Source organism: Populus euphratica, unplaced genomic scaffold (genome assembly GCF_000495115.2).
Source record: "Populus euphratica unplaced genomic scaffold, PopEup_1.0 scaffold25.1, whole genome shotgun sequence".
Classification (NCBI taxonomy): Eukaryota; Viridiplantae; Streptophyta; class Magnoliopsida; order Malpighiales; family Salicaceae; genus Populus; species Populus euphratica.
In genome coordinates, this window is record NW_011499851.1 from 1,043,069 (window position 1) to 1,111,367 (window position 68,299).

The window sequence follows — 68,299 nt, forward strand, 5'->3', positions numbered from 1 at the left end:
ATTAATCAAGCAATACTAATTCTTAAGTAGCACCTTTGAAATCCTATCACTAACAACCAGAGAGAAAGAAAACTTAAAGACACAACATATTCTTCCAAATCCTTAGTTATTTCGTGAATCAATCTTAAAAAATAAAAAAATAAAATAAAATCAATGCAACTTAGGCTCCAGATCCCTCACAGAACATATATGTACACGAACCATACTATTCAACATTTTCAAAACCAGTTCTAAATCAAATCCTATTTTTAGATACAACTTCTTAATCTCATTCCATATATGAATAACTAGCTTTCAAAAACGTATTCTCGAACCTAAAGATTATAGCAGCAAATATTAACATAAGGTAAACAACATGATATTATATAAGCACTGCAAATAACATTAGAACGAAATCAACTCGATCAACTAATCAGCTCTGACAATAAATGAAAAGCAATGTGTTTATTGTTATGGGTTCTATATTTAGTTACCTCTGCATGGGAAGATCATGAGATTCTCAAAAAAAATTTAAAGGATCCTCACCATCCCCTTAGCGAATCATGTTCCTAATTTCAATCGCCCTCATATCCAACACTAATTAGGTCAATAACAACAGGGTGGAGTTGGCTAAAATGAAGCTGAAACCAATAATTTTTACGGTGCAGCATCATAGAAAAGTTTTTTTTTTTAAGAAAAATAGAATGTGTCCTTTGTTTGACGTGTGCAATGCGTAAATTTCAAAGCATACCCGAGAGGCATCTCTTTGATTCTTCTATGAAACAAAGGTGTAGCAAATCTACGAATTTTTCTTAAAAAAATATGGCAGGCACCTCAAAGGAAAGGTGTAGCAAATCTGCTTTGATCGTCCTCAGTACTGTAGAACTGCAATTGTCTTCTTATTTCAAGAGGTATTTATGCAGAGATAGCATAATGGAATAAAGAATTCATTGATGGGGCAGGATTCGAACCCATAATCTTCAGGTCATGAGCCTGGTGAGTTTCTTTGGTTTTAGTTTTCTTTGATCAATTAACATATCCCCTTTTTTAATCTGTCAGCTCACAAGCCGCTGCACTCCGAAGGAACTGGGTGCCATTGTACATGTTGAAGTGAGGTTTCCTAAAGTTGTAGGATTATACAGTGGGGGTGTGAACGAGCTCGATGAAATCCCAGAGGCAGCAAAGGAAACAGGAAGAGAGGCTAATGGAGCCTGCTCAACTATATTGACAAGGTTGTCGTTAAACTTATCATCAAATATGCTGGCCACCATGATGTCATAATGGTGTGTTCTTGTCCTAAACACTCCAAATTAACCGAAGCTAAGAAATTTTGGTTTTGTTAATCTTAGCTATCATTGGAGGTAGAGCAATGTACAGTCAGCCCTAAACCTGTTTAACATATGACAAAGCGTAAGGTATGTAATCTAGGAAAAAAAAGGAAGCTAAAATGACAGTGATATCATGACTCGCCATTGATTAAACGACAACAGTTTGGGTAATGTCTAGATTGAAGTGCCGAATACTACAATGGTACAAAAAAAAAAAACACCAAATTATTACTATCGAGAGAACGGAGCTTATGAATGTTAAACATAGTTATGTCATCATGCAGTAAATTCCAAAATCCAGAGAACAAAATCTGTGGGTTAGTGACTTCACAAAGAAACCACGACGATAACATTAAAGAACTACTCCAATTTGTACACTACATAATTATGTAGTTCTCTCGTCTGACAAAAAAAAAAGATTTTAAATGGCAAACAAAGCTTTTAAATAAACATTATGTCATCGAGCGTTGAATTCTATAACTGATTCAGGCTGCGTTTGTTTTCTTGCAACTTTTACGTAAGTGGTGTAAAAAATTGCAGTAAAATGTTTGGTAATATATGAAATTATGTTTTTTATTGTGAGGTTTATTAAAAAATTAAGTTTGAAATATATTTTTGAGAAATAATTTTTATATATTTTTTAAATTAATATTTTTTTATATTTTTAGATCATTTTGATAGACTGATATCAAAAATAATTTTTAAAAAATAAAAAATTATTTTAATATATTTATAAGTAAAAATCACTTTGAAAAACAACCGTAATCATATAATTATCAAATATTTTATATATATTTTTTGATGCATGTAAACCTTACTAAATACACGTATCTAAATCTAACTAATTATATTTTTTTAAATTTATTTTTTTCAAATTATAAATACAAAAGCTAATTTATAATGGCAAAATACCTTTTAACAAATTTATAAACTTGAAATCAAACAAAATAACAAAAACCCTTCTAGATTCTGATTTATTTTTCCCAACATAATTATAAAAACCATTTTTCTAGTGACTTTTTCACTCATCTTCATTATAAAAACCATAACAAACACATTTTGCCGGGAATAGTTTTGTCAACAGTGAAATTAGAGAAAATTTATACGAAAAGGGGTTCAAGTCAATTTCCAACATAAAATAAAGAAACAACTACCTTATGAATGTGTTTTTATGTGTTGTAATTTTTTTTAATCGGAAAATGAAAAGATATTTTTTATGATTTACAAAAGAAATTTAAATATATATATATAAATTAATAAATTAAAAAAATATTATTGAAACTGATTAGATATTAAAATGGAGAGCTCATCTCGTGATATAAGTAAAAAATAGATGCATGTGTAAATGTTTTACACTGGCTATTCTTTTTATTTTATTTTAAAGATTAATTGTTGTTGTTAATAGCAAATGATTTTTATTTTTATAAATATACCATACAAATATAACTAATTTATATAAAATATAACAAGAAAAAAACTTGGAGACAAATTAAACTAATTTTTTCAAATTATTATGATACTAATTTTTTTTAAAAGATCAATCACCATTTAAAAAATAAAAATAAATTAAACTATTTAAAAATAAAAAAGAAAGAATTAATTAATATTTAAATAAAAAATAATATGAAGAAAAAATACAAAAAGTCCATGCAATAATAGGCATAATAGGTTGGGCCCACATATTCAGCCTATAATAAAAAAGCCTTGGTTTGCACTAATTTTTTGTTTTTTAAAGAATGAACGATATATCATCAACGCTAGTTGTTAAAATTAAGTTACATATCACTTATTGAATAGTTTTGTAGTCATATTTTTAATTGAGAAATTAAGGTTTATATTAAAAAAAAAACTTAATTTTTAGTTTATTTTAACTTGAAAATGCCTTAAAAAACACCATAACAACTTTAATAAACCAATCACCAATCCTAAAACATCCTAAAATTACTTTATAAAACAAAAACCTAACTAATAAAGAACTAGATTAACCTTGATTTATTTTTTCTAACATTTTTACAGGGAAGCACTATATTTTAGAAGATAAATTCATAGATATAAGTATATACCTTTTATGTCATTAGAATGTGGTTATCTAAGCATTTTCTTCCCTTTTAAAATTTTTTGGTGATCATTTTTTTTTCAATATCTAGAATTGAATTGTGATAAAAATAAAGTTTGATATCAAAACATAAACTTTCAAATAATAAGGATAAAAGAATAGAAAAATTAAAATTTAAAAGATCAAAATAAATTTGTCAAAGCCAAAATCTAAAGTAGCATATTTTGTTTTTTTCAAATAATATCTTCATCCTTTCAATTTTGATTTCCAACACCAGTCTAATTTTGATTTCCAAATTGAGAGTTAATTCATCACCGAACACCTCTTAAAACTCATACCATGTTAGATAATACAAATTAAAATAAATGTAAAAAAAAATACATGATGTCATAATTTTAACAGATAAAATTAAAAAAATTAAAAGCTTGGTAATTAAAAAAAAAGGTGTTATTTATAATGAACAACTGAATCCATGGCAATATGATTCTAGCACTGAAGTGTTTGATTAACAGTGAGACTCAAAGTTGTTTTAGTTGTTGTTTTACTTAATATAAAGTTATTAGGCACTTCATCTCCGTAAGGGGAAAAAAAAAGCTAATAAATTCCGAATGTGAATAAGGTAAAATGTTAGAAAAACATTTCTATCAAGCAAAGGACGAAAGGAACCGGGCTCCAGGGGTCACCACTGACATCATTTTCGCACCAAAAAAAAACTGATTATGTATAAATGCGGCCACGTAGAGGCACTGAGAGACGCGATTTCTCAAACAATTTAGAACATTCGACGACAAGGCCATCAGGCTCCAACCGCCGCCGCAACTTGTTATCTCCGGCGTCTTTATTTGGAGATATATTAATAGCAAGGAGAGTGTCCATGGCAGGACAGTCAAGGAAGTGGATGATATTGGTGGCAACTGTATGGATTCAAGCATTTACAGGGACAAATTTCGATTTCTCTGCTTATTCATCGGATTTAAAATCCATTCTCGGGATCTCTCAGGTGCAGTTGAATTACTTGGCTGTTGCCTCTGATCTTGGAAAGGTTTTTGGATGGTCTTCAGGGCTGGCTCTCTTGTATTTTCCATTATGGGTAGTTCTTTTCATGGCTGCTTTCATGGGGTTGTTTGGTTACGGTCTTCAATGGCTTGTCATGAGGGACATCATCTCCTTGCCTTATATCCTGGTATGTTCTCCCTTGTTCTTCCTCTAACATGAGATTTATTTATGGCAATAGGATCTCTGTTGTTTTCATGGAGTCGATTTTGAAACCATTCTCATGCTTCATGATTTTTTCCATCTTTCTTGAACTTGCGTCTCAGATTAAGCGGTATGATTATCGAATTTGCGAGTATAATGGCTCTAATGTTGGGTTTTTTGTTTTAATTTCCATTTACGGGTCTTAATTTCTTGAGGATACGCTACAAGTTTCTATTAATAGCCGATAATTTGCCTAGTTCTTCTGTTGCCTGCTACCCCTGCTGGAATACCCCCTCGCTCCTGATCGTATCAGCATTTGAGGCATTATTTTTATATTTAATTTATTTTTTATACTCTTATTTAGTAGATATTAACAACTTTTCTGAAAATAAATCTGAAGTAATATTCATTATATATTAATAAAATATGCTCTAAAAGAGGGACATGGAAACGCAAATAAGAAGAGTTTATTAGGTCGAATCGTAGCCCTCCACATGGCTCTCTCCTTTCCAGTTTCCAGAAAGAGTGCTCTCGAATATTTTAATACGTGCGATATGATTAATGATGCAAAATGCCAGGTAACATTCGTCATCGCATCTCTTTCGCCTTTTCTATCCTCTCTTTTCCATGGCATAACCTTTTCAAATTAATTATTGGAAAAAAGAAAAGGTGAATTATTGGTGAGTTTAAATATAAAATATTAATAGAATCATCCAGAACGTCGGTGACGAACTTCTTAAAGAAAAAATATTATAGAAAAAAAATACTACTATTTTATTCACCAACCATTATTTAGAATTGTACTTTCAATGATATTTTTTTTTAAATTTAATTTTTTTATATTTTTAAATTGCATGTCGTAAATAATTTTTAAAACGTAAAAAATATTATTTTAATATATTTTAAAAACTAATTAACTACAGTTGCAATTCTAAATTAGACAACTTTAGTGGCCAGTGTCAAATAATTCTTTTTAAATTACTAGTTAAGTTATTTATCGTATGCTTGAATTTCAAATTGAATAGAAAAGAAAAATCTGAATCACTGATCGTGATTATTCTATTTTTTCAATCAGGAAATACACGAGAACATATATATATATATATATATATCCTTTCCTTTCTTTCAACGGGGAACAGGCATGCTGTTTTTTGATTTCATATCATCATGTCAAGAGCAATTATTTTGCTTTTATCTAAAGTCGAAAATAGACACAAGTACAAAAGGGAGCCGTCGGTTTTTATCAAGATTTCCACCTTTCAAGTTGATCACGGTCCAACATTGTTTGCCGTGTCACTTCCGGAAAGCAATCATCAACCTTTTTACCTTTTGAATTCTTTTTTCAGAAGTTCGTGGCCAGAAAATTTAAACACCGGATATTATTTTTAGTGTAAATAATTGTTTTTTAAAATATTTTTTATTTAAATAATATATATTTATTTTTATGAAAAAACACGTTTAAACAGGAATAGCATAAGGTCAAATATGGTGACAAAGCCTTACAGGTTGTTAATAATAAAATGGAGCCATCCTTTTGGAACTTGAATCACAAATTTATAAATTAGGAGTCCCAGGTGGTACCAAATTTGACTATTGTTCGAACCACAACACCAGCAAAGAAGCTGAAAGTCCAGTCTGATGTCTGAGATTAGATAATCATATCAGAGGCCACTCAACAGAAGTAACTAGAAATTATTGCTGGATATTGAATGCACTTGCACGTACTGTACTGGTCCTGCTGCGTCAAATGTTACGACATTGAACTTATGACATTTGTTCTGGTAATTTGAAAAGAAGGGAAATTGTTTTGGGAAAAAAGCGTAGTAGAATACCATCTACAATGTTTTGTTTATGTACGAAAACCATGAACTGTCTCAAGTGTTGATGTTGGACAGCATGTAGCCGCTGGTCGATTTCCATGAAAAGGAACCACTATGTCCTCCAATTTAGATGTAGAAACTCTCTCGAACCTCATTATTCATTTCTTCATCTATGCCACAAATTTTCTACCACATACTGCTGATAAGAATATTGCACAAATGCCCAACAACAGGTAGTTGTCATAGAGATTGTTTGCTTGCTTGTCTAGTTGATTTTGTCCTTTTGTCATCCTTCCTCTCCTTGCTTTTGTGGCGCCTGGCGGGCTATGGTAGATTTCATATCTCCATTGGTCCTTCCCTTTACTTTTTTATTTGATTTCCCTTGGCTGTGCCAAAACATGAAAAATATCTATACCTGGTGGCTACTATGATTTCTGATGTAAATACTTGATAGGGTGGCACGTAAATCCCATCATGTAAAACACTAGATATGATGAATCAAAGTTGTTTTTCCTCAAGTATATTGGATGTGATGGCATGTTTTAGATGAATATGTTTAGCTGTCTTTATGGAGCGTGATACACGAATATGTGCCTGTCTTTAATTAGAAATTCTGTGATCTGTACTACGAATGTTCTGTTTTCTCTGTCAGCATAATTTTTCCTCTTGAAGTTTTTCCATACTAATTTATTTGACCTTCTTAAGGGGACCTTGCCTTTACTTTTGAAAAGGAACTGCTTTTAGAGTTTCTTCATGTGATAAACGATTTAGCACGTACTTTTCCCTTTTAAGTAGATTAAAGGGGCACGTAATTAGTCCTGTAGCACTTTCCATTGAAAAGCAGAGGAGGGGAACGAAATTCTCCATTTGGAAATGTATCCCTGTTGACTAAAGCTTGATATTGCAAAGTAAAAGATGAAGTCTAAATATATGTATCTCTTAATTAAAAAAGAAAAAAAAAAGGAAAGAAAGAAAGCAGAAGGAAAAGACGATTTCAACATGCAAGTAACAAGTAAAAAAAAGGGAACTCTTTCCTACTCTTACGGATATCTCTTCTTTTTTGTCTTTCCCCCCTTACGGCAGTGAGAACAAGACCTCAACCCGATAAAGAGAAAAATAGAAAATGTTTAGCTGAAAAAAATTGTGGCTCCTCTGTGCTTGTTCTTCAAGATTGTGAAATTCTGCAGTATTAAGAATTAAGATCCAGAGTCCTCTGGGCATATCTGGAGTGCTGTTTGTGGCATGGTGGTGTGAGAAAGCGCAGTTATCTAAATAATATAGAGAAACAATGCAAGTCTGTTGTGGACAGAAAACAATGTCAAGTATAGATGCTTAAGCTTTGTTCGCTGTTCTCACTGCAAATGCATTCTGTGTTTCAATGGGGAATAGATATAGGATTATAATTTCATTGAAGTATATGATGAAGTATAGTAGAGTGTGCTTATATTTTCCTAAATTTTCTTTTTCTAAAGCCATCCATCATCATAAAAACTTTCTGATTAGTGCAAAATTGTTTGCAGGTGTTTCTTCTTTGTTTGTTGGCTGGATGTAGTATTTGTTGGTTCAACACTGTATGTTTTGTTCTTTGCATCCAAAATTTCCCAGCTAACCGGCCCCTAGCTTTATCCCTCACGATAGCCTTCAATGGTGTGAGTGCAGCCCTATACGCTCTCGCTGGCAATGCAATAGATTCATCATCAAACGACATATATCTTCTTTTAAATGCTTTTATTCCCCTCATCACTTCCGTTGTATCACTGATCCCCATTATTCGTCAACCATCTTTAGACCCCCTTCCTCCTGATGGAGTCCGCCGTGATTCCCTTATATTTCTAATATTGAATTTCTTAGCCATCCTCACAGGAATTTATCTTCTTCTCTTTGGTTCAAGTTCATCTGATGGAATGAGAGCTCGTCTACTCCTTGGGGGAGCAATTTTTCTACTAATTTTCCCATTATGTATCCCTGGTATTGTCTATGCTAGAGAATGGTTTCACCGGACCATCCATTCTAGTTTCAGCCTTCATGGCTCTGGCTTCATTCTTGTAGATGTTGATGATCTTGAGCTTCACAAAGAGCTCATTACCCGTGAGGCGAGTTATCATGAAAATGGAGATGAAACTCTGTATGAAATTAAAAGGCGGAAAAGCAGTGGTGAAAAAGAAGGGTGCTGTGATTCAATGGTTAAGAAAGATCGATTAGCAATGCTTGGGGAAGAGCACCCTGTGTCGTTGCTGGTAAGCAGGCTGGATTTTTGGCTATACTACACTGCATATGTCTGTGGGGGTACCATTGGCCTTGTGTACAGCAACAATTTAGGTCAAATAGCACAATCACTTGGACAAAGTGCAAACACTACAACTCTTGTAACTCTCTATTCATCCTTCTCCTTTTTTGGCCGCTTACTTTCAGCAGCACCAGACTACATGCGAGCGTAAGTTATCGTACATTGTTTAGTTTCTAAACTTCTAATTTCAGCTGCATCAGACTGCATAAACTATGGTGCCTTCACCTTCAATTGATTTGCAGTCATAATACTAAACAAAGTGCTGCAAAATCCTTGAGATGTTGCAGCCTAGACATTACGTTAAGCTAAACAGTAATGATGTCTTCTGCAGGAAGATGTACTTTGCAAGGACCGCGTGGCTAACCATTGCCCTTGTGCCAACCCCAATAGCCTTCTTCTTGCTCGCTGCATCAGGCAATGCAGTAGCATTGCATATAAGCACTGCATTAGTTGGATTGAGCTCTGGGTTCATCTTTGCCGCAGCAGTTTCAATAACTTCTGAGCTATTTGGGCCAAATAGTGTAGGTGTCAATCACAACATTCTTATCACCAATATCCCAATAGGATCACTTGTTTATGGTTTTCTAGCAGCTATAGTGTATGATTCTCATGTAAGCTCTAGCCTAAGCATCATCACTGACTCGGCGGTGTGCATGGGAAGGCAGTGCTATTTCTTAACGTTTGTGTGGTGGGGATGCTTATCGGTGTTAGGCTTAACTTCTAGCTTGTTGTTATTCTTGAGAACCAGACATGCCTATGACCAGTTTGAAGCAAAACGTATTTCGAGCATGACACCGCTGTTTTAAGAGGTTGCTAAGATTATGGCGTGGCTAGGTTCAAGTAGACAATGGGAGGCAGAAGTTGTTTAGATGTATCAATGTTTACTTGTACTCGCTACCTGGGGAAAAAAAATTAGTTTTGCAGCAGAGGATGTTCTTTTTATCAAAGATTTTGATCTGAAACCAAGTCAATCAAATTTAACATTGGTAGACCACAAGATCATGAAGATGGTCACCTCACAGTTTGATTGTTTCCTTTCATTAGAAGGTTTATTGAATCTGAAACTACATGAAGAAGGATAAATCTTTTTTCCTGTCTCCTTAAATGATCGTAAATGATTCTATAGAGGAAACCAACTCAAGCAGTGTGTGAAATGCATAACACACTGCTTGTTATAAAAATAAAAATAAAAAAAATAAAAATTTAAAACCAAAAGAATAAAGAGGATGTTCTTTTTATCAAAGATTTTGATCTGAAACCAAGTCAATCAAATTTAACATTGGTAGACCACAAGATCATGAAGATGGTCACCTCACAGTTTGATTGTTTCCTTTCATTAGTAGGTTTATTGAATCTGAAACTACATGAAAAAGGATAAATCTTTTTTCCTGTCTCCTTAAAATGATCCTAAATGATTTTGTAGAGTAAACCAACTCAAGCAGTGTGTTAAATGCATAACACACTGCTTGTTATAAAAATAAAAATAAAAAAAATAAAAATTTAAAACCAAAAGAATAAATAAAACTATAATCTAACTAATCATAAGTGCAAAAGGTTTCATTTTTGATACAGAGAAATAACCTCTCATATGCCAGTGCCATCTTACGGGCAGTGAACATCGAAGCAGCGTATTGCCGGCATGCCTTCCCTCTTCGAGCTAGTCTTCTAGATCCTTCCATCGCCACAGCTTGCAAGGTCTCCAATAATGATTCCACGTTTGGAGAAAACATGAAACCAAACTCATCATCAACAACAATGGTGCCCTTAATACTGGGAAATCGTGATGCCATAACTGGCTTCCCACTCATCATTGCCTCCATGAGTGTAAGATCAAGGCCTTGAGGTCTCAGTGTTGGGTTCACAAAGATATCAATGGAGTTATAGAATGCCCGCAGTTCAGATGGACTCATAGATCCCAAAACCAAGACTCTGGGGCCTAAGTCTTTGTATCTTTGCTCCCATGGACCTGACCCTGCCACAATTAAATAAACATCAGGATGTTCTATCATGAACTCGGAAAATGCTTCATAAAGAAGTGGATGCCCTTTATCTTTCACTAATCTTCCTGCCACACCGAGTACTAAACTAGCATTAACTGGGACGCCAATTCTAGACCTAAACTCGTGGCCTAAGCTCACGTCTTCTCCAAAATCATCTTCATCTACACCGTTGACAATTACATGAACTCTTCTTCTAGGAATCTGGTACACATCCCTAAGCATCTCACCACAACTATCACTAATAGCAACATGATGCTTATATTTCTTGAAAAACCTTATCTCATCAAGCACTTTAGGGACAAAACCTTGTAGACTTCTATTGAAATAAGGAGTGATGGCCTCATTTGGTTTTCGTGCCAATTCCTGGAAAATACTTGATTGTAAGCCTTCAAGAGCTATACCATGCCAAGAAACTGCAAGATTTGGAACTCTGCGAGCTAACCAATAAGGCAAAGCCACGCTTTCCGAGTGAACCACATCAAATGGTTTTGCACGCTGATTCTCCTCTTCAAATTGCTTCCATGCTTTGTTATGTATCCACTTGCCCGGTTCCCCTTCATGAAAATGAATTTGTGGATAAGATATTACACTAGCATGAGAAACGGATGGGCTATTTTCATCTACAGGAGAGGTGAAGATATGCACTTGATGGCCGCGGTGAGCTAGGGCAGTGTGTAAAGTGTAGGCATGGCGTTCCATGCCACCAGGGGTTGTGCCAAGAGGCCACTTGCGACAGAAAACAGCAATCTTGAGCTTGACTGGAGGGGGTTTATTTTCAATGAAGGCAAGACGGTTCCATGCAAATTCTGCATTGCGTAGATCACCTGACCAAGGCCTGGCATGGTTGGCTATTAAGGTGGTGCAAATGGAGGTGGTTGGGGCATGGAGGAGGAAAAGGGCTGGGATAGTGAAGAGAACAATGAAGAAAAGTGTGGTGCATAGATTGGATTTAGATTGAGATGGGATGGCATAAGGTTTCTTGGGCTTGCTGTTGAAGGCCATTTTTTGATTGGGACTTAGTAAAATGTTTCGTTTGCTTTTGGTGCTTAATAATTTGCAAAGATTAATGAATTCTAAATATTTATGCTGAAAAGTGAAGGAAAGTATTGAGGTGATGTGGTCACGCTCTTAAACAAGTGCATGTTGTTTTCTTTTCTTCTCTTCTTTATTAGCTAGTGCAGTTCTCACGCGTCCTCCAAGAGAAAGAGGATTCTTCTTGTGGCCATAATATATACTTGTTTTTATTGGCAGTTCATATAATATTTGCAGGGCCTGGACGAATTTACTCCATGTGCTACGTTTTGTAATGTTGAAGCCTCCTCCACTCCCTTGGCTAGCTTGTATCTTCTGCCATTCTTAACATGTTAGTGTCAAGATTTACTATGTAAATGTCCTGGCTGTCACTTTTACTTCAGTTCCGTATCTGTTAAGCAGAAAGCTAGAACTTGAGTTCACCTTGAAGAGGGACAATACTATCTCAATTTATCATTCTATATTTTTCTTCTTTTTATTGAAGATTTACCCATTTTCTTTAGCCAGTAGACAAGTCAACTTTACCTATGTTAGGCCACCAGCAGAAGACCGGATCTAATTTTCATGCAAAGTCAACCATTTTTGATAGTTTAAAGTAGACGCCTTCCCATCTTGATTTTGAACAAAGCAAGCTAGCTAGTCACAATTTCTTCAAGGCGGATTTCGGGTGATTTGCGATGCACGAAGTTCTTTTAAATGCTTTTTGGACTATGAGACCTCTTTTCATTATCTTAATGCTAGAGTCATCAATTTAAGGCACTTGCAAGTGATCTTTGCTTGGGCTCAAAGCATCTTGATTGCAACCTCTGCTTTCTTTACCGAAAATGGTGCTCGTAAATATGGTTGGAATATTAGGGCTTGGATTTGAAGCAATGGTTTATGCTGTTCACCCCAGCTTCCCAAAGCGTAATAAGCCTTCAGCCCAACTTTAATCCACTGAAAATAATAAGCGTAGTATTGAGATTTTTTAGGTCTGAATCCCAGTATCATTAAAACTTAAAGTGGCTCAAGTTCATTGAGATTTTGTGTCCGGTCCACTGGAAATGTTTAGTAAGATGTCTGAAAAGGAGTAGTATGTTATTGTGATGGATTGGAACAAATAATTAAATCGAAAGTCTAACCTTTATCATTTATTGAAGCGTAACGTTTGCTACATTTTGGCTTGGGATTCGTTTCATTGCAATATCATATCTGCAGAATACAATTCTTGGACCATCGAAAGTACTGGAAATCTTCTTCTTCTTCTTCTTCTTATTCTTCCCCTTCTCTTCATAAAGATATTGATGGCAACAGTTCCTGCCACAAAACCAATATTTAGGCCCAGTCCACCTCCACAGCCAAATCCAATCCAATAGTAGTTCCAATCAATACCCCAAGTGCTATTTCCATGGTCGGCATTCGGCTCCATTGGAGGCAATCCATGAGAGCAGTTCTTGGTTAATGGAGGGCCACACAGTCCAATATTCCCTTCAAAAGCAGCTGATGTGAATGTCCCAAACTGATTGCCTTGCGGTATCTCTCCCACGAGTAGATTCTGTGAGAGTTTTAAAACTGAGAGAAAGGTTAATGTGGTGAGTTGTTGAGGAATCGTACCTGAAAGTCTGTTTTCTGACAGGTCCAAAGAACCAAGCTCCTTGAGTTTTCCAAATGAAGTAGGAATCTGGCCTGTGAGATGGTTATTTGACAAGTTGAGTACGTAGAGTAAATCAAGATCTCCTATTTTTTCAGGAATCTCACCCCCGAACAGATTGTTGGATAAATCAATAGAGGTGAAGATTGTCAAGATCTTCTCCAACTCCATGTTCAACCCTTTGTTTACCAATGTCACAGAATCTTTGTAGTAGAATGGAGTTAGCACCAAATAACTATATCTGAGAACTTGGCTAGACTGTGATTTCTTTTCCTGCTTCATCATCCCCTTCCAACTCTTGAACCATTCAGACGACAAATTGCCCCGGAATTTATTGGAAGCTAGATCAATTATTTGTAGCAGAGGGAATGAAGTTTTACTTGGAGAATAAATGATTGAACCACCAAAGAAATTGGACCGCAAGATAAGGACTCGTAGCAGGGGCAAAGTTTCCAACCAGAATGGGAAAGAACCATTCAAGAAATTGTTGCCAACGTCTAAGACTTCCAAATCTCCACAGTTGGCCAGTGATCTTGGCAGGGGCCCTTCTAACTGATTTTGATTGACATCGAGAGTTCTCAAAGTGCAATTCTCTGCGAACCTTTTTGGCAGGATTCCATGTAGTTCATTGTTTCGCAGATTTAACACCTTCAAGAAACTGTTGGAATTACCCAGGCACCCTGGAATGGAGCCATTGAAGTGATTTTTAGACAGATCTAGGACAAATAAGTTCCGCGTCTCGCACATTGAAAACGGAATTTCCCCATTGAAGTGATTACTTGATAGGGACACGAAACTAGCATAGGTCAGGTTTTCGAAAATCCTGGATGGCAAGGAGGATGAAAACTGGTTGTGTGAGTAATCTAAATGGATGATGAAAGGTGGTGGCATAAGGAAGGGCCCCTGCAGCAAATTGGAATGAAGATCGAGAACAGCCAAGTTACCAGGAGAAAGATTTGGAATTGGTTTTTCAAAACCAGATAGCATATTGTTAGATAGGTTTAGATATACCAGATTCTCGTTGCCTACTTTCCAAATCCATTTAGGTATTTCACCCTTGATTTTGTTATTAGAAAGGTCCAAATGAAACAAATTCATCAGGTTTGTCAGAAAACCTGGAATTTCTTTTAAATTACAGGAACCCAAACCGAGCTTTCCAATATGAGAAAACAAGGTTGAATTGACACCACTAACCTCAAAGGAGAAGTTATTGTCAGAGAGATCGAGTGTAGTAAGCTCGTTAGTATCTTTGATCATCTCAAAGTTTATGGTGCCATTGAACTGGTTGGAAGAAAGCCCCAGGACACTAAGCCCTCTTATTTTGAAGATTGACACTGGTATTGGACCCTGCAATTCATTTTCACTCAGGTGCATCACCCTCAATAGGGAAGATGAAGCATTCTGAAATTCTTTTAGCTGTCCATTAAGCTGGTTCTGGCTAAGATCTAGCCACCTCAATAAGGGTTTCGTGAAAAGAGCTGGAGGGATCATTCCCTTCAATGAGTTGTTCCTCAAGTCGAGAACTTCAAGATAGTTCAGCCCATTCGCATAAGACAAAGGAATAAATCCTGTAAAATAGCTGCTATGAATATAGAGATTTTTATTTTGTTAAACCTACCAAAGACAAGAAAAATGGTACCTGAGAAATGATTGTGGGAAAATATCAATCCAGTGATCTTTTCTGATAAAGCCAGAGATGGAACTGGACCACTGAAATTATTTCTTCCAAAATCAAGATAACGAAGCTCGGTGAGATTTTCAAATGAGGAAGGAATTGATCCGGAAAAACTGCATTGAGAAATTTCTAAATCTTGTAGGAAGACAAGATTAACTATCGAATGCGGTAAATTCCCCATAAACATTGTTCCTGAGAGGTTAATAACTTCAAGTCTGCTGCCTGATGGGAAATCTGCTGGCAAAGTTCCAGTGAGATTAGAATTGTACGACACATCAAGAGAACGCAGAGTGCGCATCAAGAACAGACTATTTGGAAAAATTCCATACAACCCACAATATCTTAGATTCAAAGTTTTCAAAGAAGAAAACTTGGCTAAGAAGTCAGGTACTCTTGATGAAAAGTTGTTTCCACTTAGCTGGAGATCGGTAAGTTGCTCAAGTTGTAAAAGAGAAGGGTGCAATACCCCAGCAAGATTACAATTTGACAAACCCAAGACACGAAGGTTAGGAAGTTTTGTTGACAGGACCGCCCACAACCTACTCTCAGCCATGGAGAGGTCTATTCCATCAAGGTGGAGCACCCTCAGCCTAGTCAGGTTTTCTACAAGTGTTTCAATATCTGGATTTTGGAGTGTTACAGGTTCCTCTAATCCAAACGGATAGGAAGAAAGATCAAGAGATAACAACTTTCTAAGAAATGAAATTTCAGCCGGAACTTGACCAAAAAAGCCTGACCATGAAAGGTTGAGATGAGTCAAGCTCGAAAGTTTACTAAATCCTGATGGAAAGGGAGAGGAAAACAATTCATTTCCCGCTATGTTGAGATACTGGAGGTGATGAAGACTGAAGATACTGGTAGAGCCGTTGATTCCACTAGTAATGGAGCTATCGCTGAGGTCTAGACCGACAACATAACCAGTTTGAAGGTCACAAGTCACACCATCCCACAAGCAGCAGTTTTTTGTTGGAGTCCAAGACAGAAGCTTCGAGTCAGTTACAAACTGAGGATCAATTGACAATTCTTGTTTGATTTGTAGCAGTACTGACCTCTGGTGCTCAAGACACTGGCTAGAAACAACGGAAGACAGGAAGCAAATTCCAACAGAGAGTTTTAGCAGGAAATATAAGCAGGTGTGCATAAGCGAATTGCCCATTTGAAATTAGTGTTAGAAAGGGAATGAACACATGGAAAGTAAGGATAGCAGAGTTATATTACAGTATGTTTACCAGAAATAGTGAGGAGAAAATAAAGAGGGGATTCTTCCTTGTTGCTGCAAAAGTCATTCTCCTCTCCCTTGACAAGGGACGTCGAGCACCACGAGTTGACTAGGAAAAATATGGTAGACCGTCGTCTGAGTGCGGGAACCTTGAGAGTGTGAGCCTCTCAATTGGACAGACAAAGCATCATTTCTTCCTGTTCTTTCTTTTTTTATTCCCCGGTATTTTATAATAGGCTTTGTTCTTAGGAATTAAATGGCAAATCTTTTTTGTTGTCCCAGCGGCGCATGTTAGGCTTTTGAAGATATGTGCGTAATTCTGTTATTTATTTATCAATCAGAATTTTATAACGGCATTTTATAATTTTATTTAATTATACTCTTAAAATCAATATCACGAACTAGGTTTCCCGGCTACTTCACTGTTTACAATGGCATCTTCCCTTTTAAAAATAAAAAATTCACCTTTCCTTTTCCTTTTTATTAAATCCTTTCATGGAATAATTAAATGAGATTAAATTTAAAATTACGCTAGAATTACCAAATTAAAAGATAAAAAATAAAAAATAAAAATATAAAACAAAGAGAAAATACATCATCAATCCTAAATTCACAATAATTTTTATTTTGATCTAAAATTTAATTTTTTTTTATTTTTTAATATATAAGTTTGAGATATAAAAGAGAAATTTGGCAAGAAACAACGAAAAACAATTATTATTTGTCATGATTTTGACAACCACAGTAAACAAGATTGGCGTCAAAGGATTTATGGCCTTCATCTTACCAAAAAAATATATCAATCATTGAAAAGTTTTGTTATTTCAGGTTTTTTTTAATTTTTATTTTATTTTAAGATCATAAATAGGTTCATTAAGATTTTTATAATAATTTTTATTTTTTAAAATAACTAAAATAACTAAAATATTTTTTTTATTTTAAAAGTCAAAACCCAACTTCCAACAAATTTCTAGCCACTTTAGTTGTTCAAAAATTAGGAAGTAGGCAATGTTGCCACGTCAAACAATATGTTGTTTTGCTTTAAAAATAATTTGTAAATAAAAAATAGCAATCATCATGTTGTCCACCCCTTGTTTTATATATATATATATATATAGCGTGGGACTAGGTTTCCAAACCCAAACATTTTTAGGCTTGGATAGTTGGCTAAGTACAAGGACCTAACTTACCATACTTATAGACTCCTAATATATATCCTTTTCTCTTTCTCTTATTATTTTCTTACAATTTTTTTTATTAATACCTCATTTTTTGTATGTATTTTTTAGTTTGCATTATTTTTTTATTTAAATTTAAACTAATACCTCCTCTCTCATATTTTTAAATTGTTTAGTTTAAATTTTTTTTAAATAATATTTATTTTTTTAATTTTATAATGTTTAAAAGAGATTGTTGTAATTTATATTTATATTTTTTTTAATTTTATATTTGATATAAATAAAGTGTACTATATAATGCATTTTAAAAAATCATTTGTTTTGATGAGAAAAATAACCTCTAAGATAAAATAAAAGAGCATAAACTCAAAAGAAAAACGAGTTTTAAATATTTACAAAGTCAATTATCTTTTGCTTTTAGAAGAAACTAAAGAGGGGACTTTGCTGCTTCATAGGTCCTTTCTAATATTTGTGTAAAATGTTTAAATGTTGTAAGTGCAAAGAAAGAACAAAAAGTTGAGCTCGTGAGAAAACCTAGCAAAATGCGTAGACTTTTCTTATTTGTTTTAAAAAAAAACAATGTTATTTTTATATTTTATAAATTAAAAAATAATTCATTTGAGTTAATCCAATTCAATCAACCAAATTCAAGACTTACTAAAAGTTGATCCTCAGCTTGACTTGAAAAGTATATAATAAATAACTTTTAAAACATATAGCATAGATTATTAGAACAGAAAAACTACATATGAAAAAATAAAGAAATCTAATTCTCAATAAATAAAATATTAGTTTAATTTTTTTTTAAATAATATTTATTTTTTTAATTTTATAATGTTTAAAAGAGATTGTTGTAATTTATATTTATATTTTTTTTAATTTTATATTTGATATAAATAAAGTGTACTATATAATGCATTTTAAAAAATCAAATAAACTCAAAAGAAAAACGAGTGTTAAATATTTACAAAGTCAATTATCTTTTGCTTTTAGAAGAAACTAAAGAGAGGACTTTGCTGCTTCATGGGTCCTTTCCAATATTTGTGTAAAATGTTTAAATGTTGTAAGTGCAAAGAAAGAACAAAAAGTTGAGCTCGTGAGAAAACCTAGCAAAATGCGTAGACTTTTTTTATTTGTTTAAAAAAAAACAATGTTATTTTTATATTTTATAAATTAAAAAATAATTCATTTGAGTTAATCCAATTCAATCAACCAAATTCAAGACTTACTAAAAGTTGATCCTCAGCTTGACTTGAAAAGCATATAATAAATAACCTTTAAAACATATAGCATAGATTATTAGAACAAAAAAACTACATATAAAAAAATATGAAAAAATAGAGAAATTTAAAATACCCAAGATGTTTAAAAATTATGGAAAAGAAATAAATACCCAAGATTAAAATACCCCAAAACCAATGTTCCTCGGTTTGGTGAGATGGTGTCCAAAAAAAAAATTACAAACCTTGAAATTACAGCTAAACTATAGAAAAAATCTTGATTTAATAAATTTTGAATATCAATAAGTATAATGCAAATACCATAAACTCTTTAAATAGAAAACTAAATTGACCATATTAACTAATAAAATATAGATTAAATAAAGTTTTCAAATCTAATTAGAAAAGAAGTCTAAATATAAATAGAAAATTAAAAAAAAAAAGAAGCTCAAACAACAACTTTCAGACCAAATTTAAACATCAAAACAACCTCAATGGATGCTATTCAACTAACTTTTCTATAGAATCAAGTCTACATAAGATGTTTGTAAAATCTTGATTTAATATAATAAATAAATGAAAAAATATACAGATTTCTAGCTATCAGTAATTTCATCAAACTTATTTGAATATATTTTTAAATCTAGATACGTTGATCGACTTTATAAACATTCTTTTTACACGTTCAACGTCAGATGACGGTGAAATATTAACACTGCAGAGTGCAGAGGCCAGGAGAAGCGGGGAAGACAAACGATGCCTCAAAAATAAATTCTTGGAACAAATGATACAATAAAATAAATTCATAATATCGGTTTTTTACTGTATTAGAAATTAATTTGGAATTCTTCCCTTGTTAAAAAACAGTGAGGTGAATTAAGGGTGTCCAAAAAAAACTCACAAACCTTGGGATTGCAAGTAAACTATAGGGAAAATTCTGAGTATCATCGAGTCTAATGCAACTACTATACATAACTCTTTAAATAGTAAATTAACTGATAAAATATGAATTAAATAAAACCATCATACCTAATTTGGAAAAGAGTATGAAAATAACTAAAAAATAAAAAAACAACTTTTTTATAGAATCAATTCTACTTGTAAAATTTTAATTTGATTTAACGATGGAATTAAAAAATATACATATTTCTATTAGTAAATTCATCTCATTTGTTTGGATATCTTTTTAAATATAGATATATTGATTTAATTTATAAACATTTTATGATTAAGAGTTATCACTGCAAGGGCAAGAAAAGGGAGAAAGATAAAATATCTCAAAAATGATACTAATTACATATTCATGCTCTGATAAATATCAGATTTTACTTTAGGTAGTAATGTATTTTGGCCATGGACATGTACCATTTGCATACTCGATATCTACACAGGTCGTATCCCATTAACATACACACACATGCTAATAAATTACACTTAGCCTTCTATTTTATTATTACAGATTATCAATTATGTTTTCTTGCTTGATGTAACTGGAGCTGATTTCCTATAACTTGCGCCTCTGCCTTCCAACCTTCCTCCAGAGGAAACTCCATTTCTCGTAGCAGATTTTGTCGATGCTTGCGCTTGCCCACAAGCCACTGCCATGTCCTTGTAATGTTGTAGGGCTTCGAGAGTCTCGACAATGGATGGCATTTTGGGCCTGTCTTTGGGGTTTAAACTTACGCATTGTCGTGCTAGCAGTGCCATCTGCTTTGCTCCCTTGACAGAATACTGGCCTGCAAGTCTTGGATCTATAATACAGCGCAACCTGCGACTGCTTGTCAGGTAAGGTTTTGCCCAGTCGATGATGTTTTGCTCCCTCTTTGGTCTTGATTTATCCGTTGCTCTCCTCCCTGTAAGCAGCTCTAGTAGGACCACCCCAAAGCTAAAAACATCACTTTTTGTTGTCAAGTGTCCTGTAATGCATTCTCACAGAAGCCATTATCAATGGTCAGATTTCACATTAACTGCTACATGTCATAATACACATTCTTGATATATTTTTATTAATGCAAATCCATCCATGATGGCTTATGCAATTCAAATCCTCGAATCGGGCTTTGAGCCCAGTAGTCTTTAGCTTGCTCTAGAGATACTGACAGACCTGTAATGTTTTGTCTGGATACACATCACAGAACCTGTCTATTATGGGCCCAAGAGAAAGCTTTGAGGCAAGAAAATACCTGTTGAGACGTATTCAGGGGCAGCATATCCATAGGTCCCCATCACTCTGGTGGTAACATGCGTGTCTGATCCTTCAGGTCCCATCTTTGCGAGTCCAAAATCTGATAATTTAACAGTAAAATCCTGACAGCAGGATCAAGTAGAAAACCTGACATGTCAAGTATGTTTATCTACTAATCTGAATGAGAAAAGAAAGAGATGTTTACGCACAGAATCTAGCAACACATTGGAAGTTTTGAAGTCACGGTATATGACAGGCTTCTCAGCACCATGCAAGAAGGCTAGCCCCTTGGCTGCTCCTATTGCTATCTTTAACCTCGTGCTCCATGGCAAGGACACTGAAATCCCTGTGATGGTCAATGAATGAAACAAAACCAAGTAAATAACCCTTCCCATCGTCTTCCTGAATGTTTCTCTGTACACGGCCCCATTTCCTTCATTTTTACCAGTGAAGTGGAATCAGGTCAAAGGTTTAGCCTTTTCAGAAGACTTTTACCATATGAAATAGTCAGGTTGAATTGCACAAATTAGAAAGTTGATGTAAATCATGACTCGAAAAATAAATATGCAGCATAAAATTGATCGACTCACTTTTAAATAAGTGATTCTCTAAACTGCCTCGAGGCATAAATTCATAGACAAGAAGTCGTTCTTCTTCTTCACAGCAATAACCAATCAATTTAACCAAATTTGGATGTCTAAGTTGCCCTAAAAATATTACTTCCGCCTGCAATAAATAAAGAAAACTCTGTTCAATCAAACTTTATTGGATTATTACTTGGATAAGTCTTGAGTGCAAATGAGACTAAACATGATTAAAGACAAGATAAATACATATTATTTCTTCAAAAGAAATGAATCATAAATTTGCATATAACATCACAGCAAAAACTGCTTTTCATCATGTTTTCCAAACAACCATAGAATTGAAGTCGTCTGGTACTGCTCTGTGCATTCCTGTTCCTATGATCCTATCCAGGCACCAAATTCAACGAGGTACAAGTGAAGGCCCACTATGCAAAGAGTTGAGAAACTTTAATTAAAAATACCATGCATGTAGCCGGAAGTCAACATTTGTAAGGATTATAATCTCCCATTTGTCATGATATATATAATAATGAAAATAATAGTGTTATTCATAAAACAGTAAGGAGAAAATCAATTATGTTTACCAGCCATTCACGGTGACCTTGCAGGCCTTCAATGTCAAGAAGCTTAACAGCAACAGCCTGAGCCTTCAAACCTTGCCTCAAATTATCATCTACATAACCCTTATGCACTGTCCCAAACCCACCCTCTCCTAGCAAGAAATTGCTACAAAAATTCTGTGTTATTGCACGTAACTCACTCAATTGAAAATCATACAAGTCAGGCCCAAAAGATTGTGCAAGATCCTCATTAAGACGTGTTGACGAAGAACGGCTAAGATCAGAGAATGACAATCTTCTGAATGACGGTGCCGGAGCATTGATGTTCTTGGAAATGTCTGATTTTGATGTCCTACATCTGCTGAAGTTGCCAAAGAATGTTTGATCTTCAACTGAACAGCAATATTTAGCAGTGAATGGTTTCCATGGCTGTGAAGATTCCTTCATTGCTAGTGAAATAGTAGTATAGCAGGTTTTTTGTGTGGTATGGAGTGGTGGGTGTGTTCGCTTTGTAATATAAACAAACTGCGGTTTTATTATCTAAAAGCTAGAGTTGATTAAAAAGATAATAGAGAGGGCATTCTTTCTTCAACTGCTCTAACCACTCTACTAAATCGGGTAATTTATTCTGTGTTATCTCGCTTAACACTGATATTTTCTTCGAATTTGCTTTGTCATCTACTATAATGTCCTCGTGCAGAAAAGTGTCGATATTTTATTATCTTAATGGCAGTTGGCTGCAATTAATTGTTGCAACAGTAGCCAGATGTCAAGGGGAGGAGTAACAATGGAGGTTACCCTTGTGGGCTAATAGAAGCACCATTAAGATGTCGGTTCATGGCTACAGCAGGCCAAAGACGAGCCTGCAGGGCATTTAAGAATTTAGAACCCTGGCAAGCACCGCAATAACATCCCAGTTACAAGTTCTCTCAAAAGATAACACTCCTAAAATGGCGTCTTGGCTTCAATTGCTATATGTCGAGTAATTATGAGAAAGAAAACCCCATTTCTTGGCGTCTACCTATAAGCAAAATGATTTGAAACATCTAGAGGGCAACGTCTCATTTTCTTTTCTGAATTTTGGCAGGGAAACAGCAGTGGTTATGAAAATACTTGCAGTTCACGTATGGATTTTCAATTTAAGTGCAAATGTCCAACTGCCCTCAGAAACTGGATAAGGAAACGTTGTTTTGGATAATTAAAAAGGAGATAACTTCACCACTTGTCCACCTAACAGAATGTTTGCATATGCATATTTCAAATCACAGAAAGCAGGCAGGATATGTATGAGTAGCTGAAGTGTTTGAGAGTGATGAGTGGTGAAATCTGGTTTCTTAAGCACGAAATATCATTGGAGCAGTTGGAGTTGAGGTATGAGATGATGTCTGCATTTCTTATCTGTTTCTGCTCCACCACAGCAACAAGACAAATGCGTTCTGTCATGCTCCATACCCCACTGATCTTTGATGCTCTCCGAAAACAGTGTCATGCATTCTCTGACTCTGGTGTTGGGGCCTCCTAACTTGTTTAGCGTTATGATCGATAAATCATAAACAAAATTTGTGTGCTTGGTGTGAACCCAAAAACAGGCCCCTTTTCCATGAAAACAAATATGAAACAACGGATATTTGCGAAATCAGCTTCTTGTCTTCTTCTTCTTCTTAAATTGTTGTCCGTAATTTAGATTAATTCCTCACTCTAATTGTTTTTTTATATACAGAAAAAATCAATTTTATTGATACTAACTAATCAGCATACATTTTTATTATAATTCTCATAAAACTCGAAACAAAGATTAATAGGGAAACCAAGATTACAATCCAATATTGAAGCTTCTCTCTAACAAGAGATTCAATAATTCCATGACTTGAAATCTAAACATAATTGTAAATTTGCTCCTCAATCCACCGTAAGTTCTTGAACAAACTTGTAGATGTAAATAAAAATAAAAAAAAATCTCAGTGATTGAGGGTGAAAAACTAAATTACATAGATTTAAATTCATAATTATTTGAATTCTTGAAACTGGATTTGGAGGTTATTAATTAGAAAGAAAGAGGAAACGGAAGAGAAAGACGGATTTCTACTATTGCCGCCATGAAAATAAAAAAGAAAAAAAGAGTGAGAAGAGGGAGGCTTGAATAACAAATGGCTGAGAGTGAGAGAGCATCCTTGCCTTCTACGTTAATTCGAGAACCATCTTTTTCTGTAAATTTTAGATCAGTACCAAGAAAAAGAAGCTGTTGGGGCAGCTGATGTTGGGATGAGCCATGGCCATTTTTTGTGCTCTCAGTTAGCTATTGTTTTGGAAGTACTGCTCAAATGTGGGGTTGCAAAAATTAAAAAAAAACTGTTTAACATTATTTTTTTACTTTTAGATTGTTTTGATGATAAATAAATTTTATAAAATAAAAAATATTATTTTAATATCTTTCTAAAAAAACATTTTAAAACACAAATTTAATTAAAAAAAAATGAGCTTTTGAGTCATTCCTGTGAATTCTTCTATATTGTGTGCTGAGAGTGAGTTTTTATGAAAATGAGTTGATGAGACTAATAGCATTAATTTAAAAAAAAAAAAACTAAAACACCGTAGTATATATATTATTATAGATTAATTAATAGTAAAATTACTATTTTATTTTTTAAAAATTAAATTATGAACTTTTTGATTTTTTAAAACTTTGATTGAACAGTGAAATAATTACATTGCTTATAAAAGCAAAAAAAAATAAAATTGATGTGTAGGGTTTTTTTTTTGTTTTTTTATCATGTTTTTACTTATAAATAAAGGACAATTTTATTTTTTTATAAATATAAAAATAATTTTAAAAAATAAAAATAGTAAACATGTGTTATACACATGCCAACAAATGGGAGGCACTTGTGCAATCTGAATGGTGGTTGCTGCATTTCCGAGTAGTCAAACATTGTCATTCATTATGATGTTGGAACCGTCGTGTTATTCTATTCCTAGTGGCCAAGCGTGTATGTATGTATGGCAGAGAAACGATTAGGCTTTGGTAGGCTTTTATTCTTCTTTTCTCTATCCTTGCCTCAAATTTTATGACGACCTTTTTAGAATTTAAATATTTTTATTTGTATCAATTTAATCTTTATTATTTTATTATTATTTATTTATTTTTATATTTTTTAATATTTTTTTTAATTTCATCTCTTAACATTTTATTTTATTTTATTATTTGATTCTCATTTTTTTATTGCTATTTTTTATTATTTTCTTGATACTTTTTAATTTTCTTCCTCAATATTTTATGTTATATAATTTTTTATCTAATTTAGTTCTTATTTTTTTTATGGCTATTTTTTTATCCTTTTCCTTGATTTATTTTATATTTCAATTTAGCATTTCTTATTTTCTTTCATTTAATTTTTATATCAAATTTGATCATTATTGTTTTGATTGCTATTTTTTTTTTGAATGATTAGGAATTTTGTTTCGTAATCTTTTATTATTCTTCTTGTATTAGATAATCTTGATTTTATAACTCGAATCGTAAGTTTCAAATATTAAATTGATTTCTCTTTGGTCTTTTTTTTAAATTATTTTTTTTTAGTTTTATTCTTCGACATTATGTTATTAGATTTTGAGTTTCATAATTTTTTATATTTTTTTATGTGAGGTTATCTCAATCTTATATTTCGGGTCGTGTATTAATCGAGTTGATTTTTTTATATGTTTTTTATATTAATTTTTCTTTTTAGTTTTATCTTTTATTATTAAATTTTTAAAAAAATTAACCTCCATTGTTTGGTTTCATAATCAATTAATAGGGCTGGTTTGAGAATTGAGATGATGGAGAAGATGTAACAAAATTACGTTAGAAAAAAATGATCTGGACTGAAAAATAAAATTAGAGTTGTAAAACATAAAGAAAAATAATTTAAAATCCAAAAATAAACAATAAATATGAAAAAACAATTCTAGAAAAAACAATAAAACTACTAATTTCAAGAGATCTAATGGTACAACAGGTAAAAGGTAATAAGATGCTTGTTATAAGATAACTAATTGTAGAATTACTTCAAAAAACGTCAAGAATGATCTAATCGCCCATTTAAATCACTATTGACAGGAGCTTGCCTTCTTTTAAATCTAAACATGTTTTAGAACACTGTGTGCGAATAATAAAGTCGAAAGCAGAGTTTTCAATGAGATCTTCTCGACAATGAAGAAATCCTCTGATATAGAAAATAGAAAAACTAAAAGTCCAAAAGGTGATTTGTGATAATAAAGTCCAAAGCAACGTTTTCAATAAAGTATCATACATTACATTAAGCATAACAATATTGATAAAATAACTTAATAATTTTTTTTAAGACAATTAATTTGTTTCTCAAAACTGAAGAAACTAATTTATAATTCACTCGTCAATCTACACGCCCATTTTTTTTTTTTATATATATATATATATATATAGACACACACGTCTGGCCCCAGAAGAGAACGGGCCCCACGATTGAAAAACTCGAACAAAATGCCGAAAGCATGAGCTAGCCGTTACTAGAAGAAGCTCCCACAACCCGAGTCACCACAAGGAGGACAGCCCTTCCTGTTACTCTCCTAAGCAGCACACTAAAGAAAGATACACAAAGAGTTAACGGTGCAATCTCACAATTCTCTCTCGAAAAATGGCAGATTTTGGCTTCCTATCAGACACTGATGACTCGGCGGTAGACGAACTTGTATCTCAAACACAGGAACTCTGTGTCCTTGAACAAGTTTCTAAAATCAACTGTTCTGGTTTCACTGACTCGCTCCTTCCTACTGATTTAGAAACCCGTTTTCAAAAACTCAAATCCTTCCCTCCCACTAAATCTAAAACCCCAACTACCAGTAAATCTCTCTCAAGGTCTAACACTGATATGAACAACATCTCAGTGAAGGGTAAAAAAGATGATGATGGGTCCTTTTCTGATTCTGAAAAAGGAGAAAATTTTTCAAGCGAGGAGCAAAACCCAGGTGAGAAAATGGGATCTTCAAAGGGGCAAAATGAAGTTTCCTGGGACAACAAAGAAAACCCACAATGGAAATCGGGTTTAGAAAAGGAAATGAAAAGTGGCCGTGTTTCTCCTCCTCCTTCAAAATCGTCAATGGAAGAAGAGATGTTTTCTCCGAAGAAAGAAAACCCAGATGGGAAAGGGAGTTTAAAGAAGAAGTCTTTACACGGATCTGATCATTCTAACTCATGGGTGGAAGATGTGATTTTCTCACCATCCAAACAGAAACCGGAGAGGAAAATGAGTATGAAATCAAAATCAAAATTTGGGTCTTCCAATTCATCAAATTCATTCATGAATTCACCTTCTCCTCCTAGAAAAGTTGGCTGCTTTTGGTGTTCTCCTAAAAAGAAGCAAAGCAAGGAAAGTTTGGGTCTTGACTGGGAAAGCAATAATCTTGATGAGTACTTGTCTGATTTGAGTACCTTTTCAGTGAAAGAGCAGCAGAAAAGACTAAAGAAGGCAATGAAAGAGCAAGAGAAGATGAGTAGAGAGGCAGAGAAGATTGTGAAATGGGCAAAGCAGGCATCTGCGAGGATGAGTTTTCATGGCACTGATGATGTGCTAAGTGACGATGAGATTGCTAAATGAGTATGGATTTAATGATTTTGGTTTTGTTTCATGTTGTTATGCATGTGATGGAATTGTAGTAGTATATGTTTTTTTCCCTTCATATTGGCTTTTTACCCTAATACTAGTATAGTTTGGGCTTGAATTTTGTCTTGTAAAGGTTGATACAGTTATACAAAATCATCTGGCAATGGTACACAATAATAGGCTGGCAATGCCTTGAATATTTTGTTCTCTATGCATGTCATTTTGGGATTATTTTTTTATATGTTAATTGAAGTTCTTTTTCTTAATAAAATTATGAATAAAATTCCTCTCTTTCCATTAGCAGCGCAGAATTTCTCTTTTGGGAGCCAGGAGTGCAAAGTAATAAAACTAACTCTTTGATTGGAAGCTCCATGGACGTGAACTCTATAACAGGCTAATTCTTCCCCGGGATGGCACAGTGAATTTGAAATCAGATTATTTGGATTAACACAAAGAATTTGTTTTTACGGTTGCTGTCTTGAAAACCTTAGCATTGTACTAGTTTTCAAAAAAAAATTACTAGCCAGGTTGCAAAAATCCCGATACACGCTACCCAAAGATATTGGCACAATTACTTTCAAGGAAACACAAAACTTACAAGGCGATCTGTAAGAGACCAGCTCAAAACATAATTTCCCTAGTAAATAATGAGAATCTGGAAAGAAAAGCATAGCCCCCACAGTCATGTAAAGATAGGTAACCAGCTTTTTCAGGTTGCTGGTACATCAGGTCTGGCTGACTTGGTAAACATAAGAAAATATTTAGAAGCAGCAAGTAATACTAAGCTAAGAACACCAACTTTGACTGAAAGCATTGAATCCAACAAATTCCTTTTGCACTCAGTATTGGGTTTCCGATCAAATTCAATTGCGCCAGATCTCTTTTGTTTAGTCTTCATAAATGATGAATATCTTTCAACTTCAGCTCTTGTTAAAGCTGGTTTTAATGACTCCTTTACTCTCTGGAAATGACGATTGCATACGACATTGGCAGATATGTTTTCCCTCAGAGCTACAATACCAGCTTCCCGACAAAGGCCCTCCAGCTCAGCCCCGGTGAAGAGCTCAGAATCTTCTGCTATTCTTCTCAGGTCAACATCATTACTTATTTTCATTTTACGTGTGTGAACACCAAGTATCTCATATCGAGCCTCAAAATCAGGTGGTGGCACATATAGCACCTGCAGGTTCATATAAATGAAATTAAACAACATGTCATCTGCATAAAGAATGAATGGCTTTATTGTGATTTTGGCACCATCTCATGCAAAAGATCACAAGGTAATCAGGAATAGTGAGCTCATAACTATGATGTTAGGGGCATCTTCAAATATGCAGCAGACAAAAAGACAAACTACGGAAATGATTGTTAAACCATTTGCAAGGCCAGCAAAAAGGTGTAACAGGTACAAGATATGGAAAACTTTTAAACTTGCACTCCTCACCAAATCAAAGCGTCCAGGGCGCATAAGTGCAGCATCAATTGCATAAGGACGATTTGTGGCAGCCAGCACAAGAATTCCCTGATGGAATTAAGCAAATGTTTGAACCACAAAAAAAGAGTTAGATGTTATCTGTAACTCCTCACAACTATAGTTTCAAGATAAATGATAAACTCAATCATGTGACTGGCACCTACTTTAGACTGCTCTAAACCATCCATTTCAGTCAGTAACGTTGACAGAAGCCTCTCTCCTACAGTAGTGCTGTTACTTGAAGTCCCACCTCTGCCATTGAATGGAAGTGCTTTGAGAACCATTTTTTTACCAGTTGTTTTAAAAAATCAATCATAAGAACAACTGCATTACTCTGTACGTGTGAATGAAGAAAATGTTATGCATATTTCCACATGTGCCCATGATTGCATTTATTATACACCAACTTGAAGAAGCTCAATGAAATAATTACACACTTACCACAGAAAACATTTGCAGAAACAGTTTAAGAGAAACAATCATTTTTCAGCAGCAACATATAGGAAACCTCCATACTAACCTTTTTGCAGCAACAACATCAGCCTCGTCAAAGAATATTATGCTTGGTGCTGCAAGGCGAGCTCTCTGAAATGTATGGCGCAGCAATGCTTCCCCCTCTCCAACATACATTGAATAGAGTTCTGCACCACTGATTTATACTTTATGAGTTTTCAAGAAATATAAATCTTTGGTTCCCCTTCTTACCCTCTCTCTCTTTATAAATTCAGCATGGATTATCAACAAAAATCAGTTTTGAAACGGCCAGCTCTAATATCCCAGTTATCAAGTCTGTACACTAAAATCTGAATAATAAAGCTTTCAAAAAAAATCCTTTCTTCATGAAAAACACTTCAATTTTACGAGATATGAAAATGCAATACAATGATACCTCAAGGAAAAAAAGGAAGCTTGAGCAGCATTAGCTGCAGCTTTAGCAAGAGTGGTTTTTGAGCATCCTGGAGGTCCATGCAGAAGAACTCCACGAATTGGTGATATTCCCATCCTTGCAAATGCAGCAGAATGTTTGATAGGCCATTCAACAGCTTGTTGGAGCTTTTTCTAACAACATAGGAAGTATGGTTAACTTCTGCGTCAGTTTCAATACCAAATTGAAGTGCAGAGCTAACATATATAAAGTTGAGCATCCTTAAAGTCATCAGGAAAATTTTTTATACAAAATTAAGACATGGTTACAGACTTTTAAATCATGCAGTCCACCAATATCTTCCCAAGACACTTTGGGGATTTCCATTGTCACGCCTCTCGTTATGCTAGGGCCAACCACAGATTTAGCATGCTTCCAGTCATCCATCGTTAATTGCACACCAGCATCTTCACTTGTATCCAAAGAATTAAGAGCAGACATGGTAGCTTCACGACATAAAGCTTCCAAATCAGCCCCAACATATCCGTTACAAGATGCAGCTATAGCATGTAAGTTAACATTAGGATCCAAATGAAGCTTCCTTGTATAGAGCTGAGAACAATCAAGAAGAAAAAATCATGATAAAATCATGCCTCCACTGCCACATTACAAACCTTTTTCTAATCAACATTCCATCAAACAATAAGAGCCATGATCATACTTCTAGTAATAACATCAACTGGCAACTCAGATAGGCTGATATATGTTTCATAAAAATTGACTCTTACAATGCTCATAGATATTGAAAGATTTGTATGCTACCTTGAGAATTTGCAATCGCTCCTCTTCTGTAGGTGTAGTAACTTCTATTTCAGCATCAAAACGACCAGATCTTCTTAATGCAGGGTCAATTGCATCCACTCTTTATACAGAATATATATATATATATATATATATATATATATATTATTTAAGATCAAACAATGTGTGCAACACAGCCATAAAAAAAGGCTAACAAAAAGCTTCTGTGTAAGATTGATTCTACTTCATTTCAATAGAACAAAACCTCTAACATACAAAAAGCAACAAGCTAACCTATTAGTTGATGCAATCACAACAACTTGTGCTGAAGATGTAGATGAGGGCTTGTTGGCATCCATCAAAGCAAATAGTTGAGAGGCTACACGAACATCTTGCTCCCGTCTGCATTTGACGGCCTAATTTAAATATATGAATGGAGAAGTTTACCTCTTTATGTTCTTATCAAGACAACAGCAAGCCAAGAAAACAAACTAACACAAAAGGTACAACAAAGCAATTGTATAAATCTAAAGAACAGGTAAAGCTGCAGCAAAATCTAACCATCCTTTCTCCAATACCTTGAATCACGACGATGACACAAGGCATCAATTTCATCAATAAAAATAACTGATGGCTTGCCTGCCACAGCATGAGACAATGCATCAGAAAAAGCCTCACGTAGAACTCTCTCGCTTTCTCCAGCATGCGCTCTATGAACGAAATGTGGACTGCAAAAAAATTCTCACAAATCCCATCAAACTCAAGCCAAAAATTAAACGAATAAATAAATATAACTATTAATTCAGCAATACATAAAATCATTAGCCGGGAAATCACATTACCTAATGACAATTAAATGCGCCCCGCATTCGCGTACAACTGCTCGTACCAAACTTGTCTGCGGAAGAAAAAAAACAAGATAAATAGATAAATAAATTTAGAATCAAAGAGAACAATTTATTGGATTAATAAAATGATTAAAAGCTACTTACCTTTCCGGTTCCTGGTGGACCGTACAGAAGCAAACCTGATGGCCACTAGAATCAAAAACCAAATTAATTAATTAATTAACCTGAAATTAAATCTGTAGCATGATCATAATCAATCACAAAATGTAATTATTGAGTGAAATTAGGTTTTAGTTACTTTTAGACCGAGTTTCTGAGCTTCACGCGAGTATAGAAGAGGGAAAGTAATGAGCTCTCTTAAAGCTTCGAGAGCCGCTTTATTTCCACCAATTGCTTCTTCGGCTTTCCACTTGTTGTTTGAGTTTTCAGTTCCTTTGTTGACTTTTCCGCTGCTGCTGCTGCTGCTGCCGCCGCCGCCGCCGCCGCTGCAGCTGCTGGTGGGAGGTTCCATGAGAGAGGGAGAGCGATAGCAGAGAGAAAGTAGGGGTTTTTTAAGCGTCCTTGGTGCCAAAAGAAATTGATGATTAAGGTAGAGGTAAAGGCCTTATAAGTTTGTGTAGTTTTCAGCTTGATATCTAAAATGTATTGTTTTGTCAGTTTCGCCCTTTTAATTTTATTTTCCAGTGTAACTCCTCGAGTCCGGTCCTAATTTAAATGTGGTGAAATCTAGAAAATTTTGAGGACAACAAATTAAATAACACATCAGGAATTAATTAATTTTGAGATTGAGAAGAAATCTATTTCTCCTCTTGAGAAATTTGGTCATCCCAAGATACAGTGGATTAGTAACCTGCTTTTTTTATGATTTAATTTTTTTAATTTTTTTTTTTTGATATTTGGGAGTGAGTTTGCAGGTTTTTTGAAAAGTTTTTAAAAAATATATTAAATAAATATTTATTTTTAATAATTTCGATTTATTGATATTAAAAATATAAAACAATATATTTTTAAATAAAAAAATATTTTTAAAAATTACTGCACACCACAATATATCCAACACATTCTAGTTATTTGACATTGTATTTTTTATTAGATTTTAAATTTTGTTTTCATTTGATTTGTAGTGAATTATCATGTTTTTATATCCTTGCTATCTATTAATGATCAATTTCACGAAGAGAAAAAAAAGAGTTTTGATGCTCCGAAGATATTTTAATATAGTTTTGAAATTTGATGCAGCCTGGTGAGTCAATTTAGAGCTAGAATTAGGTCGGATTGAAAAAATTAAAGGAATAAAAAATTTAGTGTTACTTAGTTAAAAATTCAATTACAACATTTTGATTTTTTTATTAAAATAATATTATTTTCATTTTAAAAAATTAACTCGGATGACCTGATGATCTGGTTAAAACTGAGAATCTGATCAAATCTTAAAAATATGTATTTGAAGTTGGAAGAACAAAATTAAATAAAAAAGAAGAAGATGTATGATAAACGTTTTAAAAAATAGTTTCAATGGGCTTGAATATTGTCCAAAATTATTTTTATTCCTTTGAGCTTTATAGTTATATGTGTTGATGTAAAATTTTATTTTGTTTATATTATAGTTACTGAAATTAAAAGATGAGAAAAAAAATTTATTAAAAAATATAAATAAAAAAAATATTAGTGGACTGGATTTCAATGATAAAATTGACTAGATTCATTGTCAAGATATTCCTCTTGACAAAATGAATGTGATTGAGATGTTAGTGGAAAAAATAGACAGGGGTTGAGAGAGGTTTTATTCCTGAATTGATTTTGTGAGTTTTTTTTTTGTTTTTTTGTTTGAAAAATTATTTTTTTAAAATTACAAGGTATTTTAGGTAAAACTGAATTAAAATTAAGTTTTTTAGTAAAAATTTGACCTAAATTATTTTCTATGAAGTCATTGTAGTGGTTGGACAACTCCAGCAAATTACGCATGCTCTATTTATTTTTATTTTTTTTTCCAATTTAAAATCAGATTAATGAAACTTAAAATGTATTAGTTAATTAAACAGTGTGGCCTGTCCAGCCTTATGGCATTCAATTTCAATTGAAATTAATTAAAATAAGTCAATTATAAATATTTTTGTAAGACTTTTTAATAAAATATTGTTTAATTTTTATTTTATTTTCAAATAGAATTATAGAATTTTTTTTCTCATATCAACATGTGTTGTTTTTTTTTCAACCCTACATGATTTTTTTTTAATTTTATTCAAATTTTTCTGTAATTATCTATTTTTATTATTATTTAATTTAAAAAAAACCCTTTCACACCGTGGCTGGACTTAATGGTTTTGCAGAAGAAGGCGCATTCACAACTTATTACACTCTTGTCTCAAATTTTCCATAATTACGACTTGGTCGCAAACCCTCCTCTGCCCTGAAAGTTTAATTTTAAAAAAAATCTGCCCAGGCAGTCCTCTGCATTGATCCGTTCTTGGACATATCATTATAATTTTCATATAATTTTAATTTTAAATTTAAATTAGATAAAGAGTCACGTAAAATAAATTTCTAAATTAATTTATTATATCAAATTTAATATTAATATTAAATAATTCTTCTGATCTAAATTTTTCTATCACGTTAAAAAAAAATAATCAAACCCACAAGACAGCAGACATGTAATTAGCATACAATAGCAAGAAAACTAACCATCATTTCTAGAAATTGTCGTTTAATATTTCTCCTTTGAAAAGTTCATTTTCCGCCTCTACCCGTTTTCTAACGCGTCAAACAACCACCCGATCAGCAGAGCAGCCACCACGTGAATGTTCTCCGCCTAGCCAACCCAAGTCAAAACGGGTAAAAATATATTGGTAGGTTATTTTTATATTTTAAAAATATTTTAAAATATTTTATTTATTTTTAAATTAATATATATTTTATATATTTAAATTATCTTAACGTGTCGATGTTAAACATATTTTTTAAAAATAAAAAATTATTAACATATATTTTAATAAAAAACAACTATATTTTTATAAATTAATATAAATCAATATATCTCTTTTATATTGCGATGATTTTTACATTATATTTTTAAAAGAATAAACTTAATTTTTTTTTACTTGCTGCAGGAACAAAAGACCTTTCTAATTCTAAACTCTTGCCCGACAGACAGTTTCCACTTTCCCCCATTTATCTGTCCTCACCTTTCCCTTTCTCTTTCGGTGTTGCCTGTAAAGCTAACTACAAACAAATCAAAATTCTCTTTCCGGAAAAAAACTCACTTTCTTGCTTAATCGCCTCCTCGATTTGAGCAGCCTCTGGCGATTTAACTACAAACAAAGTTTGGTTTTGTAACTGTTTTAACTGCACAGAATAGAAGTTGTACAGTGAGTAGTTGATAGTTTTTCATTTACATGGAAGCCATAAAAAAGCAAGCTACCAGGCTTCGGGAGCAAGTTGCAAAGCAGCAACAGGTAATTAATTTGAGTTCAGATTCTCTTTTGCTGTTCTTTTTTTTTTTTTCAAATTTTGTGTTTGTTTGGTTGTTTGCAGGCAGTATTGAAGCATTTGGGACATTTTAGTAATGAAGGAATTATTGTTGACGAAGCAGAATTACAATGCTACCAGCATCTTCAAAATCTCTACAATTCAACCAGAGCTGCCAAGGTGCAGTTATTTATTTGATTTGGTTTGGTTTTCCATTTTTTATTGAGGCAAAATTTTGATTTTTTTTGGTGTTTTATTTCACTTTAAAATACCAGCATTTTCAGAAGAATATTGTTCGCGGTGCTGAAGGTTTTGTATCTATAAGTTCGAAGCAAATGGAAATATGTGAGTATGGATTTTGCTTTGCGACTACCTTGTTATGATTTGTTTTCTTTGAGGTTGATATGTGAGATTTTTGGCTTTGGGATTTTCTTAGTGCGAAAGTTGGCTGACGAGTGTTGTAAATACGGAGCTGAGAACCAGAGCGAGAATAATTATGTCGCAAGGACTGTTCTTCAGTTTGGTGCCTCGCATAATTTGATGGAAAATGAGAAGGAAATTTTGCTTGGGGTTCTTAATGATCAGGTAATTTTACTGCCAATTAGGAATAATCTCAATGCAAATTGAATGGTGGTAGTTTAGGAATACTTAAGCATATATTCATGCTAAAGTAAATGTGTTCCATTTATTATATATTCAGAGATCATTGCTTCTTTTGAAATTTTCTGCCAAGTTAAGATGTCATAAGTAATTGTAGTTCCTGCCTAGAATTAGTTACTCTGCATTGTACAAGTGACCATCCAGTTGTTATTTCATCAAGTGTGTTAAATGAAAGCATGAAGGAAAAAATTGCAAGATAGACAAATTGATATGATAGAAACAGATTATTGCTATTATTAGTTTTAAAGCCCTACATGTATATTGCCTAGAATTAATGATGGGTATCTTGGGATTTTTAGTGTAAGCTGTCATTTAAGAAAAAATAAGGTTTTCCCATCTCCTTTTATGTTCCTAATTGTGTTACAGGATTTCAATATTTAGGTTTCTAAGCCACTTCGGGCTTTAATAACTGGAGCTCCTTTGGAGGATGCTCGCCACTTGACTCACCGTTATGACAAACTCCGTCAAGAGGTTGAAGCCCAGGTAAGCTTTGGTGTCTCATGGGTGTAACAGTTGCAGGAATTGTGGTAGATTCATGGTGATATGTTATTGGCAGGGAGCAGAAGTATTGAGACGGCGGTCGAAAACCAGGGATTCTGAAATATCTGCAGAGAGTTGCATGAAGCTTCAAGCTGCAGAGGCAAGGTTGACTGAACTTAAATCTACAATGATGGCTCTTGGGAGAGAAGCAACTGCTGCCATGTCTTCAGTTGAAAATCAACAGCAAGAGATTACTGCTCAGCGGTTGTTTAGTATGGTATTGCATGCTTTTCTTCTTTCTTCCGTGTATGGGTGCATTTGGGTGCATGACTCTCTCTGCCTATGATGATCATTTGGCTTCCAGGACCACGATCTATAGTGTTTGACAACTTTGACCATCTAAACACCTGTTGTGAATGGAGTATAGCAATTCAACAGACTCTTAAAGAAGCATTCATGTGACTGGCGTAGCTAAAGCCAAAAACATTTTATCCATGTTCATGTTCGTTTTGGTTCAGTACTTTTCTCTTGTTGATATGTGACAACATAGGTGTCAAATGGGATAAAGAATTAGGGAAGTTTGGAGGCTTTGGGGAGGGATGTTACCTCATGTACTCCTTGCCTATTTGGGCAAAGGTATTCTTATGGTTCATCTCCCTTTTCAGCAAATTCAATTTGGCACTTGCTTCTGCATATCTCTCTTTGTAGCTAGCCATGTATCCTTCCTTTTACCGTTTCAAAATTTTTCTTGTCCTGATAGAGTTCCCCACCCATTTTCCTGGCATAAATATCTTGCTTAATTTCACGATTGCAAAGTTAAGAGGGGTTTACTGTATTTGAAATTTGTGCTGCTTTATCAAATTTGGTTTAGGTAAACATTATTTGTGTTCTGCACATTGATCTAAAAAAAATTCAAATCATTTTTCAGGTAGATGCTGAGAGATGTTATCATCAACATGTTCTTACTATTTTGGATAAGCTACATGCAGAGGTTTGTTCTTTGCAACCCTGGACCTGGCATGTTTATGTGCATGTGCACACATAAATCACTTAATAGTTTTTTGAAAATCATTCTCTCTTTATCACTCCATGCATGCTTTCTTCACTTTTCAGGTGCTCAAAACATTACCTTACTATAATCTAATTTTATGTTTGAGATAGATTATGACTGGTGCAATTCCAAAATGTTTATGATTGATGTAGATGATTCTCGAGGAGCAATTAAACGAGTCCGCGTTACAGTCGGCAATCACACAGAGAGATGTGATTTTCCCACCCGAACCCAAGAATAACACTTCAAATGGATCTGAAAATCACATGCAACTGAATCATAAGGATGCACTTTACATAGCAAAAGTAAGGTGTTTGATCACTTTGAATATCCCACCTCTTCTCTCAAACCCTGCCACACCAGAAAGAAAAAAATAATTAAATATTTTAGAACACTGTTTGATTTCTTCCATCGTATCTCCTCTTTCACAGCTTTTGACTTGAACTATGAGAAAGTGCCTACACAGCTCGTGATGTTTGATTCTTGTTTTTTGCTTAAAACTGCCTATACATGTCATGATGTTTGATTCCTTTTTTTCTCTTGAAACTATCACACTATATCTTTATTCCTTGTAATGGCATGTGCTGGATTACTTGATCATCTCATTTGCCAATGTGGATGCAGCATCCTTCTGTTCCTTGTACTTGAAATAAAGTTATTAGTTTAATTTCAACTCTTTTTTGATAGAGTAGGTTGTGGGACCTCCAAATATACGGCCAAATATTCATTGGATAACATGTCACTAGGGGTCCAATACCATGCAAACAGTTCGCTGGTCGACTGCATTACTCCAACAACTAATTGTTTTTTATGTTGACAATAATTAATTTGTTTCGTCAACTACTCCAACAAAGAATTGTATTTAATGTTGGTAAATAGTTAATTTATTTAATTTAAAAGAGCTGGAAAACGAAAGAAAACTTTGGCAGTAGTGGAATGAAGAAGATAGGCCTACTGGCTGCAATACTATAGGTAGTGGCAGTAGCAATGGGTCAATGGTGGTGGAAATAATGGCACTGATCTTTTTATTGTGCACAGTGAGGGTGTCAGTGCCAGTTGGTGATGGAAGCAGTCATGAACTAGTAGTCAAATGAAAAGGAAGTTAAAAGTTGATACTTGCACCTTACTTTTCCACCTATTTGCTCTTTTTTTTTTTGAAGAAGTTTTTGTTTCAAAATGATATTGTGATTTGAAGGTGCATGTTTCTTTTATAAGCAAAAGATAACCTGTTATCTTTCCCCTTTAAAATACAACTTCAGTGATATTTTTCTTTGAGAAAAAACTTGCATGTACATGAGTTATTTATTTGTGGGAAGTACATGAGTTTGAAGAGATACTATGCCAAACTTTATCATGGGAAGTACATGAGTTTTTTTTCCTAATTATGGCCACCATTTTATTTGTGGTTTATAAAAGTTGTATTTACTCAAGTAATAGTAAGGATACTTGAAGAGCTGGAAGTAAACACGATAACTTAAGGAAAAAGGAAAACCTAAGATTTAATATGTAAAAAGACCTGAAAGCAACAAAGATGCATGAGCGTCAGTAAACTAATTAAACCTGCTATCTGAATGTTAAACAATCATAGTCAGATTAAGGATTTCTTTATGTGGAGCAAAATTGTTCTTCAAACTGTTATTTAAAGGTGTTACCCTTGAAAGCATGTTCTTATCTCACTGATTTATTTGTTTACAACTGTGTGCCACACTAATTAAATAAGGATCCACATTTAGCTGTTTACTGTCATGGAATCTTCTACCAGTGCAAAAGATGTTTCTTTTCTTAAGATTCACTGCTTTTTTTTTGTTATTTTGATCTTCATTTCATTTTATTTTTTAACTCTTTGCAGGTTATACACCCATTTGATGCTCAAGCAGAAGGGGAGTTAAGTCTATCTATTGATGATTTTGTTGTGGTCCGGAAGGTACTTTCTCTACTGATAATGCCTCCGATGACCTATAGACTGTTCCATTATAGGCCATCTTTGAAAATGATTTTGAATTATTAATCCTACTCATGCATGCATGCATTAATTATATTAAGCATGCATATTCACATAAATATATAGTTGTATTGTATATTCCTTTACCATAGAGCTCAGCCTGTAAAATGATTGTGCACCAATGCCTGTATGAGCATGGGTTTGGTGCTTGCAGTTGGCAGTTTTGTCTGTCGTAAATCTGTGAATTCTTTATCTTTTTGCTGAACACCATCACACACACACACACAACAAATATATTTATCGTTACATCCTTAGATCAGAAGTCCTTGTCTTCGTCTTTAGTAAATGACTCTGGGGAGTGTTTTTAATATAGGCCATTTGAGTTTGCAAATATATGTTTCAGAAGAGGCAACTCGAGCTTCAATCTTTTTCGTTTTCCTTTTCCCTCTAATTCCCCTTCCTAATCTTTTGCTGATAATATCACAAGGTGGCTCCGACAGGGTGGTCAGAAGGAGAATGCAAAGGCAAGGCTGGATGGTTTCCCTCTGCCTACATAGAAAAGCATGAAAACTCACCTGCAAGCAAGATAATGGAAGAAAGCATAACTCCTTGATCCAAATTATTTATGTACAAAAGCTGTATATGTCTTGTTTATATTATAGTTCAATTCTATGCACCAGTGGTTACAGTATGTTATCGAATGCCGTTCCTTCTGACGTGGTAGTGCATGTGTGATGAGATTGTGCTCTCCTAACTTAGCCTTCCTTTTCTTTTTCGCATCTCACTATTTGTTGTGTTGACGAAAATAAGGCCAATAAGCAGCTTTTAATGTTGTGTACCTTTCCCCTTGCAGTAATTTTTGTTGGATTATAAAATGCCTGGCTATTCATTTCCTCGCATTTTCTCAAGCAGACGCTGTGGTGATTAGTTACAGTTTGGGTTAAGCAATCCTCTAGATTCCAGCAAGTAATTGCAAGTTTTTGAACTTTTTCAGCCATTGACGAAGCTTTAACAAGAAAGATTTTGGTTGCTCCTTCTGCTATTCCATTCTGTGTAATCCAGTTAAAGCCAGAAAACTCTACACTTTCATCCTAAACGTTCAAAATTGGGAGCAAATTTAGATAATTTTAAATTAAATTAATTAATTACATATAAATATAGAATGTTTGTTTTATAATTGAATATAAAAAGATAGGTCAGGAGATTTCAGTGTTGATTTATTAGTCATTTTATTTTTCCATTTCCAGTTCAAAAAAAAGAAAAGCTTGCTTGCAACTCCCAGCATGCCCCATAACTAGTAAAAATCAGTATGGATTGCTATAATGTTTAATTTTTTTATCCATCTCTTTTCTTTTTTTTATTTTCATCCTTATAGCCCAAATTAATAGCCAATTTAAAAAAAAAAAATAGGAAAGGGAAGATTTAGAGACAAGATTAAAGTGTAAATGGCTGAGAAAATAGGTGGCAATATCAAAATTAGGGTTAAAAGTCTACTTTGGTCTTTTTACTTTCCAAATAATTAATTTTTGGCCTCTTCAGTTTTTTCACATTCTAGTTTTCATCCACAAATTTATTTTTATTATTTTTTAGTCTCTGATTTGAAAAAAAAAAAAAAAAACAGAGAAAGAGAGAGAAGGAAGGAAGTTATTGAATTCAAATGTTAAGGAAAAAATATCTTGGTTGATAATAATTTAGACCACAAAAATAATTGAAGGGGGGGAACAAGTTAAGGGGGGTGTTTGCTAAGGTATGAATGAAACAATTTGAAATTTTCATTTATATTTCAATTGTTTGGAGGTAAATGAGGGGTTGGCTTAGTTTACATTGTCTTTAAGGTTTTCTGTAGGAGCCTGGATTTTATATATAAGAAATGCCGCGGCCTGAAAAAGTATTACTCCTAATATTCGGATTTAATGGCTCTATGTAGGTTCGACTATTCGACAGCATTTACTCCGTGAAAACACTTAGCATGGGTTGCTGTGGGGTGGGATAGTGATGTTCTTCCCATTTTCAAAGCGCATGTCCAACGTTGCAGTTGTTTCTCCCAAGACTTGAACTAGCTTGTGGGTATTTTCTGATTCATTTGTGTAATCGACTCACTTTCCCGTGTTCCTTGAATTCAAATTCAAAAATCTTGTCATTCTTTAATTTAACCATCAACTGTTGTAAAAGGATTGACCATGGCAGTATAATATACGATCCTGCTATGCCCTGGTGATGCAATTGAAGATCAAGACCGGCCGTGGTGATTGACCCTTTACCAACTGTGAACGACAGCAGCATGCTGTAATCCGTAGCATACGCTTATTCAGAAGTTTCTTCATTTTTGCAGGCAATCCCAGCTGCCAAGAGACTTGAAACTAATCAGATAAGGGGGCCAAACTAGAGGACCATCCATCTCTAATCCATGAATAATAGAGCTCCGCTTACAAGCTGCAAGAGCACTGCCTTTCAAACAGGAGGTAATCCCTGGTGCAACTCCCTCCAACATTGGTGTCCCAAAAGAGCTCGCCAAATGCAAGCCCAAACTGGGAACGAATCTTCTTGCTGAAGTACATCCACCTGATATCGTTGACTAGGTGTGAGTTCTTGGAGCCATTGTCCATGCGACATTGTCAGATTCTAAGAAATCAGAGGATAATTGAAGAGGAAAAACTAGCGCTAAGATTGAAGGCATTGACAAGGAAAAAATAAGAACAATTAAGAGTGAAGCCCTGCATGGCGGATAATACGATTAGCGAAATGCTAAATTCACTCAGGAACTGATTGATTATTATTGCAATGAAACATATCTTACAAAAATGGTGAAAACTTGAATCCTTATTGCAAAGGCAAGATGATGCTCTCAATTTTATACAAATTTCATATACACTTGAAATTTGGGTGAACAGATGTAAGATGGGGGCTACAACAAGAAATTTGGGTGAACAGATGTAAGATGGGGGCTACAACAAGAGAAGGGAAAAGGAGAGAGCCTAAAAAAAGAAATACAACTTCTGATGAATAAATGGCCCATACCACAAGTCGAAACTCCATTGTCATAGAGACAAGTCTTTTTGCACACCCATGCAAGATGAGGACATGAAAATTCCAGCCGGTGAGTGATCAATTTGGTACCGAGAGAACCAGAATAAATCATGTGTTCCTCTATTAGGGAATTGTGATACTTCTGCAGAAAAAATAAACGAATAAAATGAAGATACAAAACCACCGCAGATTCTAAGCCCTCTTTCATGCTTGTGCATTGCTTCTTTATTTTTTCCAGAAGCTGCAGTAATGGATGTGAACTCAAACATGTCTTCACTGTCACTAAAAGGGTTTCAATCAGAGTTGGAATCATAAAAGTCACTTGGGCATGGGGTCATGACCTCAGATTCAAGTACTTGAACCACCCTGTGCATGGTGGGTCTATCCTCTGGGCTTGAAGAAACACATTGGGTGGCAACTGAAAGCAGGGCATCAAGGCTTTCTACCTGCACCCCCTCACAGTTAGGATCAACAATTTCTCGTGGTCTATTCTCCGTGATTAAAAAATTTAACTGCAAGACAGAAAAAATAGTCAGAAACCAGCTTGCATACTCCATTATATATGACAGTTCCACATACATTTCCTTAAGCTTTACCCGGTGGAATTAGATGTGTGCCGCTAGGCAATCATGGAAAGAAATAGATATAAACTAGAGACCAGTCTGTTCATCGAAAGAGATCATATACAGGCAATTAACATCTTCTAGTCACATTTTTTACTCATAGTGAAAGCCCCTCTTAATTTATATCATGACATAGAATAATGCTAAATTCATCAAGGAAGAATAAAGGAGATTAGCCCAACTGGGACAAATTTCATCAAGAAACATACCCAACCAACAATATTCAGGCCCTTCTCGATGTATGATGCATCTGTTGGCCGCTTTCCACTTAGCACTTCAAGCACCAGGACCCCAAAACTATAAACATCAGTCTTTTCAGTTGCCCTGCCACTTTGCATGTATTCTGCCAAAGGAATCAGACAGGCTCATCATAAATAATAATGGAATGATAATGTGAAAGTAATCATGATATTACAAATGCAGAGATCAGCCAGCAAAAGAACCATCATAACTTGTTAAATCATAACCTAAAGAGATTAACAGCTACCTTGGACGCTAAACATCTTTTGTGAAACATTGCAAGTCAAGGTATACTATTAGGATGCTGTCTTCAACGATAGTACAGGTAACAAGCCTTGTCAAAGAGATATAAAAAGGGTATTCCATTTATTGCACCTAGCATAGATATTCCTTTTCTATTCAGGAGTTTTTTTTTTTTTTTTTCCCATCAGAGCAAATAGCATGTCCTAAGAAAAAGGCAAAGCCATTTTCAAAACCCAATTTACAAGTGGAAAAAACTCAAGGTTGTAAGTGTGACTTTGTGAGTGAAACATATTTCTAAAATGTCCATTCCAACCAGTTTGGTCAAATCAGTAGCACAAGTTCCAGTAAATGTGCATTGCTTACCAGGAGCTAGATAACCAAATGTTCCAGCAACAATTGTAGTAATATGTGATTCTTCATCACCTAACAATTTGGCAAGTCCAAAATCAGTCACTCGAGCCTCCAAGTTGCCATCAAGCAAAATGTTGCTTGACTTTATGTCACGGTGGATGATCCTAGGGGAACAATCATGATGCAAGTAGGCCAGTCCTTTTGCTGCCCCCAAAATAACAGTTAGCCGTGCATCCCAATCCAGTTGCTCAGATCTTTCTGTACAATCAATGAAAAATAAGTAATGTTCCTTGTTGAATCCGTAAACATGAAACTTGATAGATAGAATGGTACGCCTCAATGAAAGGCTCAGAATAAAAAAAAATGAAAGGAAAAGGTCCACAACAAAAATAGCAAATTTATAACCAATGTTATAAAAATCAAAACTTCATTCTAGACTGGAGGCATCTCTTTCACTGCTCATGCCAATGGGTAGGATTTTCTTTTTATTGTCCAAAGACCATCAGCATAAAAAAAAAGAAGAATAAAGAAGAAAGAAAAAAAGAAACAGAAAATAGATGGCACTACATTGTCTTATGAAAAAGTGTCCGCACCTCAAACTTTTAGGCCTTCCTAATATCTAAACTAAATGAAAACAAAAACATAAATCTTACCATGGAGTGCTTCGTCGAGGCTGCCACCAGATAGGAAATCATATATCAATAATTTTGACGAGGGAGAATTGCAATAACCTCGTAAATTAACAAGGTAGCGGTGTTTTATGCTTCCAAGAATTTCAAGCTCCCTCTCAAAGAATCGATCAAAACCATCATCCATCTTTACAATTCTCTTCAAGGCAAATATACTGCCATCATCCATTTCAAGCTTGTACACAGTTCCAAAACCACCAGAGCCTATGACATGTTCCTCAGTCAAAGTCTCTAATTTTTTTATGATGTCTTTTGATGAGTATGGCAAGTCCCCATGAAACATTACAATCGATGCACCTGGCGCAACAAGAAAAATAACATGAGGTGCTGAGTTTAAGAACTCAGTAGAGGTTTATCCAATTAAAAAACAACTTGGACAAATAACTCAAGTTGAGAACATTACCTCCACTAACATCCATTGCAATACTGTTACTTCCATTTTTACCAAACTTCTTATATAGAAAGCATCCCCAAAAACACATAAGTGCCACAAGAAGCAGTGCACCAATGGTCGCTGAAGTACTGATAAGCAATCCACCAGAGTATTTTTTCTTTCCTCCTTGATTTTGGCCTGCAAGCAAAGAATAATTTTAAGCAACAACCATAAAGCATATGAGATCAGGAAATGATCAGTGTTGTTAAAAAAATAGGTTCTCTCTTAACAACTCAATTCAGTTTCTATGGTAACTTCAACTACTTCCAGGAGTCAGATTCTAGTAATGAGAACGGTGGGAGTTTTAAGTATGTGTTATGCTGTAAGAATACAAGTTGTAAATCTATTATCATCCTAAATGTTGATACTGTATTACATCCAGCATGGCAAACACTGTACCTGGTAAAATGAACTATTGGAGAACTGTATATGTGATAAGACTGCTAGTTTACCTGAAGGAGACTGCCCATCAGTTCTGGGCCCTCCACTGTCATCTTTGCAAGTTCTTTCAATCTGCTTTCCACACAAATCACGATTTCCAGTGAACCTACAAGATATAATGTTTCAGTTTATTGATTAAGGATCTTCTTTGGCTTCTGAAGAGTAAATTTGTAAAATAGTAGAACTTGATTTTAGCTGCTGCTCATCAAGGCACACCTGAGTTACTATATTAGTGGCCGATGCAAAATCAATTAAATATGACACATATTCGGCAAGCTGGACTTACGAGTTATCTGCAAAGTTGATGAGCACACCATCAGATGGTATTGGCCCGACCAGAAAATTGTTCGATACATTGCTTCAATTTAACATTGTGATCATAATAAATGTCAGATGTAAATGTATCAATTTCAATTTCATGGTAACATCATTCTATAAAAAATAACTCAATTCAAAGCACATGAGGCTACTCACAAAGTTATGAGTTTATTTAACCTTCCAAGAGATGCAGGGATTGAACCGCTAAGAGAGTTACTTGAGATATCCCTGTAGAAATACCTAATCAGTTTCATCTGTCTAGCATGATGATCACTTCTAGAACTAGTATTTGTCATTTAAAGCACATTAGTGAGCACAAGTGCCTGTCAATATTCTTCAAAGACCTTTTTCTCATATACAATAGCTCGGAATTAAGTGGAGGCTTCAGTTTTATTTTTTACTTTCATTCTTTTTCCATAAAGGTGTGACATGGATCCTTTCACTTCTGAAAAGGCACAAACAGAAGTAATTTGGTATTAACCATGGAACTTGAATCCTCATCTATCTTGCAGTCGGAAGAAGCCAATTGGTGGAGATGCATACATTTCTACAATAGACACAACAAATTGAGCATTGAAGACAGCAACCCTATCATATCCCTTGAGAAACCTGCTCAAGCTCAGGTGATCATAATAAAATTGTTTGTAATGTGTCACTAATGTGTATACATATATGACAAAAGGTGTTTCAGTACTCATAGAAAAAGATTGCAGAACTACATTTGTTTTAGTTGAAAACAAAATAGCATGCATACAACTGAAATTTATCATGAGGAAAACAACTCACAGATTTTGAAGTGCAGTTAGGTTTCCCATTTCGCTTGGAATTGGTCCACTTAAGTAGTTGCCTTGCAAGAATCTGTAGAGAACAGACATTAATAATTTACTTCCAGTCCAATTATAAATGTGTGCGGATAGGACACCAATACAGATGTTGAAATTAGATTTTAAGGCGGCAACTCTAAACCTAGTTTGAATGGAAATATATCATGAATTTCTAAAAACAAGAGGGAGCTAATGCTGTAGTTATCGCACAAGCCATAATTTCTAACACCCATTCTATTTTTAGCTAGTGAAAGTGAAATAGAACTACAAATTTAGGCACCATGGGGTCATGGGGTAGCAGCAATTCACAGGAAAACAGCAACTGAGCTACATAAGCTACACATTAAAGAAAATAGTTACCGACATGAAAAGAAATCCTTCATTGTTAAGATGCCTGAATTGTAAACTCAAATGAAAGGCAATATGCCAACATAATCTCTATTGTTTATAATTCCAAACTTCCAAGAGAAGCTGAATTAATTGTTTAGATTATGAGGTGGCTCCTGGACCATGTGCAAGGGTTAAAAAATTTGTTCCCAGTATGCAATCCTCTATGACCAGAGCTAGTGTAATCGTCTGGGCCATCAGACATTTATCTGGTAGGTTTTCGCAACTTTTCTTCACTGGCAAAATATAAGGTTGGTTGCAGTTAAAATATAATTCACAAGGTGCAAACTAAGTTCAGAATGCTTTACTCCATTCTGAATAAGTAATTTTCAATCATCATCACTATATTCAAAAGCAGATACTCAAAGCTTTTTCCGTGGGAGAGAATCCTTTTCAGTAAAAATCCTTGTATTTATGTTGTCCATCATCAGTAATGCTAAATTATACAAAGGAAAATATAAATAATCAGTCGCTACTTGTGCGTTCTGCTTGTATTCAACCAATAGAATGGCAACAGCATTATTCAAAAGGATAAAAAGAAAATGTAGGAAAACATGAAGTAATGATGATAAAAAAAATTATTATTAGATTTAGATGCACTTACATTCCCTGCAACTCTGTGCAATTTCCCAACTCTGAAGGAATTGTTCCATAGAAGCTGTTGTTGTATAGAGCTCTGCAACACATCATTCATATTAAAACATATAAGAAAAATAGCACCATGCCTTTAAACAACAGACAATTTTCAATAAAAATAAAAGATTCCTGAAAATACATACAGAATTTTCAAGTGCGCTAACTTCCCAAGGTCAGGTGATATGGGTCCACTTAATTTATGGTTCTTCAGACTCCTGGAAGATAATGGATAAACAATCAACAAAATGTTGAATGCACTTCATATTGCATTCTGAACTAACAGATTTGAGTGAAATAAATAAATAAATAAGAGAGAGAGAGAGAGAGATGCCCAGATGAAGAGACAAAACATGTAGGCTATTTAAAGGTCCACAGCTCCATACTTATTTACAGGGAGCAAACCAATTATGGGCCGAAAAGAGAAAACAAGTCTGAGATTTGGATATCAGTTGTGAACTCACAAATATATTACTCTCTTGGTTTTCAGATCACATCTCACTCCCCTCCAATTACATGGATCAGCATCCTCTGGCCTCCATAAAGGAAGGATGCCATCTGAGCTGACAATTGCATTCCTGAAGCTCCATAGTGCTTCACCTACAAAAACAAAAAAAATGAATTTCAAAATTCTAATATATCACAAGTGCACTTGAGCATGCATACTCCTATGGACACTAACAAACTAAGGCAAAATGATTCTAGAAGGCAAGCAAGTTCGTGTTTCTTGAAAAATTACAGGCTACTCAAACATTGATGTTGGAAAGAAACACCTACTCCACCCTATCCACAGAAGAACTTGGTGGTCCATCTGTAGGGTGCGCTTACAATCATCAAACATCCCTCATCGTTATATTTCTAATCAAACTAAATTTCACATTTCATAAAACAAGTCTTGACATGAAAGCAAAATCACCCAGGTTTGTGTTCAGATTAATGAAATTCGAATGCGAGACTGGACAACTCATAACTCGCAATAAATAAAAAACCAAGTATTTCTTTCAAAGTAAATGGACTGGACCATAGATTTCTTTGTAGCAGCTTTGCTACTTTGACATAGCTTATGATTAAGTTGAAATGGCACATGTGCATAATCCCAAATACCACCGTACCATCAGGACTGATAGCTCCACTTTTGTTTATGAGAATATATAGCAGTAGAATGTAAAGAAGCCAGGGCCTTAGACATCTCATTGGATAGATGGTCATGACAGAACTGATCAAGCATAATATAGCAGCTATAAATCATCTGATAGCCCAAGCTCCAGAATGCTTTGCTTGTAACATATGGTTATCTGGTTGATTATGCCGTATAGCAGCCGCAGAGACAGGAAAAGATTGCCTGAAAAATATGAGAGAGCAACAATTAAAACGGCAATGAACAAACCACGCATCTACAAACAGAACAATCAAATTGCATTGCGAACAAAATTCATTAGCCTAAAACACAGACATCTGTAGCACGCATGAACATGCTAGAAACATGGATAAAGCATTTAAGAAGAGTTATATCAACAACCAGTTCACTGATAGAGTTGCCACAACTCCCAGCGCAATAGAACCTAATCTCTCTCTGCTAGCAGCACTGCCATTTGAAATGCACACTCATAATGAAATAAACTTCTTTTCTTTGATGGGCTATAAAAAAAAAATTAGTAAAATGTAGAACTTCATCATAAACAAGTAACAAGCAAGAAAATTCGCAACAAACTGCCAAGAAAACATGGAAAAAATCAATCTTTATGGACAACATGCACACAAAAAACGAGCTTTTAAGCAATGAATCCATGAAAAAATCGAAAAAAAGAAGTGGACCTCAAAATCGCAAACTTTACCAGACATCAAAGTTTTAAGCTGAACAGGTCAAATCTATAACAAAAGTTGGCTCCTTTATTGAGTGTCATCCATCCAGCTCAAACAACCTGAAAGCAATCCCATTTCAAGAACAAAGGATCTTAGGAACAAGACACTGTCATGTAACTATCTTAGTTTATAAGCTTTGGACCAAAAAGGTTTGTTAATTACCGTTTTACACAGCTAAAAACACTAAAAATGAAAACTTTGCTATGAGGCCTAAATTGAAATGGGGAAAACACAAGAACCCGCAAGATATTTTGTGAAGTAGAACAAGATTGAAGTGGCCAAAACACAAACAGGCACACCTTAGATTTGATCTGGTGAATAGTAATGAGAAGAAGAAGAAGAAGAAGAATAATGTCAAGTGAGACCATAAGCAAACAAAACATAATGTAGACTGTGAGCTGTCAAGTGAGACCATAAGCAAACAAAACAAAACACAAATATATAAAACCCGAAAACTAAAAAACACCTCTCTCGCTCTCGCTCTCTCTCTCTAGGAGATGTGTGCGATTGTATTGTAGAGTTAGAAAAAGAGGTTTTTTTGGTTCTTTTTTTGTTGCTTTCTAGAGAGAGAAAGAGGGGAAGTGTGTGTGTGTGTGTGTGTGTGTGTTTAGTTAAGCGGAATAGATGCTTGGAATTAAGAGGAACATTTAGCTCAGCAGCCAATCAGAGTGGACTGGATTTGCACGTGTGATGTCGACCTTCCATACGTGCCAACCGACGCTCGTTTTCATTTCCTTTCCTTTTCCTTTTCTTTTTTCTTTTATTAATTAGTTTTTTCATTTCTTTCTAAAACAAAAATAAATTCGGTACAAAATAAGTGTTGTTAATTAATTAGGAGTAAGATAAAAAAAACAAAAATTGCTTATATGTCGCCTGCAAGAGAAAACACTATAGGTTTAACGCTGTTTCTTTTTTTCTTTTTGCACGTGAGGTGTGGATTTTAAAAATTAGTTTCCAGAGTTTTCTTTGCCCCTTAAGTTTTAATATTTTTATTTTTAATTTATTTTTTTTCACAATCACTAAATATGATGGAAAAATAAAAAATAAGGCAGTTTTATTTAATAAAATGAGTTTTGTTGGTATGTTTTTTAATTTTTATCTTGTTGGGAAAAATAAATTAGGGCTTGAAATGTTTTTTTGATAGGATGAATTTATATTTTTTTTATACTAATTAAAGGTTGATTGAATGTTAGATATGGGAGGTTTTTTTGTTTGTGTTTGGATGTTTTTAGATGAACAAAATGGTTGTAAATAGATTTTTTATCAAATGAGACAGAACTAAACTTTGGAAAACATTCTAAGAGACGATGTACAGTCGCCACTACATATGATCTGCCATTTGCTTTGTTTTTCTGAAGCCAATTATGCCTGTTTAAAATAAAAGAAGAGGATGGGCAAGAGAATGAGTCTGGCATTGCAGGCCTACGCATGCCTGATCTTTTTTTTGCTATGGCCTTAATAGCTTTTTTCTATAAAATAAATTATTATATTTTAATTAAATTTCACCAAAATTAATCAATAAAAAATATATTAAGGATATTGTATTATTAAATATCATTTAATTTTTAGTTAGTTTTGGAGTAAGATTATAGTATATTGTTTTTATAGCATTGAAAAAAAAAATTACACCCCTTCATTAATTTTTTTACTTGGATTTTATTTAATAGCTCTCTTTCACATGTCTGTTTTTATGATTTATTTATTTATTTAATTTTTATTTTTTAACTTTATTTTTTATGTTAATGAATTAATACGTAGTTTATAGTGTTTTTAGTTGAATATAGATTGAGAATAGATTTTTAGATCAAAAACCTCTCATCCAATTTTTTAACCACTACAATAATGTTAATGGATTAATACGTAGTTTATAGTGTTTTTAGCTGAATATAGATTAAGAATAGATTTTTAGATCAAAAACCTCTCATCCAATTTTTTAACCACTACAATAATAATTAAATTTAGGTCTACAACCTCAAAGCACACACTAACACCCAATGATTAAAAAAAAAAAAAGATGCATCCTTTGTTTTTTAGCCAAAAAAACTCGTGCCTATAGGCTTGAGCACATGGCCCTACTGATACATCATTTGTTTTTTAGCTAAAAAACTCGTGCCTATAGGCTTGAGCACATGGCCCTACCCGTCAATACTTGATTTTTTTAAAAAAAATTTCATTAATTATTTCTATTAAATTATCTTTTGTTTTTAAATAATGATTGGATTTTGTTTATATTTTTTAGATGCCCAAACAAACTTTTTATGACTTTAATCTTTAATTTTTCGAGCACTAATTTTTTAATTATATAATTAAATAAAAAATAATTTATTAAAAAAATATTAGATTTAATAGAGTCTATGATTTGAATTATAAATTTAATGAGTTTATCTAAATCAACCTAATATATCATTATAATGATTTTTTAAAATATTATTTTAGTTGTTTTAAAACTAAATTATATTTTTTTACTGATTATTTGAGTTGATTTTAAAAAAATCAAATTGATTATATCACGTCAAAATAGCTACAAAACAATTTAATTTAAAATCTAAATCAACTTAGTTGTTTTAAAATTAAATTATATTTTTTTACTGATTACTTGAGTTGATTTTAAAAAAATTAAATTAATTATATCACGTCAAAATAGCTGCAAAACAATTTAATTTAAAATCTAAATCAAACAAAAAAACATAAACAAGTGTTAAATACCAAGATTAATAATATTGTGAGGAATTCTCCAAAGACCTCCAATTTGTTTTTCTCCAACCCTAGATCGCGGGCAGCTACCTAGTTGTCCTCTCAATTATATAAATTTTTAATAATATTAAAATTTATAAGTTTTAAATTAGTAATTTCTGAAATGTAAATAAAGTTTTGACTAATTGAATTACACTATTTTAGAGTTAAAAACAAAAAAGTCCTAACTTTATTAAAACCATCAACGAAATTATTTTCTGTCCCTAAATTCACACTGCGTACTGAAATGAAACTAAAAAGGAAAAGAAAAAACTTTCATGCAACAATGCAGCCGAATATCAGACAGAATTGTTTGATGCTCGAATTGATAAATTCATGGAAAATTTATTTGAAGTAATTTCTCAATAGCCTGCTCTAACATGAAATGATTATTTCTTCACCTCTAAAATCATTTCAGGGTGCACTTGAAACGGTCCCGTGTCTAGTCCACGGCATCAGGTTCAAGGGGGTGGATGCAGGGATAATGGGAGGGGCTGGGATAATGGGGGGTGCCAGCCCCTCCGGGGCTCCACACGCCACTCCACCGTACACACAGACAGCAGCCATTATTGCTGAACTCTGAATGACGATGATATCCTTGTTTGACGAAGCTTAACCACCGGGACCTCCTGCGATTACCAGAGGTATTGAAGGGTGAAAAGGGTCTGTGGAACTTACAACGGTCACTAAAGCAAGTTTTTAGTTGTCATCAAACACTTACTAGAACACAGCAGATGCTACCACCACTCACTCAGTGATATGGGTCCCTTGAGACTCGAGTATTTGATTCTTCTTTGCCTTACCTGGTGGTCGTGATGACCGCATGAGATCCCTTTTTAGTGTTCCTCAATCATGAAATGCATCGTCTTTCTTGAACAGCGGTGAACTCCTCCAAGTCTGAGTCAGCCCCTTTTCACATGGAATTACATCATCTTTGTTTTGCTTTTTTGAATGCTTTTTCAGATGTTCGATGTCTGGAAAAAATATATTATCTTAATAGAGGATGGATGAAATCGTTAGGTAGGCCCAATCACGCCTCGTACTGGTGGTAGATGCCCCTAGTGGTTTGAGCATCATTTACAATTTAAGATTCTGAATGACATCTCCCATCCCATTGGGGATGGAAATGGAGGACGTACGAGATAGGAGATTCATCGTCATACTGCTTAGAATGGATTGTTTAGAAAACAAAACAGCTCAGTAAATGTAAAATTTTGAAAATTTGAAAGTATTTGACAAATAATATTCTTTAATGTTGTGATTTTTTAAAAATACAATATTTACTAAATATTATGTTTATTTAATATTATCACACACTGCGCTTCAAAAAAACAACAACAGATTATATAAATTTATATAATTTATAATTAATATTGCAGTTCACAACAGCAATTTAAAAAAATATTAGTTCTAAATAAATACAATATCATTGAAATATTGGGTTTATAAATCTAACATAACGTTATTTCACCGAAAAATTTTCACCCTATATTACTTCACCAAATTTTTTTCCATGCTAATCACACACTTTATCAGCTTAAAATTCGTAGACAACAATCAAATGAAAAAAAATCACAGAACAGGGGTTTTCGGGAACTAACACGCAAAAGCTGAACCGAGCAGGAACAATTCTTTTAACACAAAGTGCTTGATTGATACACGATTTGTACCGAGTTAGGTATGCTACTTTTTCCTGATTTGTTGAATATGTCAGTGACACAACTATTGGAATAGGCAGGTTCATCAAACCGAGCTTAAATTTCCAATCTGTTCCAAGATGCATCTTGAATCTGGAAAATACAGATGTTAAATGCATTTAAGTCTATAAAGCAAATTTCGTATGTTTTTCATGGCCAGATTACCTGACCTTGCCAAAGATGCCTAAAGCCATAATATCATTCTCCAAAACTGTAAAAAAAAAAGAAAAAAAGAAAAAAAAGAGAGCAAGACAAAACAGAGAATAATTCTCGCTAAACATTGTATTTTCATCTTTACTCCTTGAGAACCCGCCAGAATAATATAATTCAACATGACTCGTGCAAAAAAATTGGAATAATAAGGAAAAAACAGAACACGGACAATGATAGGCGCCATTCAGAGCATGTTTTTTCTTCTCCACGGGAAAAAAGAAAGATCCATTCAGGTGCCTACCTTCCCACATATTAGATAAGCCTTTCTTATACTGTTTTCACTCAGATTTTCTCTTGCTGTCTACCTGTTTAAAAACACTCAGAGGGGGCAAGGTGGGACTTCGATGGTGGTTCCGGCTTGAATCATACCCCACCCAATGAGACGCCAGTGCTTCTCCACTCGGCGACTCAATGCAATCTTCTCACCCTTGCTGGTGCAGACTGGAGAAGTAAGTTGTAGTTTTGCCAAATCATTCTTCACAGCAAGAACTCGAGCACCAGACGACATGGACCCAATGTTCAACATAAGAATCTCTCCCTTGGCCAGCTTCGAAACCTTTCCCTGCTTCTCTGAGCCCTTTGTCCTGACACCAATAAGCCGTCTCAAAAGAAAGAAATTCACCTGCACAAAGAAAAGAAAGGCACAACATTAGCACTAGAGGCATGCAAGAATCCTGCATCACAATATGAAGAGCCCATAAATCTCTGCCCCTATAGAGAAATGGGCACTTATTGAAACCAATGACAAAGTAACTTGCATAGAGAAGCATGTTTACATGCTTACTTCAAGATAGTTTATATTTTATAAGCCATATATAAAAAGCATCATCACATGCACATTGGAATGCGAACAGGGTGTCTACTATTTCCAGTCTACACCAAAAATGAAACTCCATTCAGCTGCACTGAATTCAACCCAACAGGGAGAACTTTGCACATATCGTGCAAATCACATAGTCATATATAAATATAGACAGGACTTGCTCATTCATGACTTAGATATGGAAAGCAGTTTCAATGCAAAATGTATTTAATGAAAGTATAAAACTACAAAACATTATTATTGATTCAGCTCCATACCTCAAGCTCACCAAAAACTTCAGGGAGTGAGCCAACATCACCAAGAACTTGACCCACAAGTCTATCAGCACGTGTCAAAGTGGGGTCCATGGTTGTGCCAACACCAATTAGACCTCCAGGCACGGCAAATTGTAGCTCATTCTGCTCGGCATATAATGACACTATTCTAGTATATATTGGAGTGCACTTCATGTTCCCAGCCTCGTCCTTAACAATGATCCCAGGACGGACCTCAATAAATTGATTGACCTTCAAAACACCCTGCATGGACAAGATAGACCAAAATAATGATACTCGCACATCACAGATTCTCAGCACGACTATTTCATGAATCTCTCTCTCTGGACCACAACATCTTCATGGAAAAAGCAAACTTTAATAGCTAAATCAAGGGCTCACGAGTGCCAAGGCCTAAAGTTAATTCTCATTGTCAGTCCACAAGGCTTCAAATAAGTAACGCTCAGACCCCATAAACCTTAGCATGCAGTCAGAATTGTTCCAAACCAAGCATTTCTCCATTTACACTGGCTATTATTACCCTGATGTGGAAAATGGGCCAGAATTGAATTGAATTGAATTGAATGAGAAAAAATGCATGGAAACTCTGCACAAATTAACCAAGATCTTGCACCAAGTATAGACACAACTAAGAAAAAAAATGCACGGCAATACTAACCAAACACAAGTTAAAAACATACCCTGAGGATGCTTCCACCAGCCACACCACCTCTTATCTCATCAACCTCGTATCCAGGTTTGTTGACATCAAAAGATCGAATAACAATCATGTTAGGTGGTGAGATAAAGTTCCTCTCTGGAATTGGGATCTTTTTAACAATATACTCACACACAACATCTATGTTATACTTTAGCTGAGCAGAAATTGGCACAACTGCTGCACCATCAGCAACAGTTCCCTGAAAAGAAAATGTTGAATAGAATTAGTAGGGTGTGGGTCTCCCATTTTCTTTCTGGGGAAATGAGCATCATCAGGAAAAAGAACATACAATGCATGTACACTCAACTAACAAGATGTGTAAAAATAGCACAGGCAAACCTGAATAAATTTCTGAATAGCCTCGTGCTGGTTGATGGCTGCATTTTCCTGAATAAGATCCACTTTATTTTGAAGAATTATAATATGTTGGAGACGCATAATTTCAACAGCAGCAAGATGTTCAGAAGTCTGTGGTTGAGGGCAGCTCTCATTTGCAGCTATGAGCAGCAATGCACCATCCATAATTGCTGCTCCATTAAGCATTGTAGCCATAAGAATGTCATGACCCTGCAGGAGAGTACAAAAACATGTAATGTGGATGGTCTAGTCACAAAGAGCATAGATGTACACAAATAATCTGCAGCTAAGACATTTTATTCAGCAATGCCAGTTAAGAAGAGGCCTTGATTACCCAACATTTTCTTGCTAATATCTAAGCAGCCTAATGGGAATAAAAAAAATAATCAACCAAAACCATAATTCATTTGATGTGTGAGAAACTTCAAGGAAGGGACATTTGGGTCCAAACCTCTAATGTGTTACAATCAACATATGAAAAGTACATGCGGTGAATAAACCATGATTAAATAGAGACCTGGTTCAACCACTTACTAGGTAGCCTTACTGGGTGACAATCAAAATATGAAAAGTCTGCATGGTGAAAAAGCATAATTAAATACAGCACCTGGACCCCTTACCGGGCAATCAACAAAAGAGACATGTCTCAGCAAATTCATCCTGCAGTTTTGAAACCCTTCTACATCACACATAGGATTATCTTCCTTTCCACTTCCATATGCCCTACGAGAACAGTTCTTACATTAAAGGCAAAAGGACAATATTTAACCTAAATAGTAATGCTTCACCTATGCATTTACTCACTTGTAGCACTTAGGCCGAGGGCACCGCTCATCTTCACACTTGTATATCTTTGCGTTTGCATATCCAAGCTTTATTGTAATATTACGCTCCAACTCATTTTTAAAACGAACCGTCTGCAAATGAATAGCAAACCACCAAATTAGCACCCCTCAAACCTGTACAATTCATAATTATAACAAATTGAAAATGATCTGCCTGGTTGTTATGTATGGATAGATCAAAATACAAGTTTCCATAATCATAACCAGGGAACAACATTTGGCAAAAACTTGTGCACGTATGGTAACTACTCTGTGGAACCATGATTAAAAAGAAAACAACTAGCTTAGCTACATGTGATTATATAACATATTGTGGAGGAGGATTGCCTATCATGATAGAGGTAAAACTCCCTTTATCAAAGCAAGGATCAATTTCTAAATGCACCTAATCCAGCAACACTTCAATACTTGATAGTTAGCAGTAGTGTTATATATTGCAGGAATATGAATGCTCAGTGGATTAAGCAGCAAGGTCATTTTGCATTAGATGAATTGAACTCATTTCATATCCTATTTACACTGGGAATAAAGAGGGTTAGAGAGGGAGAGGGAAGACTGACTTATTTGATGGGCCTCCATTGTGTATTAAAAAAGGAGAGGGAAAGAAAGAAAAAGGAATTGAGATCACTGACAAATTGTTTTCCAATTCACCGGCTCCCATAACTATCCCTATTGCAAAAATTTATAACCTTCTTCTTCTTCTTCTGTTTTTTTTTTGTGGCCTTTCATTCCCCAAAGTAAATACCACATAATATAACCATAAGAGACTGCTGATAGGAAACAGATATAAAAATTAAAGGCAAGACCATCTAAATCACCTGAACACCGGAAATTGCTTTGACGACAGTAGACTTCCCATGTGCCACATGACCAATAGTACCTACAAATAATTAACACCAAACACTATCAATTTCGACGAACACGGTCAACAACTAAGCTACTGAAAGGAAATTCAAAATCAAAAACAAAAAAATACCTATATTAATGGTTGCCTGCCGCGATATAACTTCAGGAGAGAGTGGATGCAACGTTGTCACGTCCAGTTTACTTAAATCTTGTTCCATCAAACCTTTCCGCGCCATCTTGACTCTTCCTCTGCTTCAACTGGTTACTTCTCAAACGAGTCGAAAACCTCTCCTGATAAACAGACCGATAAACTGAATTAAAATGTCAATTGACAATACAAAAAAAAAAAAAAACGAATAAACACATAGTCGATTCGATTGAGATACTGACAGTTGAAGATAGTAAAAACTAATTATTGACAGAGATTAAAGGAAGATTGCGTACCGGCAACGCTGTTTGCTTGGGAGAGAGAGCACGCGGCGATGTAGATAGCTAGGGTTTCAGTGTGCGTGTGAGGAGGGATAAAGAGTAAAGACGATATTTTTATTGTTATTATTTGGGGTTTAAGTGAGATGGTTTGTTGTTATTTTTGGAATTGACTAGGCAGTTGATATTAAAAAATAATTTTAATTATAAATTGAAAAGTTGTTGCATATATTTAATTAAATATATACTAATAAATGTTATAAAGATAAATATTATAAATATTACTGAAAAATTGAAAAACATATAAATCCGAGATATATAATTTTGCTACCTAATTAGATTTAAAAACTTTATTTTTTAAAACCAACTTTTTATTCAATTAAACATTTATAAAAATAGAAAAAAATTGAAAAATACAATATAAAGTTATACAAAAAACATATACTAATATTAAAGATATATATTATATTTTTATTTAAAAATCAAGTGAATAAAATTATATGGTTTATGAAGAATTTATGTTAAAGGCTAGTTTATCAATATAATTATCTAATGTGCTTGAAAATATGGTTCTATTTTCCTTGAAGCACTACTTAAAACATTTTTTTTTTTAAATTTATTTTCATGTATCTTATTTCTACATTATAGAGAATCCTATTAGTATAATACATAGAATTTTAGAATTTATTTTCATTTCTCATCAACATTACAATAATTTTTAAATCTGTAACCTCTAAATACATAAATAATATCATCTTTTATTTTATAAAAAATATATTTTAAAATGACAAAAGAACCTTTAATTTTTTAGAGGCTTGCTGACATTCTAGAATCTATTTAAAATTAGAAATGTGTTTTTAAACTCTTAAAGAAAAAAAAAATCAACACTTTCATAAGGAAAAAAAATGAATCTATTCAATGCTTCTATTCTTTATGTGAATCTTTGTACATCCATGATATATTAAGAAGTGATCATATTTAGTATAGATCAAATTTTTTAGGCTTTTCAGGGTTAGGCTCAATCCTTTCGCTAATAACCAAAAATCCTAGAAATATTCCTCATGTTATTGCAAATATACATTTGGTAAATTCAACTTTATTTGTTGCAAGTCCAAAACATGAAAAAACATATTTCAAGTCTTAAAGGTGTTACTCAAAGTTTATGCATTTAACTAATATATCATTATAACCTTTAGAATTTTACATAACTAACCTATAAAGATAACGTTTACCATTCATCGATAAATGTCTCTTGTATTATTTAAGCTAAAAGGCATGGCTTAGTATCAAAAAGTTTTTTGTTCATAATGAATTATGTTTTTTGTTCATCATCTTAACATTAGTGAGTATCTGATGACACCCAAAGTTAACATTCTAGTAACTCAAGTAGTCAAAACTAGTTATGGAGTCAATCGGCCTATTAATTTTAAGTAATGAAAAGTTGTTCTTGGAGTATGACTTATTGATGTCCATGAAGTCCATATAGATACACCATTTTTCACTTGCCTTCTTTACCATCACTATGTTTATTAGCCACTCTAGGTGCATCATTTAACAAATGAATCTGACCTCCAACAACTTATCTATTTCTTTTAAAATAGTTTTTTACCTTTTTCTACTAATTTTTTTTTTGACATATTAAGGAGAAAAAAAGACATTTATTTAAATGATGACAAGCCATCTCTAGGTTGATTCCAGTCGTATAAGATGTCTTGAAAGCAAAATTATATTTTTTGATATTTAAGAGTTATATCATGATTTTTTCTTATATATGGTCTAGAATGGATCCAAATTTGATGATAACACTTGTATTAACATAAATAATAACTTCATTCAAATATTTTATGGCTTATATCCTCTCTTTAACTTTTTATTTAATACGGGTCATCTAATATATTTATAAGATATTTTTTCTTTTTATATAGGTTTATATGCATCTCCTAAACACCAATTGGTTTCCCTTTACCATCATGACTATTTTGTTGGTCAGAAACTTCATTGTTAAATATATCATATTGATCACTGTATTAATCTCATGCAAAAAAAAGCCTTCCTAATATGACATTATATGCTAAATTTATCTTGATCATCATAAATGTTTGTTAAAGAATACGACACTTGGAGTAGGTGATAATAATGATAAGTAGGTTTGGTGCTCCTTCTACTAACATGCCTCTTCTTTCTATCCTTGTTAAGGGTGTCCTCACTGAATCAACTTACATGGATCTATATTTATCTGTGTCATAATTTACCTAAAGATAATGTTAACATCCCTTTCATAATTTACATGGATCTATATTTATCTGTGTCATAATTTACCTAACGATAATGTTAACATCCCTTTCATTTTTCATCAACACCTTGCCCATATTATGATTTGATAAGGCTGTGATAATCAATAGGGAATCTTTATGAGGCAATGTCACTTTCTTTCTATATTTTGAAGTAAATATGATAAGTTCACGATAAGAGTTTTGGAGTTGTGAGTAAAGTACATGTTTTTCATAGGCTTAGCTTTTTCGACTAGAATCTCCCTACTCATATTCCTTACAGGATCACAGTGATTTCTAATAATGACTTCTAGGGAGCCTTAACTTCTTTTTTATGCTTTTCATACTCTGTTTCTTTTTTGATAAATTGTTAAAGATGCCTTTTTAGTAATACTCATCTCCATGTTTTTTTCTTGGGAGTATAATATTATTTTGTGTCATGTCCCTTGTCCTTGTGAAAAAAAACAATATTTCTTTGGATTGCATTTACCAACATCTCATTTCATGAGTGATAGATATTGCATATAATCTTTTCCTTTAATGACTGTCAGCAATAATATTCTAGTAATGTTTAGAGAAGGCCTCTCTCTCTCTCTCTCTCTATATATATATATATATATATATATATATATATATATATATATATATATATATATATATATATATATATATATATATATATATATAGTATTGAGCTTTTAAGGTTCCTTTTGAATGGTAAAGAGTTGACAGGTGGTCACTTATATTTCTAATATTCTTCTCTCCATCTATGAAAGCGCGAGTGCTCTTATCTTGTCATACTTGCTTTCTGCACAATAATATGATTCTTTATGGCTTGCTTGACACTAAAAATAGTCTTATTGAGGAGTGTATAAAGTCATCACAACTGAGAATAGTTATGTCACCCATTGATCAAGGTTTTTATAATAATGGGCTATAGCAAGCCTTTTATTTTCATAAGCTTTTTGTTGAACATTTTTAGGCAATTTTTAGTACTTTTCCCCTCTTTTTAGGTAATAAAAAGAAGTTTTGTAGGAATTTTTTTGGCAGAAATACTTGTATACTAAAATGAGAAATCAACTTATTGTATAAATCAAAAAACTGAGTAAGGAATTTAGTTCTACACTATGGTAATAGGCTGGAACAAATCCACAAAATGTGGTTAGAAGAATCTTATGCATCCCATCACTATTTTGTATCATTAACTCTAAACTATTTCTAACATTCAATATATGTTCCTTAAGGTCAATGAGATTATCATAGTTGTTCAGATTTATTTTTATAGCTATAGAATTTTTGGAAGATGAGTGTTTAATACACCCTAGTATAATAACGAATCTCTCTACGAGTGGTTGTGGCCTTATTCATTAACTTGTGAAGGTCCCATAAAGAGGATAAAATTGTCTCTTCTGATAATAAGATCTACTTCTTGGCATGGTAATAGTATGGTGATTTTCTTGTCTGCTCTCTTTCATGTTATCTTGTCCAGTTCCTTTTAGAAAATGAATTTGTTTATGCACAAGTTACACATGATAAGAATATTATGCAACTAATTATATAACTTGTAGGGGATATCTTTAAGTTGCTTTTGTATACCTAAAATAACCTCAATAAGTCCTCTCATTTGTTGAAGACTCATGGAAGCTTCCAAAGATAGTCGGAGATAAGTTACTCTTACTCCTAAATTTTTTATTTTTTTTCCATTAAAAAATTTAGAAACAATGAATAGGATGTGAAAATAAACATAATTTATGTTTATTTTTTCCATAAATAGCATCACTGGTGAAGTCTCAGAAAAACTTCAATAAATTTCCTAGGCTTTTTCATGGTTGACAATTGAACTAGAGTGATATGAAGTGGATTGGTGATACCAGCAAAATAAACTCTCTGGTGCTTAAGTTAGTTTAGAACTTAGCGAGAGTTTTAATAGAAATAATAAACAAATAATGTGTAGAATGGAGTTGTATGTTTTTTTTAATATCATCATGTATAGTGATATTTAAATACCTTAATTTATATTTAAAAATGAATAAGAAATGTAGCTCAACATAGTAAAGGTGACAAAGCTAGCGAGACTTAATTTATAAAGGTGACTAAACAACTAAAAAAATAATGAAAGATTATTCAATATGCTTACCTTATGGAGCAAGTAACTGGCCTTAAAGGAAAAATCCTTCCTTTGTTGGCTATAAAGAAAGTTGTTTAACTAGTTATGTTATTATCCAATTAAAAGAGATAACGTTAAAATGTTAATAGTATTTTTGTACAAATACTATAAGAACTGTGCATAGAGATAGAAAGATGGGGTAGATAGAGAAAAATTAGGTCAATAAACATGATCATATAAAAACCTCTTTTTTTACACATATATTTATTATTAAGTGTCAGTATAACATATTTACCATTTATGTAGAAAAGAACTAAATCTTCATGAGTATCCAAAGAACATTTAAAATTATAATGTTATTGATTGAGAATACCTAGAATATATATTGTTCAAAAGTAATATAAAATATGAATTAACTTTTTTTTATAATCAAAACAAATTTATACAGGGTATATTTACATCAAGTTTGAAGAATGAATGTGGTTTTGTTGGAGTTGGTTTCTAAATTAAGAACATCGAACTAAAATAGGAAAAAAAAAGAAGATAACTTTGATTGATTTTTAGGTATTCAAAATTCAAATAGCATTATAAAATTAAAGTTAATTCTCTATTGCAAATAACATGTTTGATGAAATAAAAATATAAAAATGTTAGTTTATTTTTTTTATATATATATTTTTATCAAAGTTACAACACTAATTTGATGGTAAAGTTTTAATATTAAGATTGGAAGGGCTTTTGAATCATAAAATAAAATATAATAATAATAATTTTATAAATGACTAGATATTTTATTATTAACCTTTTTTTGTTACAAGTCAAAATAAAGATGTAAATAAAACTTGTAAACTTTAGGATATTAGGATGTAAAATATAGTTTCTAAAAATACAAAAATAAAATAAAATAAATAATTATGTTGCTCAGTGCAATTAATTTTTTTCATATAATTTCTTGTGACATATTAATTAATTTATCTTATCTCATAATTTAACTGATTTATCTTATTTATAATTGTGATAATTATAAATAATTTAGTATAATATGGCAACTAAAAAGAAGTATAATGGGATAACAAATTACCTTGTTATCACGTTAGAGAAGAAAAAGCGTACACTTTTAATTGGGAGGAAAAAAACACTTTTAATTATTACAAATACCCAATCAGAAATTAAAATTTAAATGTCAGTTCATCATTAAATTTAAATTTTGAGGAAAGAACATCAACAATCGAAATTCATTCATGCTAATTAAACTGAAAAATTAACCAATAAAACACAAAATCAAAATTAAAAATTTTTAAACAAAAAAATATGTATTGAGATCTTAGCAAATGCTGTGTACTACCTCAAGGATACCATGGCCATGGCCATCTGACCAATATAATTTGCCATGTTTCCAGATAAACCTGAGCAGAAAAGGACATAAAGGCATTCAATCTCTCTAGGATGGATTTTATCAATTTGCCAGAATACGAATTTGGACCTATGGATTCCGTGCTCACAACAATTGCCAACGGATTCTTGTATGTATTGAACAGTTTGCTTATTTATATCAACGATTACCGCGCTTGCACCGAAACCCATTATAGAGGGATTGAATACGTCGATGGCCTTCCTCATCTTGTAAAGGGTTTACTATAAAATTATAATTTTACATAGCCATGGCGTTCCTTTTGAAATTCCTAATTTGTGCAAGCCTTCTCATGTTTTCTTGAGGATTCTCTGTCTCTCCATTGTTGATATACAGAGAAAGGAATTTGAATCTGCTATTACAAGGGTTTCAAGCAAAAGGAAAGAGTACATGGTTTGCATATTAATAAAAGAGATTGCATCAATAAAAAAAAACAAGGTGCAGGCACAATGCTGTAGAATTACAATGAATAACATGGTACTGGTTAACTCAGAACCAGTTATATATCCCTTTGCAGAGCATGTGCTTATCTTGAGTAGATGTTTGACGCACCTGTGTTTTCTCCCTTAACAATTTCCCTGGGTGAAAGAAAGCTTGGTACATAAGGATTGGCTTCAAAGTTTTGAATCCCATAAATTTTAAGAAATTTGAAGCTCCTGTCTTCTGGATTATAGGAAACCATAGCCTTGGATTTATGTGACATCAAGATTTCGCCATTGCTCAGCAAACTTATTGGTCGATACATGTCCCAGTACCATATGATATCTGTGCTTGGATTCTTTAAAATGAATTCCTTAGTCCAGGACTCTTGAACACCATATTGTTTCATCACCCATATATCAAAACTGTCACCCAGAGGATAATCAAAGAAGTAGAGGCATCCTCCTAATACTCCTAGCATCATGTCCCCAGTCCTGTCTTTGTCATTAGGGCCAAGATGAGGAGGTGCTGAAACTGGTTGAAACAGCTCCCGCCCAAATTCAAGACAGTATATAAATTCTGATTTGGAAGGATCATCAACAATCCAATGGAGACACCCGCCTACAAAAGCATTATGGCATCTCATATCTATTGGAGGACTGAGGTCACCTCCATGAATGCTTGTCCATCTGCCCTTTCCGAGCGTGTGTATCTCAGCCTCCAATTTCGATGGCTGCTGAACGAACTGAATCACCTTGTACTCATCAGTCTTAGGACTGTGCCCAAACCAGGAAAAAACATAAGACTTGTGTTTCTTCTTCGTTAGGGGTAGAGTGATATAATCACCAACAAGGGGATTGAGTATGCTAATATCATTTGGTGAATGAAAATGGCGTATACATATCAATCCATTACAGGTGTTCACAATTTCAAAGTTCCCAGTTGGGAAACCGAAGTCAGGACTGAGCTTCACTGCTGCATCAGGACTGCATATATCCGAGGCTTCTAGATCGAGCAAGCAAAGGCTTCTAGGTCTGAGTCGACGTCCATGTCTGTGGGATCGAAGAATGAGAGAGGCAGGTGCTCTAGTGTGGTGCAGTTTGGCAAATTCTGGGGCTAATATAAGATCCTTCCATTTCTTGCAGACACACATGCAACTGAAAATGGTTTTGAAGGGTAGCCTAGAGAGTATATCGACGAGGTTTTGAACGGGTAATGCTGATATGGACCGGAAATCATCTCCTCCTCCTTTAGTTTGGGCATCATCTCTGCTACCCCTGGGACTGGGGTTGATATGGTTTCCTCTCCTTTTCATTTTTCATGGTATAACTGCAATGGCCCTTTAGCCATTGATTTTGGATCCAAGGGCTTGGATTTGAAGAACGAAACTTATTGTGCTCTTAAGAACATGAGAGGATCCAAGACCCCTTTAGTTGATGGCATTGCCTGGTAATATGGTGGCTAGGGTTTCGTGTTTATAATGGCATTCTTTCTTCCCTTGTTAGTGCCTCCTAATAAGGAAGCTTTTCTTTTGGTATTTTGAATTACTTGCTGACTAGTTCAGTGCGAAACAGTCGAGATTTTTCCTTAAATCTGAAATTATGATTCCTCGTTTAGATTGTTTCTAAAATTGGGAGTAATTAGGATTGCACAAATTAACCTCCTACCTTCTACATTGATTTTCAAGATGCCAAAAAATACTTTCTATTGGAGGGCATCCTAATTAAAACACAATGTTCAAATTTCAAATTTAAAATTGCATTGAAACCATATTTATAAAAATTCATTTTTTTTATGTTTTTTAATTATTTTAATATATCAATGTTAAAAATAATTTTTTAAAAAATTAATAAAATTTTATTTTAATACATTTCTAAATAAAAAATACTTTATTGCTGCCATATTTCTAAACAAATACTCCTTTAGAATCCCCCCCTTTTTTTTGCTTTGAATAATCGTGGAGTCTTAAATTTTACCAATCAATTTTCCTCGGCAGACCAGGTAAGATCTCACAAGAACAAGCTCACGTGGACCAAGACTGTATGATTGGTGTTAGTCCAAACTTGCACGGAAATTAGATAGAGAGAAGAGGCAATCACTCTATGTATGATATTTTTCAGGTGAGCATGTAGCAGAACTCCTCGGAATGGGTTTGACACAGAGAGATGAACAAATGATGGATGGGTGGATGGTGCCATTTACGCACATTACAATAACAGTAGTTCTAGAACCGGCCTCATACTTCTACATAATGCCTGACAGGACGGCCACAAATAGGCTCTGTGCTTTTTATAGGGTGAGGTGGACAACGGAGCAACATCACCAACAGCAAAATTGGATTTTGGAAACAAAGAAAACTAAATGATAACGGGATCAGTTCAAATATAGGTCATAGATACAATCTATTCCAGCACAATCCTTCAAAAAATCCCTGTCCATCAGCCTACAGCTCTCTTTCTTTTTCCCAGTTTTTTTTTTTTTTTGATGCCTCAAATGTGCAAGCATCATCTTATATTATTTCCTTTCTTTCAGGATTTCATTCTACAATGTCATTGGAATGGCAAGAAAAGGTGATTATTTTCTTTGCTTCTTAAACATTCTAACCCTCTTGATTTCAATGACTATCGTGGTTCAAATTTCTAAAACATGGGAAATCATCACTTTCTATGGCAATGCGAATTGTGCAAGCTTCTTACAAGTACCAGTCTTCATCTTAGGAGTGGCTCTTTTGGTTATCTCGGTCCTCGGATTGATGGCTTTGTTTTGTCGAGCATCGCCTCTTCACCGAGTGTATCTGTGGGCAATGTTTTTGCTTGTAGTTGTTCTCTTAGGTTTTACAATATTCTCCTCACTCGTAACAGATAAGGGTCCCAAGGAGACAGATTCAGGTACAGATCAGAGTAGGCTTCGGGATTTTTCAGAATGGTTGCAAGGTCATATGGTAAATGAAAAAAAATGGGTCAGAATCAAGAAGTGTTTAATCAAGGCCAGAGTTTGTCAGGAGTATGCCAAGAAATTGTCTGCCTTACCTCCCGATGTCTTGTTGGGGATGTTGCTTCCTGTTGAGGTATCATAATATCTCCGTCTCAGCCTGATTATTGATTACCAAAGGCTTTATGATCACATTGTTTGTTAAATTTAATGATATGTTCAAGTTTTACATATATGCTTTCTCGATTTCTTTTTGTTCCTTTTCCAGTCAGGCTGCTGCATGCCACCAAGTAATTGTGGGTACAAGTTCAAGAATGCGACGTTCTGGGATGCTCCGAAATCAGGCTTGGGTTCTAAAGGTGATCGATGCCTTTCATGGAAGAACGGCCATGACACTCTATGTTACGATTGTGGAACTTGCAAGGCTGGATATCTTCATCAAGTGAGGAATGATTGGAAAGCTTTGAACATTTTCAACACATGCTTCGTCATCTACCTCATCCTCATCCTTGCCTTTGGATTTCTTTGCTGGCCAAGCGATCAGAGCAGACGATTATGACCTGTTTCCAACTCTGCTAAATTTAGGTAACTTCTACTAGGAATAGGATACAGATTGGCACAAAACCTGTATAGTTTTCATTTCAATCTTCCTAAGGCTTCCAAGAAAAGAAAAAGGAACCCGTATCTGTAAATATGTGATTTCCTTCGCCAATTTCTGCAGGGTTGGCATTTTCTGAAACCTAGAGCTTGCTAGTAGGAGCTAATGGTGCATGTTCATACAAGTTTAGTATTTTTTTTCTTTCATTTCAGTTAATATGTGATTAACATTTCTATTTGCACCATACACTTATTGTATACGTGATGCCCTCATGATTTAATCTTTTTTTTCCTCTTAATTACAGGAATAAGTAGCATTGGACTAAGCTACTGTTGATTTTAATCTGATGAAATGAAGGCTTATCAGTTGTCATATAAAAACAATTTAGTGCATGCACTCTATCTTCTTCAATCAC

At 33.9% G+C, this 68,299-nt stretch overlaps 11 protein-coding genes across 19 annotated transcripts; 4 read left to right on the forward strand and 7 right to left on the reverse strand.

Moving 5' to 3' along the window:
• The first annotated feature begins 4,075 nt into the window (after positions 1–4,075).
• LOC105121435 (uncharacterized) lies at positions 4,076–9,650 on the forward strand. Its single transcript, XM_011020069.1, has 3 exons — positions 4,076–4,546; positions 7,901–8,814; positions 8,999–9,650. Exons 1-3 carry the CDS (start codon positions 4,091–4,093, stop codon positions 9,471–9,473), a joined length of 1,845 nt encoding a protein of 614 aa, XP_011018371.1. The 5' UTR covers positions 4,076–4,090; the 3' UTR covers positions 9,474–9,650.
• A 460-nt stretch (positions 9,651–10,110) lies between these two features.
• LOC105121436 (uncharacterized) lies at positions 10,111–11,747 on the reverse strand. The gene has a single exon (XM_011020070.1). The coding sequence runs from the start codon at positions 11,667–11,669 to the stop codon at positions 10,203–10,205; it is 1,467 nt and encodes a 488-aa protein (XP_011018372.1). The 5' UTR covers positions 11,670–11,747; the 3' UTR covers positions 10,111–10,202.
• Positions 11,748–12,823: 1,076 nt separating this feature from the next.
• LOC105121437 (receptor-like protein 12) lies at positions 12,824–16,439 on the reverse strand. 2 transcript variants are annotated; one of them, XM_011020073.1, is made up of 3 exons: positions 14,969–16,439; positions 13,071–14,897; positions 12,824–12,995 (listed from the first exon to the last, which is right to left on the reverse strand). In XM_011020073.1, the coding sequence occupies exons 1-3, from the start codon at positions 16,158–16,160 to the stop codon at positions 12,874–12,876; spliced, it is 3,141 nt and encodes a 1,046-aa protein (XP_011018375.1). In that variant the 5' UTR covers positions 16,161–16,439; the 3' UTR covers positions 12,824–12,873. The 2 variants fall into 2 exon arrangements, with proteins under 2 accessions (XP_011018375.1, XP_011018374.1); XM_011020072.1 differs by having other exon boundaries at positions 12,824–14,897.
• Positions 16,440–19,894: 3,455 nt separating this feature from the next.
• On the reverse strand, positions 19,895–22,523 carry LOC105121438 (serine/threonine-protein kinase At5g01020-like). The gene is made up of 5 exons (XM_011020074.1): positions 21,978–22,523; positions 21,397–21,532; positions 21,016–21,152; positions 20,805–20,928; positions 19,895–20,537 (listed from the first exon to the last, which is right to left on the reverse strand). Exons 1-5 carry the CDS (start codon positions 22,398–22,400, stop codon positions 20,089–20,091), a joined length of 1,269 nt encoding a protein of 422 aa, XP_011018376.1. The 5' UTR covers positions 22,401–22,523; the 3' UTR covers positions 19,895–20,088.
• Positions 22,524–26,405: 3,882 nt separating this feature from the next.
• Positions 26,406–27,837, forward strand: LOC105121439 (vitellogenin-2 protein). The gene has a single exon (XM_011020075.1). It carries the CDS (start codon positions 26,606–26,608, stop codon positions 27,563–27,565), a length of 960 nt encoding a protein of 319 aa, XP_011018377.1. The 5' UTR covers positions 26,406–26,605; the 3' UTR covers positions 27,566–27,837.
• A 286-nt stretch (positions 27,838–28,123) lies between these two features.
• Positions 28,124–32,091, reverse strand: CDC48B (cell division cycle 48B). 2 transcript variants are annotated; one of them, XM_011020078.1, is made up of 12 exons: positions 31,858–32,091; positions 31,704–31,748; positions 31,554–31,609; positions 31,290–31,439; positions 31,006–31,113; positions 30,733–30,832; positions 30,244–30,522; positions 29,935–30,104; positions 29,566–29,694; positions 29,210–29,297; positions 29,016–29,093; positions 28,124–28,751 (listed from the first exon to the last, which is right to left on the reverse strand). In XM_011020078.1, the coding sequence occupies exons 1-12, from the start codon at positions 32,068–32,070 to the stop codon at positions 28,281–28,283; spliced, it is 1,887 nt and encodes a 628-aa protein (XP_011018380.1). In that variant the 5' UTR covers positions 32,071–32,091; the 3' UTR covers positions 28,124–28,280. The 2 variants fall into 2 exon arrangements, with proteins under 2 accessions (XP_011018380.1, XP_011018381.1); XM_011020079.1 differs by lacking the exon at positions 30,244–30,522.
• A 2,597-nt stretch (positions 32,092–34,688) lies between these two features.
• Positions 34,689–40,056, forward strand: LOC105121440 (endophilin-A3). 2 transcript variants are annotated; one of them, XM_011020076.1, is made up of 10 exons: positions 34,690–35,014; positions 35,094–35,207; positions 35,303–35,372; positions 35,464–35,612; positions 36,069–36,170; positions 36,244–36,444; positions 37,096–37,158; positions 37,371–37,523; positions 39,068–39,142; positions 39,648–40,056. In XM_011020076.1, exons 1-10 carry the CDS (start codon positions 34,955–34,957, stop codon positions 39,771–39,773), a joined length of 1,113 nt encoding a protein of 370 aa, XP_011018378.1. In that variant the 5' UTR covers positions 34,690–34,954; the 3' UTR covers positions 39,774–40,056. The 2 variants fall into 2 exon arrangements, with proteins under 2 accessions (XP_011018379.1, XP_011018378.1); XM_011020077.1 differs by lacking the exon at positions 37,371–37,523 and having other exon boundaries at positions 34,689–35,014.
• Positions 40,057–41,903: 1,847 nt separating this feature from the next.
• On the reverse strand, positions 41,904–49,817 carry LOC105121442 (LRR receptor-like serine/threonine-protein kinase FEI 1). 6 transcript variants are annotated; one of them, XR_841549.1, is made up of 17 exons: positions 49,615–49,817; positions 49,532–49,575; positions 49,205–49,291; positions 48,482–48,711; positions 47,834–47,969; positions 47,516–47,587; positions 47,341–47,412; positions 46,312–46,383; positions 45,682–45,753; positions 45,494–45,565; positions 45,219–45,313; positions 44,737–44,904; positions 44,298–44,630; positions 43,657–43,902; positions 43,020–43,153; positions 42,094–42,699; positions 41,904–42,053 (listed from the first exon to the last, which is right to left on the reverse strand). XR_841549.1 is itself a non-coding variant. In XM_011020085.1 (16 exons), the coding sequence occupies exons 4-16, from the start codon at positions 48,576–48,578 to the stop codon at positions 42,481–42,483; spliced, it is 1,788 nt and encodes a 595-aa protein (XP_011018387.1). In that variant the 5' UTR covers positions 48,579–48,688; positions 49,205–49,291; positions 49,532–49,575; positions 49,615–49,817; the 3' UTR covers positions 41,904–42,480. The 6 variants fall into 6 exon arrangements, 5 of the variants coding, with proteins under 5 accessions (XP_011018387.1, XP_011018383.1, XP_011018385.1 ...); XM_011020085.1 differs by having other exon boundaries at positions 41,904–42,699; positions 48,482–48,688; XM_011020081.1 differs by having other exon boundaries at positions 41,904–42,699.
• A 4,095-nt stretch (positions 49,818–53,912) lies between these two features.
• On the reverse strand, positions 53,913–58,012 carry LOC105121443 (eukaryotic translation initiation factor 2 subunit gamma-like). The gene is made up of 8 exons (XM_011020086.1): positions 57,852–58,012; positions 57,694–57,755; positions 56,835–56,947; positions 56,651–56,753; positions 56,013–56,240; positions 55,654–55,872; positions 54,956–55,216; positions 53,913–54,497 (listed from the first exon to the last, which is right to left on the reverse strand). The coding sequence occupies exons 1-8, from the start codon at positions 57,955–57,957 to the stop codon at positions 54,195–54,197; spliced, it is 1,395 nt and encodes a 464-aa protein (XP_011018388.1). The 5' UTR covers positions 57,958–58,012; the 3' UTR covers positions 53,913–54,194.
• A 5,853-nt stretch (positions 58,013–63,865) lies between these two features.
• Positions 63,866–65,670, reverse strand: LOC105121664 (F-box/kelch-repeat protein At3g23880-like). The gene is made up of 2 exons (XM_011020393.1): positions 64,488–65,670; positions 63,866–63,930 (listed from the first exon to the last, which is right to left on the reverse strand). The coding sequence occupies exons 1-2, from the start codon at positions 65,668–65,670 to the stop codon at positions 63,866–63,868; spliced, it is 1,248 nt and encodes a 415-aa protein (XP_011018695.1).
• Positions 65,671–66,972: 1,302 nt separating this feature from the next.
• LOC105121665 (tetraspanin-8-like) lies at positions 66,973–67,845 on the forward strand. The gene is made up of 2 exons (XM_011020394.1): positions 66,973–67,422; positions 67,555–67,845. Exons 1-2 carry the CDS (start codon positions 66,973–66,975, stop codon positions 67,843–67,845), a joined length of 741 nt encoding a protein of 246 aa, XP_011018696.1.
• Positions 67,846–68,299: the final 454 nt, after the last annotated feature.

Coding starts and splice junctions, on each gene's coding strand:
- LOC105121436 (XM_011020070.1), bottom strand. CDS start 11,669: ATGGCCTTCAACAGCAAGCCCAAGAAACCTTATGCCATCCCATCTCAA.
- LOC105121443 (XM_011020086.1), bottom strand. CDS start 57,957: ATGGCGCGGAAAGGTTTGATGGAACAAGATTTAAGTAAACTGGACGTG. Junction 56,948..57,693: donor AAGCAATTTCCGGTGTTCAG/GTGATTTAGATG, acceptor ATTCATTTGCAG/ACGGTTCGTTTTAAAAATGA. Junction 56,241..56,650: donor TCTCTTTTGTTGATTGCCCG/GTAAGGGGTCCA, acceptor ACTCTCCTGCAG/GGTCATGACATTCTTATGGC.
- LOC105121664 (XM_011020393.1), bottom strand. CDS start 65,670: ATGAAAAGGAGAGGAAACCATATCAACCCCAGTCCCAGGGGTAGCAGA. Junction 63,931..64,487: donor TGTTAAGGGAGAAAACACAG/GTGCGTCAAACA, acceptor TTTTCTGCTCAG/GTTTATCTGGAAACATGGCA.
- LOC105121439 (XM_011020075.1), top strand. CDS start 26,606: ATGGCAGATTTTGGCTTCCTATCAGACACTGATGACTCGGCGGTAGAC.
- LOC105121665 (XM_011020394.1), top strand. CDS start 66,973: ATGACTATCGTGGTTCAAATTTCTAAAACATGGGAAATCATCACTTTC. Junction 67,423..67,554: donor GGATGTTGCTTCCTGTTGAG/GTATCATAATAT, acceptor TTCCTTTTCCAG/TCAGGCTGCTGCATGCCACC.
- LOC105121440 (XM_011020076.1), top strand. CDS start 34,955: ATGGAAGCCATAAAAAAGCAAGCTACCAGGCTTCGGGAGCAAGTTGCA. Junction 35,208..35,302: donor ATTCAACCAGAGCTGCCAAG/GTGCAGTTATTT, acceptor TTAAAATACCAG/CATTTTCAGAAGAATATTGT. Junction 35,373..35,463: donor TTCGAAGCAAATGGAAATAT/GTGAGTATGGAT, acceptor GGATTTTCTTAG/TGCGAAAGTTGGCTGACGAG.
- LOC105121435 (XM_011020069.1), top strand. CDS start 4,091: ATGCGGCCACGTAGAGGCACTGAGAGACGCGATTTCTCAAACAATTTA. Junction 4,547..7,900: donor TCTCCTTGCCTTATATCCTG/GTATGTTCTCCC, acceptor AATTGTTTGCAG/GTGTTTCTTCTTTGTTTGTT. Junction 8,815..8,998: donor GCACCAGACTACATGCGAGC/GTAAGTTATCGT, acceptor TGTCTTCTGCAG/GAAGATGTACTTTGCAAGGA.
- CDC48B (XM_011020078.1), bottom strand. CDS start 32,070: ATGGAACCTCCCACCAGCAGCTGCAGCGGCGGCGGCGGCGGCGGCAGC. Junction 30,833..31,005: donor GTGATTGCATCAACTAATAG/GTTAGCTTGTTG, acceptor TTCTGTATAAAG/AGTGGATGCAATTGACCCTG. Junction 29,298..29,565: donor GATGTTGTTGCTGCAAAAAG/GTTAGTATGGAG, acceptor ATTCAATGGCAG/AGGTGGGACTTCAAGTAACA.
- LOC105121442 (XM_011020085.1), bottom strand. CDS start 48,578: ATGACCATCTATCCAATGAGATGTCTAAGGCCCTGGCTTCTTTACATT. Junction 47,970..48,481: donor TGGAGCTATCAGTCCTGATG/GTACGGTGGTAT, acceptor TTGTTTTTGTAG/GTGAAGCACTATGGAGCTTC. Junction 44,631..44,736: donor TGCAATGGATGTTAGTGGAG/GTAATGTTCTCA, acceptor TTGTTGCGCCAG/GTGCATCGATTGTAATGTTT.
- LOC105121437 (XM_011020072.1), bottom strand. CDS start 16,160: ATGGGCAATTCGCTTATGCACACCTGCTTATATTTCCTGCTAAAACTC. Junction 14,898..14,968: donor TTCCCACAATCATTTCTCAG/GTACCATTTTTC, acceptor GCTATTTTACAG/GATTTATTCCTTTGTCTTAT.
- LOC105121438 (XM_011020074.1), bottom strand. CDS start 22,400: ATGAAGGAATCTTCACAGCCATGGAAACCATTCACTGCTAAATATTGC. Junction 20,929..21,015: donor CCAATGTGTTGCTAGATTCT/GTGCGTAAACAT, acceptor TCCTGCTGTCAG/GATTTTACTGTTAAATTATC. Junction 20,538..20,804: donor CCCTGAATACGTCTCAACAG/GTATTTTCTTGC, acceptor AATGCATTACAG/GACACTTGACAACAAAAAGT.